This window comes from Hippopotamus amphibius, chromosome 9 (genome assembly GCF_030028045.1).
Source record: "Hippopotamus amphibius kiboko isolate mHipAmp2 chromosome 9, mHipAmp2.hap2, whole genome shotgun sequence".
Classification (NCBI taxonomy): domain Eukaryota; kingdom Metazoa; phylum Chordata; class Mammalia; order Artiodactyla; family Hippopotamidae; genus Hippopotamus; species Hippopotamus amphibius.
In genome coordinates, this window is record NC_080194.1 from 75,676,642 (window position 1) to 75,746,630 (window position 69,989).

General features: G+C 53.4%; 1 protein-coding gene across 1 annotated transcript; it reads left to right on the plus strand.

Annotated features, from left to right (window-relative positions):
• The first annotated feature begins 685 nt into the window (after window positions 1-685).
• IGSF9B (immunoglobulin superfamily member 9B) lies at window positions 686-41,718 on the plus strand. Its single transcript, XM_057695020.1, has 20 exons — window positions 686-749; window positions 10,063-10,260; window positions 11,625-11,771; window positions 16,548-16,699; window positions 16,954-17,071; window positions 18,144-18,285; window positions 18,565-18,710; window positions 20,932-21,074; window positions 21,352-21,492; window positions 21,576-21,692; window positions 21,929-22,079; window positions 22,833-22,944; window positions 25,047-25,222; window positions 26,203-26,429; window positions 27,191-27,275; window positions 29,013-29,174; window positions 29,433-29,478; window positions 30,054-31,703; window positions 38,808-38,929; window positions 41,510-41,718. The coding sequence occupies exons 1-20, from the start codon at window positions 686-688 to the stop codon at window positions 41,716-41,718; spliced, it is 4,308 nt and encodes a 1,435-aa protein (XP_057551003.1).
• Window positions 41,719-69,989: the final 28,271 nt, after the last annotated feature.

Sequence of the window (69,989 nt, forward strand, 5' to 3'; positions counted from 1 at the left end):
GACCCCTTTGAAAAGATCTCCAGCGAAGGACGTTCCCAGCTTCCCCAGGCTGCCGTTCCCGGGTTTCCCCGTCACTGGATCAGCACCATCCTCCCGGGACGCTGTTTTGCCGGACTGAAACCGGATGCTGGGTTCCCTGGGTGGGCGGGGGCGCCGACCCCTCAGACCTGCAGCGTAGCCGAAACGCCAGGGCCCCATTAGCCGGCCGGGCAGCCACAGTCCCTCCCCCAGAAACTTGCCATGCAGCGGGAGCAGGGAGTAGAGCGGAGCGGAGACGCGGCAGCGCCTTCTCTCCGGCAATGCGCATGATTCTGCGGCTCTGGGCTTGCCACACGTCAAAGCACCTTGAATGGGCTCGCCCCCCTCGCCGCGACGGGCAGGCGTCCCGACCAATCGGGCCCCGGGCTTACGGGCCGCGCCCAATGGGCGGGCTGCGGGGGCGGGCCCGGGGCGGTGCGGCCAGACTTCTCCGCGGCGCTGGCTGCGCTCCGCCCGGGCTCCAGTGCAGGTGCCGCTGCGCCGGGCGGGAGGCTGCGCGCCGAGCCGAGGGAAGCCGCGGAGGGATGGGGAGCGGGCCGCCCAGGCTGCAGGAGCCGCAGCAGCTGCGGGAGCACCGGCGCGGGGCGTAGGCGGCGCGGAGCACTTTGCGATAGGATGAGGCTCCTGGCTGGCGCGCGGTAGTACTATGATTTGGTATGTGGCCACTTTGATAGCAAGTGTGATCAGCGCCCGAGGTCTTGCGGCTCAAGGTGAGTTGAAGTGCAGCGTCCCTCCCCTGCGCCTCCCGGCGCTCTCGGCACAGTCCTCCCGCCGAGCCCGCGCCCTCCCGGCGGGCGCGCTCCGGGCACCGCGGAGAGGGCGGGGGCCGCGACCGCGGCCGGCGGGAAGGGCCTGAGCCCCGGCTGCCGGCGCTCGGGAGAGGACGCCTGGGGCTCGGGTCCACTTCGCCACCCTTGGCCCCAGGGCTTCACAGCGGGTGCCGCGTCCGGTGCCCTTCGAGGGCGCAGCCGCCGCCTCGGGCGTTGGGGAGGCGGCGGCTTTCCGAACTCTGCCGCCGGGGAGTTTGCAGGTCCTTGGGCGGCTGCGGCATGTTGGACCCCGCGCAGCGCCCACTGCTCCGCAGGCGAGCCGGTGCGGGGCTCGGCTCCGGCTCGCGTCCCTCGGGACCACACGTCTTGGCAGCTGGAGGTCGGATCCCCTCGCAGGGCGGGGCGCACGGAGCCTCGGGAGAGGAGGAGAGCTGGTTCCGCACGGGATCCCTCGCCCGCTGCGAGGAGCCGCCGCCTTCGGCTGGAACTGCCCGCGCCGCGCTCCGCCGCACCTGAGCCCGGCCGGGCAAAAGTTCCCCGGGAGCGCGCCGTAGCCGGGCACAGCTGGCCAGGGGCGAGGGTGGCCGGAGGGGGTCCCCACTGCCGCGTCTCCGGGAGGAGTGAGGTTTTCCTCTTTCCGCTTTTCCGGTCTGAGCTGGGAAGAGGCCAGAGGGAAGCCAGCGCGTTGGGTGATGCGCGCGTGAGCGCGCGGGCTTTTGCTCTGGAGACGGCAGAGCGACCTGCCCACCTCTGTGTGACATCCCGGCTCTCGGCCCTTGTATGGAAGTAGGAGCGGAGCCTGGAGGTGCCAGGACTCTGAGCTCACGGTGCTCGGTGCACAGACACGACCCAGTTGCGGGCAGGTTCCTAGGGCCGGGAGGGATGGCTTCCGGGGAGAACCGCCGGGGTGGATGGCAGCAGGAGGACCCGCAGCGGGAGACCTCGCGCCTGGCCGAGCTCGCGCTGGAGGGGCCTCTCCTCACCTAGTCTGGGGCTGTAGGGGGCAGGGGAAGTGATTTGGGAAACTTTCTGGAATGGAATAGGTCTCCCTGCTGTTTGGGGGGTGTGAAAACAGAAGCAGAGGAGGGCGATGGGAAGGGTGATTTTGTTAAATGGTGTGTGACCTGGCTGGTTTTAAAACTCTCCCTTTGTCAGGTGAGGAAACTGAGGCCAGAGTGACCGCAGAAGCTCCTGGAGTGGGGGTGGGTGTGAGGTGGTTCGAGCTGCGCTTGAGAATCTGTCTCCAGTGGGCCCCCCCCCCATTCCCTTGTAGTCTTCCCATGCCCGCAGCTTCCTCCCCTCCAGTTTTTGGTATGTTCCTGCTATGGGACTGTGGCTGAAAGCACAAAAGGATGTGCTGGGATCTTTGAATAAGGAATAAACATCGAAGGGAGGCTCTGAAATAGCCTCCAAGCCTGAGAAGTCAGGGGAGGCGGATAGACTTTTTGCAAGTTTAAGCACAGAATAAAGGAAAATGGGCTTTATTACAGCAGCACACAAAGTGGCCAGACAGAAGGAAGGACTTCCCAGCACTGACGGTTGTTGGTTACCAAGCTTTCACCTTCTTTCTGGGGATGGGCAGGTCCTCTGTCTGGGGTGGCTGGACATGAATCCCTATATGCTGCCCCGTGGGTCTTGGAAGTCTTTTCAGCCTAAGGGGCACTGTGTGTGGCGGTGAAGGACCTAGGGCTAGTCACAGGACCTGGACTCAAGTCCCGGCTTGGCTACTGGCTGGCCTGTGACCTTGGACACATTGCTTCGCTTCTCTAATTGTCACTTGCCTCATTGGGGGTTAACAGCATGAGCTTGTAGGGTTTTTTGTGAACATTAATGCTGGGAGGAAACGAGGGGCTGCCTGTTCTGCAGTAAGTAAGTAAAATGATGGTGACGATGGTTTCACTGGCTGGGGTTTCCAGGCCCTCTTCTCAGTTTCTTTCCCTTGAGCCATTCAGGGCATTGGGAGCTGGGAGTGTCCTGGGGTGAAGTTCGAATGCTGACTCTGTCGGCAACCAAGTGTGCTTTCCCGGGCTGACCTTGCCCAGGGATATGTGGAGGGCTGCTTGGAAATCCTTTGAAAGATCTGCAGAACTGGAGTTTCATCAGTGGCCAGAGCCTTGTGGGAAGGACACAGGGAGCCCAGGAGGCAAGCAGCTCATCACATACAGCCTCCGGGGGCAGGAGAAGGGCCTGCGCACCGCTGCCTGCTCACCGGCCAGGCCAGTGTTCAGATGCTGTTGTTGAGCTCAGCTGTTCTCTGACTGGCAGAGGTGACTTCTGGGAGATTCCTGAGGGGAGGGACTTTGAGATGCTGGTCTTAGGGTTTGGCTGAGCAGGGGCTGCTCCAGCAGAGGGGTGAAAGTGTTGGCACAGAGGGAGGGATGGGCTTGACTCACGTGTGTCTGGGGGGCGGTGGAGAGGTTGGGGAGGGTGTGCAGAAGAGATGGTGATTGGAGTCTGCATCCCAGACGTTTGCTGAACAAGCTTGGGGGGAGGACCCGGGCCTTTATCTCCAGGGCTGCCTCCCCTGTTGACCACAAATTCTGTGTGACAAGCGTCCCCAAATAAAGTGGGTTCTGACTCACAACCTGCTGGTAGCTAGACCAGTACCCTCTGCCCTCAGCCTGGCCCTGACCCTCCCTCCCTGCCTCCCTTTGGCAGTGAAGGTGGGAGGAGGAGTTTAGGCCTGGAGGCTGCTAGTGAGACCCACGGGCAGCCTCTCAGCTGAGCAGGACTTGGCTCAGGACGTGGCCAAGTGGCATGTGTGTGTGTCCCCAGCATCCGCGCTGGAGGCAGGGGTGTGTCTGGCAGCACGCGTGCTCGGGAGAAGCTGAGGAGGGGATGTGTGGGAAGAGTCAGCTTTCAGCTGCTGGCCCCAAGATCGGCATGTGCTGGACCTGGAGCTGCTGGGTCCCAGGGCTGGTGGTTTCAGGTGTGAGGCTCTGAGACAGAAAGCTGGGATCTGGTTACCCAAGGAGCAGAGGCTGCCTGGCTGGGAGATGCTGAACCCCAGCCTCGCTCTGGCCGCCCTCTGTCCTGGCTCCTGTCCCTGTGCTCTCCTTCCTCAGACCTCCCTTCCTCAGGCCTGGCTGTCACAGCCTTGCTGTGCTGAGGGAGTGAGGGCAGACCTGGGCCCAAGGGGGTGAGGGCTGAGAAGGACACACTCTCTTCTCCCTGAAAGGCTCCTTGTGCCTCTGCATGTCCTGTGCCTTCTCAGGCTGGGCCCGCTCTTGGGGAGCAGCTCTCTCCTGTCTGCGCCCGAGGATGGGTAAAGCAGCTTGTGTGAGAGTGGATCTGAATTGAGGAGAGAGCTGTCATAGGTGTGAGCTGCTGGGGGTGCCTGCACACACCTGTATGTGTGCATGTGTGCACGCATGTGTGTGCAGTTGTGTGTTTGCCTGTGCACGTGAGTGCAGCAGACAGGAGACCCAGAGTCTCCAGGCACGAGGTGGGGTGTCACTCCCATCTGAGTGTTGATGGCCGTGGGTGGCATTAAGGCTAGACTTGGAGCAGGCGCCTGGCTTTCCCCACCCCCTGCTCCACACCTGAGTCTGGGCAGCCCAGAAGCTCCCAAAGTTGGAGGCTCAGCCCAGGGGCTCGGTTGAAGGATGCCTGGGCTCCCGCAGAGAAAGCCTCAGCGGGGGCACACATGGACAAAGCCCTGGGGATGCAGAGGGCGGGTCTGTCTTGCTAAGGTGGGCTCTGGCCTCAGCTGCCCAGCAGCCCAGACTCCTGAGTGGAGAAGGGACTGGGTGCCTGGGGAGCTAGGAGCTGGATGCAGAGGCAGCCTGTAGCCTGGTCCTGCTGGGGCCCTGCCCACCAGGGCGAGCCCAACCTGCCCCAGGCAGCTGACCTATTTTTCTTACGAATCTTCCTGCTTTTCTGTTCTCTCTTGCGTGAATAAGCAGGAGAACTGGTGAGCAGAGACAGGGCCTCCGTAAGGGTTTTGGAGAGCAGTTCCTCTTGGGCCAGACTATGAGTGAGGTCCCAGCCAGCCTGCCTGTCCTCCTGGAAGGGAGGGGACTGGGTGGCGCCCTCGGCCCATCCCTCTACCCTGCCCCCACCCCAAGCTCCCTCCTGGTCCAGGCCACGGCTGTGGGCTGTGGCAGGTAACTTGCATGCACTTTGTAGGGGGAGCCACTGTCCTGTTTTCCGGCTTCTGAGTAGGGAGTGCTGATGCTTCACTATGAGCAGAGCAGACGCAGGCTTCGATCCCCAGCTTACTCGTGTCCACCTGGCGCCTTACCCGAGGGCCCTCCCAGCTCACGGGCACTTGGACCAGGCCTGTGCCCAGCTGCGGGCAGCGTGGGTGTGGCTGGGCCTTTCCACGGAGGAGCCGCTGCAGGAGCAGAGCGGAGGTTAGATTGCTGACTGCTTCCTGCCAGTGGCTCCTGGGGAAAGGCTCTTGGAAATACAATCTAGCCGAGAGCAAATTAAGGTTGCTAATAGCATTGCTGCTGCCTCGTGGGCTGCCTGGGCCAGGAGGGTTAGGGAGGAGGGGCACCCACAGGGGAGGGGGCCTGCCGATCCTGCCCCTCCCCCAGGGCCTTGTGAGGAGCCGGGAAGGTTCCCAGCCAGGGCCAGTCTGGGCTCACCTGACCTCTGACTTTGGCCCTGAGAGGCTGATGGGAGTGGGGGCTGAAGGGCCATGAGGACAGAGACAGGGAGGCCTAGAAGGTGGGGATTTCTCTGAGGACCCGCCTAGGCGAGGCGTGGGGGTCTTGGCTGGAGGGAGAATGTCCTGGTGACCTCTGGCCCACCTGCCTTCTGAAAGGGACAGCCAGGGTGCGGCCTGACCTGGACACGGCCGTTTCTCCATCTCACACTTGGCTTTGGGTGGTATGGAGTCTGTCCTCTGCTTTCCTTGTGCAAGCCTCTGGGTCTGCATCTCCCAGGTGCGGGGGTGGGGTGGGGTGGGGGGGTGGGGGGTGTTCCGAGGGAGCCCGATTGCAAGCTTCCTGGAATCTCCTGGAACCCCCTGGCTTGTCAGGGAGGAGTGATTGGGGGACTATTGGGGGCTGTGCCGTTTTTGGCCTCAGCAGGGATTATTTTTAGGCTGGCAGATGGAGGTGGCGGTGGCTGTCGCTGGTATTATTAGACAACAGGCCTGTGGTTTGGGAGTCTGGTGCCCAAGGGGGAGGGGGAGGGGAGGAGGAGGGAGGAAGCTCCCGAGGACTGGTACGCACAGAGGTGGAGGCTGGCATTCAGAGGTCTCCTGTACCGCAGCCATCAACAGACCCAGCCAGAGGTCCTGGATACCAAGCAGAGTGGGCTCAGCCCAGCACCGACAGATGCCTTGCGACCCACGCCTGCCCTGCCATCCTTCTGGGACCCGGGGCTGCAGCCGTCTGGCTGTCAGAACCTGTGCGGAGCGTGGAGTGCGGAGGGGCTGGCCTCTGACTCAGCGAGCAGAGGGGAGGGGGTTGCTTCTTGGGTCAGCATGGGAGGGGCCTTGGGCCTTGGTCCCCGGGCCTGTGGCCAGGCGAGGGGGGGCAAAGGGGAGACAAGGCAGCTGGAACCTGCCCCCACCTGCTGCCCAGGCAGCTGGCCCAGCCGGGGGCCCCAGTCTGCTCACCTGTGAAATGGAGATGGTGGTACCTCTGTCGGGCGGGCATTGCAGCCCTGCACTGGTGTGGTATGTAGTAGCGACCTAGAGGAAGCCCGGTTTGCCTCGTGGCTGGCTCTGCCTTCCTGGCTCCCAGACCTCAGCCGCCGCTGCCATCAGACTTTTCCATCCTGGCGTCTTTCCTCCCCAGCCCCGCCCGTGGAAGAGCTCCAGGTTGGGAGTGGGTGGCTGGGGGCCATGCCAGACGCTGGGTGCCTCGTGGTCCTGTGTTCACGGGGAGCCCAGTGGCAGCCCTGGCCCCAGCTACCCGCTGGGCACCACCTGGCACAGAGAGCAGGAGGTTTGTACCCTGTGGGCTTTCGGAAAGGTCATCCAGACCGCAGGGGCGCTGCATCCTCCCTTGCCCTGTCTCCTGACCAGGATGCACTGGGCAGAGCCCCAAGATGCAGATTTGCTCTGCTCCTCCAGGTACGGCTGTGTCCTGCCTTCTTTGAAAGGGATGTGTGGCATCCAGGACACCTCCTGCCCCAGCGGTGCTCACCCCGCAGACGCCAGTGTCCCTTTGAGGCTGCGGCCTTGTCCCTTGGCTGCTGCAGCTTCTGTGGAGGGGAGGGGTCTGGGGCCTCCCCTTCCTGCTGCCCTCCCCCTCAGGTCACTTCCCACCCCTGTCTTGCCCTCCCCCTCCTTCCTGCTCCCTTCTGCGCCTGCTGCTCCTGGACCAACGGCCTCTGCTCTGACCCCTCCTGGCTCTGGGTCCTCTGAAGGCCTGTGTCTCTGTGTCCCAGGCTGAGTCCTGTGTGCCCCTGAGCTCTGTCTGTCTGTCTCTCTCTCTGTGTCTCTGCCTCTGTCCATTCGCACCCTGACCATCTGTTTCCGTTCTTGCCCCTGGAATCTCTTTCACTCTTTGACTTGGGTAGCGTCTTCCTAGGTTTAAGGTCATCTTTCTCCACCATCAAGCCCCTCTTCCGTCTCTGCTGCCAGCATGTTTACTTTTTTTTTTTTTGCAGTGAGCTTTTCTGGAGAAAGTGTTTTATTAGACATGCTTTGGCTCAGAAAGGATCAGGCTGAGGGGGAAGTGCTCGTGGGTGATGGAGTGAGAGCACACGCTGTGTGTGTGTGTGTGTGTGTGTGTGTGTGTTGAGGAGATGAGAGAAGCTGATAAATATTTTAGGATTCAGAAAGCCAGGAGGGCTAGCCTGAGCACAGGGGCTGGGGCAGGGCCTCCCAGTCCTCTGCCTCCTTCCTGGGAAGCTGCTCTCCTTTGGCTTCGCTCACCATCTCTGCGCCGTGGTCTCGCCGGGTCCTCTCCCAGCTGCCGGTCCCTGGTGGCGGGGTCCTTGGGAAGAGCCGTGGAGTGGGGGCTAAGGCCTGAGTGGGCCGTGGGTGGGGTGCGCAGCCCTGAGCGCAGGCTGGCGAGGGCCGGTGTGGAAGAGGCTGCCTCGTTGCCGTTAGGTGAGGTGAGAATGCGGCAGCCAAGGTGCAGACCCGCTGCTCCAGACCTCGCCCCCGGGGGGCCCTCGCTGTGAGAGGCTGGGGGGGTGGGGCGGGGAACGACCCTGCCTCCCGTCCCAGGCGCTGGGCCAGAGCTCCGGAAGGAGCCCCTGCTGGGGAGGCCTCTGCCCTCTAGATGACAGCCCCTGGGAGGAACCCCCTCTTCTTCCCTTGGCTCCCGTATTTCCTCTTTCTTCTCCTCCACATGTGCATGCACATATGTACACATGCACACATGTACACACGCACACACGCGTGCACACACACTGCTTTCCCTGCTTGCTCAGGCTGTCTGCTCTTTGCCCATCCCTCCAGGGTCCAGGATCAGCCTTTGTACCCAGTGCTGCTGCGAGGTGGGCTCTGTCCCTACCTGGTGCCCCTGGGGGGTGGGGAGGCACCTGCTGTGCTTTCCCTGAGGGGCTGGAATTCGAACTTAGCCTAAAGCTGGGCTGGGAGGGTTGGGAAACCTGCTGGGGCCTCAGGCAGGTGAGGGCAACACTGCTCTGCTCCAAAAATACTCTGTGATCTTAGCTCTTTCTCTAGAAAACAGTGATGTCACCGGTAGCCAATCAGCTCCTGGAAGGGTTGCCTCCTCCTTCTTCCGCAATTTGCAGGAGAGGGAGCCGGAGCGGGAGGAAGGGAGAGGAGGAGAGACAGACAGAGACACAGACCCAGAGAGAGGGAGGCAGAGCACACAAGCACATAGAGACCAGGCAGCGGAAAAGCAAAACCCCTTCCCCAGCACAGGCAGATGGAACCCCACGTGTTCCCCCAACACACACACACACACACACACACACGCACACGCACACGCACACACGCTGATAGAGACATACAACTGGGGTGGTGTGGTGGTGGAGCAGGCAGGTAGACAGAATCACCCACGCAGAGGGGAGCTAGAGAGAAAGACAGAGACACAGAGAGACAGACATGGAGGAGGAGCCAGAGACAGACAGACAGACACAGGAGACACTGGAAAGAGAGGGAGAGAGAGACAGAGAGGGACACGGGAGAGGGTTAGAGCCAGAGCCAGAGAGTCAGAAAGACACATGGAAGGAGCCAGAGACACGAAGGAGAGACAGACGCGAGGAGCTGGGCAGGAGCCCACAAGGGTCAGAGGTGTGCTCAGAGTCAGGCCCGGAGGCACACGGAGGACAGGGGCTGCTCTCCTGGGCAGCCTCCGCCAGGCCCCTGGCTTTAAGCCTCCGCGGAGTAGCTGCTGTCCCTGGTGCTGCCTGGAGGGGCCCAGCCAGGACCAGAGCGGAGGGGCCGGCTGGGGAGAGCTGGGGTCTGGTGGGTTGTGTGGGTACTGGGAGGGAAGGCAGGGGGAGGGGCCTCCCAGCCAGCTCTTTCACTGGGAAGGAAGCTGGACAAGGTGACTTTGGTGTGGGAGCCTGAGTCAGGCTGGAGGTGGGGCTGCAGGCCTCAGGGGCGGAGTCTCTCTGGGGGTGGGGGTGGGGGTGGGCCTCTCCCTGCCTCATCTCCCATCCCTTCCAGTCCCTTTCAGGAGGATGGCTGTGCCCTTTCCAGCCATGTGCTTTGTCCTCTGCCAGAGGGGGTGTTCCCCGAGGCTAGCTGAGGTTAGCAGCCCCAGGGTTCCCCTCCTATGGCCCCAGCATCCTGTCGTCCTAATGGTGATGTCTGGGGCTTCTCAGCCGGATAGACTTGGGGCTTGGAAACTGGGAGCCTGGAGGTCCCTCCCGCTCCCTCCTCTGCAGCAGGGGCAGAGGCAGGCGCAGTGGACAGAGGGAGGAGGGGGCAGAGAGGCCACCTCCGGCCGGTGGGGTTTTCCCTCTGGTGATACCGCGAGCAGCCTCTGCTCAGCTTGTTAGGGATTCCCCGCTCCTGTATGGAGTGCTCTTGTTTTGTGCTGTGAGTATCAAGCTGAGCTGGGGGTGGGGCGTGGGCGGACGGCTGGCTCTGCGGCTCCTGCTGGGTTCTAGCAGGAGACATCCTGGCGCAGGAAGACGTCCCATGTTCACCCTCGGCTGAAGGTCCCAGGCCGTGGTATCTACAGAGGGGCCGAGGCCCCTCCACCTTCTCAGCGGCCGCACGCCTTAGAGCTGGCGGGGGTGTCACAGGGGAGGGCACGGTCGCGCTACGCTCTTTGGGGTTGGGAGGGCAGGGGCAGCCTCTGGGCGGCTGGGCAGGATCTCCTGTCACCTCCTGTCCTGTGTCCCAACGTGGCTATCCCACCAGGTGCCCACGGCCTGCGAGAGGAGCCCGAGTTCGTGACGGCAAGGGCCGGTGAGAGCGTGGTCCTGCGATGCGACGTGGTCCACCCGGTGACGGGGCAGCCCCCACCTTATGTCGTGGAGTGGTTCAAGTTCGGGGTACCCATCCCCATCTTCATCAAGTTTGGCTACTACCCGCCCCACGTGGACCCTGAGTATGCAGGTATGAGCTGCCCTGTCCACCCTGCCTTCCCACCTGGCTCTGGGGGCCCCTGCACTGTCCTTCCTGCCTGCATCTCGTGGCCTCTCATCTTTTCCGATGGGCCTCTCATCTCTGTTTTCCAGTCGCTGCCTCTGTCCTCCCATCCTTTGCACTCTGGTAGGTTTTAATTAAGTGGCGAGAGGAGAGGGACAAGGAGGTAGGGCAGACATAGAACTTCCTGAACAGCCCCACCGGGCCACAGGGGCCGAGGCCAGAGGATGAGAAGAGAGGCCCAGAGCCCGCCAGGTGGGAGAGGAGGCCAGTGGGAAGGCGGCTCAGCAGAGGCCGCTGCAGCCATGGCAGCTGCGGGGTTTGCTCTGTCTGGCTGCGCCCACTTCCTCCCTCTGTCCCTGAAATTGGGGCCTTATCCCATCCTGAGTGTGAGGAAGTGTCTGGGCACCCACTCTCTGCCTCCTCCTCTAGCTTCCCTCCTCCTGGCCCTGCTGCTGTCTTGCTCTGCAATTCTCCAGCCAGCGGTGGCCCCACTAAGTCACTGCCAGGGCCTGCCCGCCAGGGAGGACGGCATGGGGTGGTGTGAATGAGGCGTGGGCGAGTGGGCGTGTGTGTGTGCACGTGGGCATGTGTGCGTGCACGTGTGTGTTGGGGTTTAAAGGAAGAGAGGAAGCTGGCGGGACATGGCTTTTATCTTTACCTCTGGCTTTTGAGGTCTGCACTGCGTTGTTCTCAGCTTCTATTTCTCTCTCTCTCTGTCCCTCTCCCTCCTGTGTCTGTGTCCCTCCGGCCCTGGTTGGTTTTGACTGTCTGGTTTGTAGGCAGATTGCCAGTGTCGAGGAGACAAGGACGAAAGCAGAGGAGGTCGTGATATTGGGGCGAGGGGTGGGAGGACCCCACAGGCTGCTCTGGGGAAGGGGACAGAGTTAAGGAGGGTGGCTCGGGACTTGGCTCCGCCTGCCAGAGGCTCCTCATTCCCGCGGCCGAGCCCGGGGCCTGGGCTCTGGCTGGGTGAGCGCTCTGCTCTCTGGCCAGGGCAGCAGGACTGGGAGGGGTCCCCGGCACCCTGTATCCAGCGGCCTCTCCTCTGCCGGTGGTAGGAAAGCCACATAGGGTGCTGGGCATGGCAGCCGTGGGGACCCACTGGGACGTGGTCCCACTCCTCCTCTCCCTGGCTCTCAAGCCCCCCTCCTGCCAGCTCTGGATCCCTCCTGCCTTTCTTCGGCCCAAGAGAACTGACATTGCAGGGAAGTGAGGCTTTCTCGGCGCAGCTGGCAGGCAGCGAGGACGGGGCTCTTTGGGCCTGCCAGGCGATGGGCTGGGGGTGCGGGGGGGTCCGCGTGGTCCTGACCCGCTTCCTCCTCTCTCTGCAGGCCGCGCAAGCCTCCACGACAAAGCTTCCCTGCGGCTGGAGCAGGTGCGCGCCGAGGACCAGGGCTGGTACGAGTGTAAGGTGCTCCTGCTGGACCAGCAGTACGACACCTTCCACAACGGCAGCTGGGTGCACCTCACCATCCATGGTGCGTGCGCCCCTGTAAGCGTGCGGGCGGGCGTGGTGCGTGCGTATGAGCCTGCGTGCCTGTGGGCGTGTGTGGTGCGTGCGCGTCTCCCCCTGCGCCCCTGGGTGCCCCCTAGCCCTTCCGGGCCTGCCCTGGGGACCCTTGCCCCGCGTCGGGCACCCCAGGCCCCTCGCTCTTCCCAGAGCCCCAGGGGGCCGTGGGCGGAGAGGCCGGGCTGCTCCCCGCACTAGGTCAGCCCTGCCCAGGGAGGTGGGAACCCGGATCTGGAAACCCCGAGGGTGGAGGATCTTTGGGGGCAGACTCGGAGCAGCCAGCGGAAGACCCTCTCCGGGGATCCTCCCGTTACAGCCTTCCTTTAGTCCTTTTGCTTGAGTAACTGTTGGGCGCCAGGCTCCTCGCTGGATGATGGGCAGCAGCAGGGCAAACCGAGGGCCAGGCGGAGATCTCGCCGGTCCCGGTCCAGAGGGTACAATGCCGGCGGGTACTTACTGCCTAGGTGAAGGGTGACGGGCCTCGTGCTGTGCCGTGCTTCCTAGGGGGGCTGGGGTCTTCCTGGACTGAGGGTCCCCGTGCCCCTGGGAGCCCTCCTTTGGGAGGGGACATTCCCGAGGAGCCAGGGAGCATGGGAACTGGGAGAAAATGGAAGAAGTGGCACCCATGGTGGAGGGGGGCAGGGTTTTTGCTTTGCTTTGTTTTTCTAACCAGTTACTCTTAATTCAGTTTATGATACCACGTGTTCAGCCGCCACGGGCTGCAGATGCTGAACTGGTTATTGAGGCTTCAACAGCGCATGTGCTTTGGATACACCCCGCACAGCTTGGGTCCTTCTAGGTGTGGTATCTGTGACCCTGGATGCTGCGGTCGGGAGAGAGGAATGGGTGGTTTCCTGGCTTGCAAGCTTCTCTCAGTATCCACTGGCCCTGCCTTATGCGGTTGGGTCAGTGGTGTTCTTTCTGCCTTGAAAACCCATCCAGTGCCCTGGAAGAACAGAGTGTTTTAGCCAGAGAACTGGCCTCTGGAAAGCAAACTTAGGGAGTGGCCCTGGGTCAGTGGTCCAGGCTGCCTGACCCACTGGGTGTAGTCGGCTCCTGCTGGTCAGTTCCCAGAGACCGATTGGAAGCTTTCTTAAAATCTTGGGTGGGCTGCCCCCACCACCCGCAAGCTTTTGAGTCACCTCCTTTCCATTGCCAGCTGTTGTGTGTGCCGGAAATGAAAACTCAGCTTAATATTAGCCCAAGCAAAACATAATTAGGAAGGTAAACCCGCTGCTGACAGCGTCACTGGCAGAGCGCCGAGCCAAGAGCCCCACGCTGCTTGCTTTCTCGTGCCGTTTCCCGAGCTGGGCTGACGCCTCCTGCAGCCCCGCCTCCTCCCCTCCCATCACCACTGGGTCTGGTCCAGCCAGCTAGAGGAGGAGCAGGCAGGCAGGCATGCAGGCAGGCAGGCCTGCTCAGACGCTCCAGCTGGGACGCAGAGCTTCGTCTGGAGTCGTGTGTCCTGTTATAGCTCGGGTTCCCTGTGCATGAGGGGGAGTTCACGGCGGGGAATTCCTCATTGCTCGGATGGACCGGCACAGAAAACGGCCCGACGATACTTGGCTTATTTTGTGAATCCACTGTGCTAGCTGTGTGACCGCGGGCACCTGCATCACCTCTCTGAGCTTCACTTTTCTGTTTCTAAGAACAGTGCCTGTTTGCAGGGCTGTTGTGAAGATTAAGGGAAACACTGTGGGTGAAGATGTCTGGCACCGCGTCTGGAGCGTTGGCTGCAAGGGGTCATTGTGTGCAGGATACCGGTCACTCTTCTCCTCAAGGGAAAAAAAGATGAAGTCGGGTAGCACAGGAGGGGCCTCAGCCTGGGAGAGGTGGCTTGTGGTGGTCGGAGAGCTCTTGGGAATCCACCCATGATCACTCATTCAACACCCATTCCTGAACGTCCACTTGGCAGCTCTGGGGATTACACAGTGGGCGTGACCCAGACCCAGCTCTGAAGGATACATCAAGAGGCAGTCGTGTCCTGAGATGATCGCAGTACAGGCTTTGGGAGCGTGAGGGACGGAGGGCTTCTCTGAGGAAATGAGCCCTGGGCAGAGACCCTTTGGGGAGGAGGAGTTGGCCAGGGGCAGGAGGTGGGAAGGGTGTGTCAGGGCAGAAAGAGCAGCATGCCTGGAGGCCCAGAAGAAGGAGAGCCGGCACATCCAGGCACCCTGGCAGGTTGTTCGTACGGAAGGGTCAGGGGCTCATCATTGGATGCTTTCCCTCACCAGGGGCCTCCCTCCCAAAGGGTGAACACCACAGGCACCTCCCAAGGTGAGCAATCTCGCTCTTTCTTTCTCCTTCCCTTCCTGCTGCGTCCTGAGGTTCCTTCCAGCATAAACACTTCTGTTATTGAAGAGCATGGAGCACCAGCATCCTGTTGCCTTCAAGCTAGAATGTTCCATGTCAGGCATTTCTGACCGGGATCTCCTTTGGAAAATGAAAAATTAGAATCACAGATTGTCTCATTTTCCTTCTGTGTTTTCTTAAAGACCGGTTAGGAGGAAACAAACCCAATTATTTTCTTATTGCATATAAAATACCTGGAAAGCCCGAGTCAAACCTTACTTTAGGTCAGTGGATTACTTGGAGAAGAGACCAGCCTATTTCTTTCTTTTTTTTTTTTTTTGAGACCAGCCTATTTCTAACCTGCATGATTAATTATAGGGCACTTGTAAAAAAAGAATTAAGCCTGGAAATGCAGCTGGCAAGCTCGCACCTAATCCAGTAAATAATCGGGAGTCAAACCATTATTTTCCTGAAAACTCGAAATTGTTCAAAGCGCTTTCCTGATTAGCACCTAAATAATAAAGTAATTATGTAATTAGTAATTAATTTGTCACTTCGGGACGTAATTTACCGTATTATCTTTTCTTTAAGCATGACACGGAGGTAATGGAGGCCGCAGCTGTCTAAGCTGTAGTTCAAGGGCATGCTTGGCGGGAGGCTCTGCTGGGATGAGTGCTCGGCCAGGGCAGGAGGGGCCTGGGGTTCGGATGCCAGGTTCCCTCTGCAGGGACTTGGAATGAGTTTTACCATCATCTTTGGTGCATTAGACATTGGGTGAGGATTGACTTTTTCTGGAGGTTTTGTGTCGTGTGTGATGAAGCCTGCTTCCTGGTCACCCAGTCCTCAACTCCTGTGCCCGCTCTGTGGCCACACTGAGCAGAGGGTTGGGGATATTGTCAAAGAAAGTTGTCTCGCCATGGTCTTGTGTTCAGTTTTACATTTGCATCTGTGTTGGTCTGGTGTGTGTGTGTGCATGTGCGCCTCTTTCATTGCATTCATCCGTCTGTTCAACCAATGTTTGTTGCGACTCTACTATGTATCAGGAACTGTGCTGGAGGTTGGGCATGTAGTCGGATTTTCAGAAATCTCAGAAGACTTGGTCGTAAGTGCTTTAAACAGTCCAAGGGGACGGGAATGCAGCATGTGCCTTCCTAGACCGGCTGACCAGGTGAGGCAGAGGTGGTGTTTTAGCAAAGATGTACAGGCACCGAAAGGGTGAGATGTGGGTACAGCCCAGGAAGGGGGGATGGCAGATGCAGAGGTCCCAGGAGTGGAAGTCCTTGGCACATTTAGGAAGACGAGAAGGCTGCTGTATTGGAGCAGAGTTGACGGACGTGTGATGGGAGGTGAGGCTGGTGGCGGGTGGTGGATGCCCAGACCCACATTGTCTCCTGGGCCTGGGGGCAGGTCTGCCTCTGAGGAGACCCTCTCATAGCTTCTCAAGGAGGTCTCAGAAGCCCTGGGCAGCTGAGAGCAGTGACAGTAATGGCAAAATGACGACCATTTTATACGTTTACATTTTACCAGCTCCTTCACAGACTTTACCTTGCTAATTCCTCCCATCAGTCTGGAGTGTAGGGGTCTAGGTAGAGCCCAGAGCAACTGAGCCCAGGGTTACAGAGCGACTTGAACTTGGAGGCTTCAGCCGAGGGCAGAAGTCCCCCCTGCCCCGGCCCGGTGCTGCGGACCCTCAGGCTGGTGTCCGCGGTACTCCCCATTCCAGAAGAGCCTGAATGACCATCCAAGGGGTTGGGATTGATCAGGTGGCTCCTACAGGCAGCTCAGACGGATGAGATGGAGTGTGTTAAAAGCTGCTTATTCACACAGGATGGAATTTTAATCAGAACTCCAAAGCAGGTGCTGGGGGGCAGTCTGGCACAGTCGTAGAGAATTCGGAAGGGAGTACCCTGCGGACCGGGCTGTCTGCCTGGTCCCCAAGGCAGCTTCGGGGAAGGTGGGGGGTGGTCTCTGCAAAGTCTGGGCGATTCCGTGTCACCTGGCCTGTGACCCGTGTTACCTGGCCTGTGACCCATGTTAGGCCTGACGGGGCTTAGACGACAAATGTCCCGGAAATGTGGGCCTGGTTGGGCTGGGGTTATGGAAGGAGGGGTGTCTGGATGACCATGGGGTGAAGGGCTATGGGGTGATGGGCACCCTGTTTATTGCCACATCCCTGGTGCTGAACACGGGGGCCTCCCCTTGGCTGCTGGACAGACAGTCCTTTATTGGGAATTAGGTGGATACGATGGGGAAAGTTTAGAGTTGGGATCCATCCAGACTGACTCTGAGTTCCAGGTCTCCATCCCACAGGGCAGGTGGGCAGAGCCTGTCCCCTGTGTCACCTCCTGCCTTGTGGAGGGTGCTGGACTCAAGGGGTGGGCCTGCCCGGCACAGGGAGCTGTGTGCGGGGTGGCCAGCTGACACCCCCCTACCCGCTTTGGGTCTCTTGCAGCTCCTCCCACCTTTACAGAAACACCCCCCCAGTACATTGAGGCCAAGGAGGGCAGCAGTGTCACCATGACCTGCACAGCTTTTGGGAACCCCAAGCCCATCGTCACCTGGCTGAAGGAGGGGACGCTCCTAGGTGCTAGCGGCAAGTACCAGGTGAGTGCAGGTCTGCCTCAAGCCGCTGCACCCAGCCCTCCTTGCCCTCCGTCTCCTGTCCCCATGACCAGTTCACGGTTGTGGAGGTGCAGGTGGGGCTGGAGGCGGCAGACGGACCGGTTGGCACCCATGTCGTTGGAGGGAGACGCCTGTCTCCATGTCCCCAGGTGCGTGGGCCCCAAGGCCACCTCCACCTGGGATGGTACTGGTGGGCCCAGAACTGAGAGTTGAGCCTGTCTTCTCCTCTGCCCCAGGTGAGTGACGGCAGCCTGACAGTGACATCAGTCAATAGGGAGGACAGAGGTGCCTACACCTGTCGCGCGTACAGCATCCAGGGGGAGGCCGTCCACACCACCCACCTGCTCGTCCAAGGTAAGAATGGTCTGGCCTCTTTACACCCTGGGCCTTTTGCAGGGAGTTCTGGCTCCACTGAGCTTAGGGGGTCTTCCCAGGGCATGAGTGGCTCAGCTGGGGGTGGCAGGGAGCTGGGCGGGGGCTCCTCCCCATATCGTGGGGCTCACTCGGTGGCCTGTGGTTGCCCTCCCACAGGGTGGCAGGAGGCACCATACCAAGTTAGGTTTCCGGTTTCTCTGAATGTCCAGATGGCTTCCTGCCATGCCTCCACCTTCCCTGGGGAGGAGCCCTCCCTCAGGCCTCCATCCTCCAGTGATGGCATCAATAAATAAAGACAAATTCAGTCCAACCCCAGAGAGCATTTGGTGGGGCTGGCATCTGCGAGGTCAGTACCCGAGATGCCAGTCTGCCCTGCCCAGGGCCCCAGAGCCCCCCAGAGGGGTGGCCTCCGTCCTGCTGGAGGAATGGGGGTGGTGGCTGTGTGCTGCCTCCTGGACTCAGGTGAGAGCCGGCGGCGGCGGCAGCCGCAGCCTGTCCAGGAAGCCAGCACCAGGGCTGCTGGAACTCCACCCCATCTCCACTTTCCCTGCCTCCTCTCCCCGATCGGCCTCTCCACCCCTGTTTCGTCAGCACGCAGCCTCTTCTCCAGAGACAAGACGGTTCCTTACTCTAGGTTGAGAGAGCAGCCCTCCTCCTTCCTGCATGTGTGCTGCCCAGGGCTCTGCCGCAGAGAAGGACGGGCAGGAAGGGCTGCGTGTGGGGGGGCGGGTGTTAGCTGGCTGCTCAAGAGCCAGGTTTACAGAGGGGCTGTACATGGCATGGGCACCTGCAGCAGCCTGGGAGCACACGGCCACACCTCCAGACCCCTCGCATCCCTGGACCTGCAGGGAGAGGAAGAACCTGAGCACAGGCAGCAGCTGGATGCATCTCCATGACAACTGCTCAATTGTGCTGCCAGCTCCTGGATCAGTGCCGCCCCCACTGTCCCTCCCAGGGCTCGGGGTGCCCCTTCCTAGGGGTCAGTCTCCTGGGAGCCCAGCGCTGTGGTCCTCCCCTGCAGCAGAGGTCATGCTTGTTCCTGTCCCCACAGGGCCTCCCTTTATCGTCTCCCCTCCTGAGAACATCACTGTCAACATATCCCAGGATGCTCTGCTCACCTGCCGGGCGGAGGCCTATCCCGGCAACCTCACCTACACCTGGTACTGGCAGGACGAGAACGTCTACTTCCAGAAGTGAGTGCCGGCCCTGCCCTCAGGCCCAGCCAGGCCCCCTGGGGCGAGGCTTCTGCGCAGGGGCGGCCCTTGGGCTCTGGGAGCTGGCGGGAGTGGCGGGGGGGTCCAGTCCGTGTGTCTCTCGTGTTGAGGCCAGTGTCTGTGCGGAGGGCACCTGTCCCCTTCCTCAGCTGCCTGGAGGGGGACAGGGACATGTTGCCTGTCACTGAACGGAAGACACCTGCCCCTCCCCGCTGCTCCAGCCCCACCCCTGTGCCATCCTGTCCTGTGTCCCTGCAGCGATCTGAAGCTAAGGGTGCGGATCCTGATTGATGGGACCCTAATCATCTTCCGGGTGAAGCCCGAGGACGCAGGGAAGTACACCTGCGTCCCCAGCAACAGCCTGGGGCGCTCGCCTTCGGCCTCAGCGTACCTGACTGTGCAGTGTGAGTGGGGCTTATCTCAGGCCACAGTGGCCACCCCGGGGGCTGGAGGCTGGCGTTGAGGCAATGTGGGTGGAGGAGGGGCCGAGGCAGGCAGGGGACAGTTTGGGAGGAGGCCCAACCCTGGCTGGTCAGCGGAGGTGAACTGAGTCCCCGCCAGGCTCTTCTCAGGGCCACGTGGCTGCCTGTGTCCACTAATTCATCTTGTCAGCCTCGCCCTGGCCGGGGCTCAGGGACAGGCGGGCCTTCTGGACACTGTCCTTGTGCCAGTGCTGGCCAGCCCCTCTGTCTGCACCTTCAACAAGGTACTTTATTTCTCCATATCTGAGGGCGTGTAGCTTACATCCGGTGAGGCAGCTCTCCGCTCCCCTGCCATGTGGGCAAGGGGGACAGACCCTCACTGGGCTGGCTCATCTACTTCCCCAACACCGGGCCTCTGGCGGCTTCCCGCCGCACCTTCCAGGGCTGACCGAGACCCAGGGGAAGGAGCTGCTCTTGGGCCAGAACGACCAAGGGCTTCTATGCAGCATCACTCAGCTTGCTGGTCTCGAGTTGGGGAGAGGATGCGGGGTGAGGGCTAATCTCTTCCTCCTGATTTGTGGATGGCTCTGTCACTCAGACAACAAAGGCCCTTCCTGAGGTGGTAGGTGACAGGCTCTCCATCACAGGAGGGCTTGTGTGCAAGAACCATGCTCCCCCACAGCACAGAGGGGCAGGCAAGCGTGTGACCGTCTGGAGAGGGGTGACCCGGAGGAGGCGTCTGAGCTGAGGACAGTAGCAGAACAGCTGGGGTCCTCGGGAGGCGGGCAGAGCACAGGCCTGGCGGTGGGGCTGCCTGAGTCCCAATCTCACGCCCTCAGGTCCTCACACGGTGATGCTGCTGGTGGGGGCAGAGGCCTCCTCTCCACTGTCCACAGCCGAGTGGACAGTGCTGCTACCTTGAGTCCAGAGTTCTTTTAAAGAAAGTTGTGTGACCCAGGACCACAGGTCTGTCCCACCCAGACTTGCAGAAGGGAAAATGCTTCTGTAAGTGACTTACCACGTGCCCAGGTTGTGCAGGCTGTGAAGGCGCCAAGGGTAGGGCAGCCTCCTCGAGGAGCAGATCCCATCTGCTTGTGTCACCTGGGCACAGAGGGGGCAATGGCGGAGGGAGAGGGCCAACAAGGTGGCTTCCAAAAACGATGATCGATCAGGACCAAGGCTCCCATCCTCCAGACTGCGGCCGTGTCTGCTGAGGGAAGCGTGGTTTCCCCGTCTCCCTCTGGTGCCATTACCCACTCCCACTTGTCCTTTTTTACCTCTTTCTTGCCTTCTAAGAGAATCCGGGGGGTGAGATTTTCAGGTGGGTGAGACAAGGATCTTTATTTCTGCTAAAAAGCAGTGTTCAGAGTATTTCCCATTCATAAACCCTTTGAAAACCCTGGAGGAAAAAAAAAAACCTCTACCATACAAATGTAGGAAGCTATGTCTAAATATATACCTCGGCCTGGAATTTATGTAATGCTCTTCTCTGAAGGGCTCCAGACTCTAACAGAGGCGCCCATTCACCCCCACCACCTCCTGGGGAGTTCTGGATCCTTCTTCTCTGTGGCCCTCGGGGAACCCGGGGAGCCTCAGAGGGGATGACTCACCCGCTTCATAGGGCTGCTTCTCCTGCTCTCCCAAGAACCTTCCAGCAGCTCCACGGCCGACTCTGCACCCCAACTACACAGATGGGAAACCAAGGCAGAGTGGAGAGCAGAGAAGCAGCTGTGGTTCTGCCCCTGGTCACCGTTCACAGAGGGTGTGGGGACAGGGAGGGGGTGGGGTCTCGCAGAGACTTGGTGGGGATGCTGCTATCTTATGAGTCCCAGATGCTGAGTAAGTCTTATGAGTGGCTGGTTGCTGGCTTTGACGTTGGGAGTCTAGGGGTCGGGGAGGCGGACACTGAGTCTCTGCTGGCCGTCAAGTCCTTGGGCAGAGGTGTTTGGGGGGAGCTGCAGGCGGGCAGGAATGGCAGTGCCTCCATGCATTCACACGGGGCTTCTTAAGGATGCGGGGCTGGACAGACAGGACAGCCACTGTGGCCTCTGGGCAGTCAGCCCAGGGGGCAGGCTTTGCCATCTTGTGGCCCCCGCTGGGCCAGCACCTGACACTGTGCTGAGTGGCAGGGCCCTGGGCTGTGGAGTGGCTCGGCCCCTGCCTCACCTTCTCACCTCTACTTCCCTTCCCACCGGCCCTACAGACCCAGCCCGCGTCCTCAACATGCCCCCCGTGATCTATGTGCCAGTGGGAATTCACGGCTACATCCGCTGCCCTGTGGATGCAGAGCCGCCAGCCACCGTGGTCAAGTGGAACAAGGATGGCCGCCCCCTGCAGGTTGAGAAGGTGCCAGAGGGCTGTGTGGGGGTCATGGGAGGCCCCCAACCCTGAGGTGCTGCCTCTGGGGATCTGGTTTCTGCCAGGGACCCTCCACTGCCCCCCATATTCTGAGAGAGCAGAGCTATCTCCCATGGGCTGAGTCCAGTAGGGCCTGGCCGTTTTCCCAGTCCTGAGATGCCCTGCCCAGCCTGTCCATGGAGGAGCAGCTCAGGTCCAGCCGGTGGGGCTGGGCCAAGTGTCAGCCCCTGACCACAGCTCCCCTCCGCTGTCTGTGCCCCGGCAGAACCTGGGCTGGACCCTGATGGAGGACGGCTCCATCCGAATTGAGGAGGCCACAGAGGAGGCTCTTGGCACTTACACCTGTGTGCCTTACAACACCCTGGGGACCATGGGCCAGTCTGCCCCCGCAAGGCTCGTCCTGAAGGTGAGGCCAGGGCTGTGGGTGGCCTCTGTGTGGGCGATGGGCACCTGAATTGCCAATGTCACAGCCTCACCGTGCTGTCCTAGGATCCCCCGTACTTTACGGTGCTACCAGGCTGGGAGTACAGGCAGGAGGCCGGCCGGGAGCTGCTCATCCCCTGCGCTGCCGCTGGGGACCCCTTCCCTGTCATCACATGGAGAAAGGTACCTCTGGGCTCCGGGGCTCCTGGGGAGTGCAGTGGGGGCATGGCCTGGGAACTGCTGTGTTCCAGTGGGGCAGGGGCAGAGTAGCGAGGGTGACTCCAGGGTCGGGGGCAGGGATGGCTGCGGGCCAAGGCCCAGCGCTGCCCCCATCCCTCCTGGACCCCTGAGTGTTGGTGGCTTCTCTTCTTCCCTGCCTCCCACTCCTGCCCTCCTCCCCGCCCCCATGTTTGGCCAAGGTAGGGAAGCCCAGCAGAAGCAAGCACAACGTCCTGCCCAGCGGGAGCCTGCAGTTCCGTGCCCTGAGTAAGGAGGACCACGGGGAGTGGGAGTGTGTCGCCACCAATGTGGTCACCAGCATCACTGCCAGCACCCACCTGACCGTCATCGGTACGGGGCATGGGCAGGCGGGCCGGGCTCTGGGTGGGGGGCTGTCTGCTCCTGAGTTCAGGCTGCGCCTGGCACAGGTGTCCCATTACCTGGGGCTCCAGGCATGTGTGCCCACTTTCTCTGCCTGAGACACTGTCCCCAGGACCTCGGCCTGGATGTTTCCCTGCCCCACTGGGGACAGACAGCCACAGTTTTGAGCACTTAAACCACCAGCTTTAGGCTCAGTACTGATGGTGCCTCATCATTCACATGTGTGAGGTGGGAGCTGGTGTTCCCCCTGTGCTCACTCATTGAGACTGAGGCCGGCCTGGGTGGGTCGCCTTGTCTGGCGTCATGTCACTGAGTGACAGACCCAGGATTCAAGCCCTCTGTTGGAGGTGTTGACTGTGGGCCTGGGCTGTTCTCACATTGGTGTTTGGGTCTCAGGCCAGAGAGCTGTGTGGAACGGGGGCCTTTTGGCTTTGCCTGTGGCTTTTGGGAGCACTTCCGTGCTCTCCAGACGAGCACAGGCCTGGCTGGGGCTGATGACCAGGGGCTGGTTTCCCTCTGGCCCTTATTCCTGGATGCTCACGTACCTCCTGCTGAAGGGACCGCCTGCCTGTGGGATAGGTTTCCTCCTCCAGCACCACAAGCCAGCAGGGCATCCTCATCACCATCGTTCCCCTGGGGCACTGAGCTTGCCAGGTGCATGAGGCCATGGCCTGGCTCTGTGGGCTCAGTTCCTCCTGCCTAAGGTGTCCGCTTGGTCTGCAGGCACCAGCCCCCACGCCCCGGGCAGTGTCCGGGTCCAGGTCTCCATGACAACTGCCAATGTGTCCTGGGAGCCAGGCTACGACGGAGGATTTGAGCAGACATTCTCTGTTTGGTACGGACCTCTGTGAGTCACCCCCGCATGCCTCGCTCTCTGCTTATCCCCATCAGTCCCTGGGGTTCGGGGGCTGGTTATGAGAAGGGTGTGGCTCTCCGCCTGCCCAACCTCCTTCCGGATGGTGGGGTGTATTGCCCGGTGACCAGGCGCCTGTGGGGTGGGGTGTCTGGGATGACGACAGGGCTGGGGCCGGGATGGTCCATCACCCTGTGCTGCACATCCCCAGCTGATCTCGTGGCCCCTCCGTGTCCTTGGCTGGCTCCTCCAGGTTCCTCTGTCCTCTGAAGTCTGGAAGAGACTCCTCATCTTCAAGGGCATCATAAGACAGCCCAGCTGCAAGTGTAGGATCTAACTCTTATTCTGGCCCTTCCTCAGTGGTTTCAGAAACCACCGTGAAGTGGCTCTCACCTTCCTGGCCTTGTCTGCCCACGGGCATTTCCTATGACTCTGTGTCTATTGCCTTTGTATCTGATTATACATTAATTCAGCCAGGTGCAGTGATTTGACATCTGTGCCCAAACCTCGGGGTAGAGAGACATCTCAATGATGCATGAATCAGGCTGAGGACAGGAGGTGTGGAAAAGCAGGGGAGAGAGCCCTCAGCTGAGGTCCACCCCTCCCCTCAGGATTTTCTCTTCCCACGCCCCCATCCTGAGCCAAGAGCCGGCCACCTGCATCATAGGTGACATCCTTGAGTGGAGAGGGTGAGCCCTCATCTCCTCCTTTCCAGACCTGTCTCATCTGGGTGCATATCCCCAGCCAGGCTCACCAGGCCTGGGGGTAGGAGGAAGCATACTGGGGGCTCCTGGAGGTTCAGGGAGAGCCCTCCATACACTTCTCAGCAGCAGGGAGGTTGAGAGGGACCTGGCCTGCTTCCCAGACTGATTACCTAGGCGTTCTGAGTTCTGGACGCCAATCAGACCTAGGTGGTGCTCTTGGGGGTGCTCAGAGTTGAAGTGGAGCCCCCTCCCACCGCCATCTGTTCCCCGGCGTAGGCGGGGCACTGCCAGGGGGTTGCATGGCCAGGACAAGGTGTGTGGCCGCCTTCGGGGAGACCCAAAGGCAAGGTCTGGGCGTGGACTGGTTCCCTTGTTGCCTGTAGCTCTGCTTTGCTTTCTCACTCTGCTCACCTGCTGTAGTGCCCGGTGGGAAGGTTGGTTGCAGGGCTGGGAGGTTTCTTTCCTTCCTTTTCTGTGCCTGCCTCCAGCTCTCCCTGTCCTGATGTCTGGCATTGGCTTTCTCTTTGCTGTGCTTTCTGCTGCCTTGGCTCTAATTCCTGAGCTCCAATTCCTGAGCAGAGGTGGCCATGAGCAGTTAGCCTGCAGGGACCTGGCCTCCACGGGGGTCCTCCGGCTGCATGGGGACAGCTCGGCCAGTCCCATGGGACGATGTCTCCTCCCTGTGGTGGCACCAGGCACTGCGCCTGGGCGCCAACTTCATGGGTGGCTGGCAGGGAGTCAGGTGGCCCGCAGAGCAAGGGTCGACCCTCACCCCTGGTTCCCGTGTTCTGTACCTACAGCATGGCCTTCCTTGGTGGCTTCTAACTCAGAAGGCCTTTGGGACCCTGGTCCCTGTCATGGGGAAGTGATGGTCGTTTTTGTCCTGTGCCCGGCTCCTCCTCAGTGACTCCAGCCTGCTTGGACAGAGTGAGCCCACTGGGTCACGCAGGTCCCACTTTGGCTGTCCCCAGGTGGCCAGGCAGCTGGACAGCCTAGGGCACCTGGCCTCCCCCTGGTCCTGCTGGTGCTCATCCCCACTTTCCCACTTGCCTGCTTCCCAGGGTCCTCAACTCCCAGGGCAGTACCACTCTTAGGGCTCTGACCAGGGTGGAAGTCTCCCAGAATGCAACTGGTAATTTGACCAGTATCTCGAGCATCAGTAATGCCAAGGGTTCTTTTTCATGGAAGAGGCACCAGCAGTAGCTGGGGACCTGGCCTCATGGGGACTGGCACAGCCACAGCTGGGTGGTCACGATCTGTTCCTGACCTTGAACCTGGGAGGCCGGGGTAGTCCCCCACCTTCAGCACCTGCAAGCCCTCTCGTATCTCCAGTGTAACCCACCCCGCCCCCTTGTCCCCAATCCTCTCTCTCTCGGGCAGGATGAAGCGGGCACAGTTTGGGCCCCATGACTGGCTGTCCTTGCCCGTGCCTCCAGGACCCAGCTGGCTGCTGGTGGACGCCCTGGAGCCTGAGACAGCATACCAGTTCAGTGTCCTGGCCCAGAACAAGCTGGGCACCAGCGCCTTCAGTGAGGTGGTCACTGTGAACACTTTAGGTGAGGCCAGGCTGGGATGCTCCTGCAGGAGCTGGGATGGAGAGCAGACATTTCCTGCCCAGTGTATGCAGGCACCTTACTAAGTGCCATATACGACTGACACTGACCTCCCAGTAAGGGTCTGTCCTACTGTTCCATGGGGTTTGTGTTGACCAGAGTGCCTCGTGCCCCATCCGAGCACTGTGGGCTGGGCTGACGTGTCCTTAGATGGACAGAAGAGCTTCAGTTTCATCCCTCCTTGTTGGCCATGTGTTTGCATCTTCCTGTGGCCTCCCAGGGGGTTGGGGGTCCTTCCTCATCCTTTTGTACTCCCACTGCTTCCTTCCTCTGGCCCCCCGGCCTCATTTGGTGGCAGGCATGGGGCCACCTCTTCCTCCCTGACCCAGCAGCTCACCCTGCCCACCTGGCTGCAGTTGCATTTGTCCCCTCTCTGCAGCCAGAGAGGGCTGCTGTGACCAGGCAACCTCATGCCAGCCTCGCCCCGAGTCATTTCTTGCCATGGCGGGGGGGGGGGGGGGGGGGCGGCAAGGAGGAGGCAGTGGTGACGGAAGGCTCACCTCGCCCCAGACCTCCCTGCACTGGGGCCTGTTTTTCCACCTGGGCCTGAGGGGAACTGATGGAGTGAACAGTGCTAAGGGAAGAGGTTCCTTCTTCCTTGGAAGAGAACAAACATAGTATCTTTTTAAAGACACTGTGTTATTAAAAAGATAATGACGTTTCCTTCTTCCCTGTAGTTCCTGATTTTTTTCCTTTCAACGGACTCAATGCCCTCGTGTATGTTTTTAGAAGTGCTCTTGCCCCCTTCCCTTGGGTCGGAGGGCTCTTCATGGGACACTTATCCCTGAATCGATGCCTGCACACTGGGGATGTGGCCCTCACTGTCTTGAGGTCACCCTGCCCACAGGGACATGCAGGTAGAGGGGGTGCGGTGACCTCGGCACCCCCGCCATCATCCCTCCCTCTCCCATCCCACCCCCCAGCATTCCCTGTCACAACTCCAGAACCCCTGGTGCTGGTTACCCCACCGAGGTGCCTCACAGCCAACCGGACCCAGCAGGGCGTGCTCCTGTCCTGGCTCCCACCTGCCAACCACAGCTTCCCCATCGACCGCTACGTCCTGGAGTTCCGCGTCGGAGAGCGCTGGGAGACACTGGATGACGCCATCCCCGGCACTGACGGGGACTTCTTTGCCAGGGACCTGTCCCAGGTGAGGCATCTACACGCTTCCCTGCCTCTCGTTTCAATTCCGGAAGTGACATGACTCTTTCTAGAAGCACTGGAAGCTTTGCGTGACCCAGCTCAGGTGTGTGGGGGCCAGCTGCGTACCATCCCACACCTGCACTCCTGTGCTCCCAGGTCTGCTACCAGGGCTTGGGATCCTCAGATCATGGCAGCTGAGGTCCACAGGCTCAGGATCTGCCCTGCGGCAGCGGGGAGTGCTGTTGCCTTGAGGGGTATCCACGTGCCAACATGAGCCAGGGAGCGCAGGGTGGGCTGGGAGCCCAGCTCCCTGCTGTAGTCTGACGTGGGCAGAGGGCTTCCCAGAAGGGTTGTCTTCTTGCCTAGGGTAGGATTCCTCCTCTAATAATTCCAAGCCGCTGGAAGAGAAGACGGTATTTTTCTTCCAGCTGACTCCCTTTAAACCATGATGTCTCTCCAGCTGGAGGAACAGCAGCTTATTTCTCGGATGCCCACCATCTCACCCCTCTTCCCGTCTCCCTTCCCTGGGTGCTCCAGAGCTGGGACTGGCTCCTGAGAGCCCACGTGGCATCTCTGCCCAATTCTACTTTCAGTGACTTCACGTTTGTAGCTTGAAATCAGCTACGGTGGGAGTATTCATCCCATGGAAATTGGCAGAGACTCCAAGTTGGCAAGTTGGTGGAGGGGTGGTCAGCAGGGCGGGGGATGGGTGGATTGGTGGCTGTCGCAGGTTGCTCGGCTGACAGGGTGTTGTCCCTGGGGCTGTAGGACACGTGGTACGAGTTCCGGGTCCTGGCCGTCATGCAGGATCTGATCAGCGAGCCCAGCAACATCGCCGGTGTCTCCAGCACAGGTACTTGGGGGAGGGGAAGAGGCTGAGCTGGAAACAGAGGGAGAGCGCCAGCTGAATCTGTGTGTCCTAGCCTTTCTTAAGCCCATCTGCGGGGTAGGACTTCTCTACCTAAAGAGCTGTGTTCATGAGCGCTGATGGCCACAGAAAGAAATCCAGCTAATCTTCTCATTAGAGTAGTCAAAAAGAACTTAAGTCCTTTCACTGTAAGATTTCTGTTCCACCAGTGTTATCCTCTTGTGGGGCGGGGGAACGAATTGGAGCAAAGAGACAGAAACAGGTCAGTCATACTTACTGATGCCTCTTGTTAAGACGGCTTCATAATTAGGGTGTTTCATTTGGAAAATTGCTGTTTGGTGTTGTTTTCCTCCACTCCTTCCTCTCCCTAGATTTTTTGAGGCTAAATAAAGCAAACTCCCTAGCATTTTCTCCATTTATCTTTCCTTCTCTTGGCCATGGTCCCATTTCTACACATCTTTCTCCAGCTACATTCCATGACATGTAGCAGGTCCCTCCCCCAGAAGTGGTTCCCTTGGTTTGGGAAGAGGCTTTTGCGTTGTGATTCAGCAGTGGCTCACATCCTTGGGCAGCGCTCGCACAGACCCCCGGGGCCAGTGGGCAAGAGCTGGGCTAAGAAGCTCGTGTTCGGGACTCACAGAGATACCGGGGCAACAGGGAAGGCAGCAGAGTGGGCGGGTGAGAGAGCCCTGGGGGCGTGGGGTGTGACTTCTGTCTTGTGTATGAGGCAAAGTGGGGTATCTGCTGTAGCAGCAGAGCCCAGTGCACTTCTGTCTTGGCTTCCCTCCAGGAAGAGAGCTGCAGCCAAGGCCAGAATAGAGGACTTGAGGGTTTGGGGGTGCCTCTTGTGAACTGTCCTGCATTCAGTGGCTTTATGTCTGGTTCCCAGTAGTCGGGGGAGTCCTGTGGTGAAAGAGGATGGAGCTACCTCAGCGTTCCCTGTCTTTAAGCCTCCCACTTCCAAAGGCTGAGTCCTCATTTTCTACTCAACCAGTCAGTGTGATCCATTGTCATCATCAACACGGCAATACATTTGGATTCTGGCCAAATGTATCAGGATAAGTAGGCTTCCCCTTTGATTAGACTGCAAAGTAGCACTAATGTAACTGTCAGGTGAGGTGTGACACAGTGGACTGGTCCAGTCCTGGTTGTCACCCACGAGCTCTGCGAATCTGGGCACGAAGCAAGGCTCACTTCTGCCTGCAGAACAAGGATGTTGTTTGATGACCCTGTCCATACCAGCAATGACCAGGACATGCAGAAGTTGCCTGCTTGCGCTGTGATGGTTAGAAAGGGGTGCCTGCATTCTGGAATGACAGCCCTGCCACTGCTCCAGAGTTTCACCCTCTGGGTCCTGGACCTATAGAGAGGCTGGTGGGAGTTGAGATGACCATCTGATGCTTAGGCCCCCGCAGCATCACACATCACAGTTCCGTGTAGACTGTGCTGGTAGATGAGGGCACCTGGTAAGGTGCTGGGCCAGCCCAGACCATCACGGAGCTGCATTCCACAGGGAGGAGATGCAGATGGTGTTTCCTCTCCACAAGCCAGGTAGTGATTCCTTGGCTTGGTAAATGCCTTCTTCTCCCTCTTCCCGCCACTTCTTCAGTGTTAGGGTGGAGCCTTAGTGATGGCTGTCTTATGCAGGTGAGGAAGCACCTGGGGCCCTGGGGAGGGAGGGCCCTGTGCTCTTACCTGTGCTCCCCTCTCCCCCCGCCCCAGACATCTTCCCGCAGCCAGACCTGACCGACGAAGGGCTGGCTCGGCCGGTACTGGCTGGAATCGTGGCCACCATCTGCTTCCTGGCCGCAGCCATCCTGTTTAGCACTCTGGCCGCCTGCTTCGTCAACAAGCAGCGCAAGCGGAAGCTCAAGCGCAAGAAAGGTGGGCGTCGCCTTGAAGACAGGGAAACTGGGGCCTCATGGGCAGAACTGCCAATGGGACGTGCTCTGATGGGGGGAGAGTCAGCCGGGACCAGTAGGAGGGTGGAGGCAGGCCGGGTGAGGGCACAGGATCCTAGACCTAGATGTGCTAGACACGAGGGGGCTGCTTCCCTGTGGGGCTTTGCTCTAGGCCCTGCTGAGAGCTGGGGTGGGCTGTGTGGTGTCAGGCCTCAGCAGGCTCCCCTCTTTCTCCCTCCAGACCCTCCACTCTCCATCACGCACTGCAGGAAGAGCCTGGAGTCTCCGTAAGTGGTCTAGCCCCAGGAGGACAGGGCACAGCCATCTGGGGTGGAGGGTGGAGGGCTCACTCTGCCCCATGATAGCATTTCTAAGCTGTTTTCCCTTAATCGATCTGCATGTTAATTTTAAGTTGTCCACACTAATAGAGGGAGCAGTAGTGTAGATGAACCAAAATAGCAGATGAGCTGTTTCTCTTTGGCTTTGGAAAGTATTTCTTTGATTTTTTTCCCCATCCTAACAGATGTATCTCGTTAATAGGCTTTGCTTAAGTTAATATTAAAATAAGCTTGCATTTCTTGTGCAACCTGGGAATGAAGCTGCAGGTGTGACTGGAGAGAGGGGGCAAACAACAGGAGCAGGCAGAATAAACACAGAAATGGGGCGTCCATTTGGAAAATGGACAGTGCACACCCAGACAGTTGAGAGTTGGCCAGAGTATTTCACACCAGAACACGCAACACACCTGCATTCCTCCTCCTCACTGGCATCCTCCCAGGTGCTTATGGTGCTTTGCAGGGAGAACAGAGAGAAGTAGTGTCCTCTGAACCCCTCACAGCTGCTGCTCTCTCCCTGTCCGCAGCCTGTCCTCCGGAAAGGTCAGCCCCGAGAGCATCCGCACTCTCCGTGCCCCGTCCGAGTCCTCCGATGACCAGGGCCAGCCGGCGGCCAAGAGGATGTTGAGCCCCACGCGTGAGAAGGAGCTGTCCTTGTACAAGAAGACCAAGAGGGCCATCAGCAGCAAGAAGTACAGTGTGGCCAAGGCGGAGGCCGAGGCGGAGGCCACCACGCCCATCGAGCTCATCAGCAGGGGCCCCGATGGCCGCTTCGTCATGGATCCCTCCGAGGTGGAGCCCTCTGCCAAAGCCCGGCGCATTGAGGGCTTCCCCTTCGCAGAGGAGACCGACATGTACCCCGAGTTCCGCCAGTCGGATGAGGAGAATGAGGACCCGCTGGTGCCCACGTCCGTGGCTGCCCTCAAGTCCCAGCTGACCCCTCTGTCATCCAGCCAGGAGTCCTACCTGCCACCACCAGCATACAGCCCTCGGTTCCAGCCCCGTGGCCTGGAGGGCCCCGGCAGCCTGGAGGGCCGGCTCCAGGCCACTGGCCAAGCCAGGCCGCCCGCCCCCCGGCCCTTCCACCATGGCCAGTATTATGGGTACCTCAGCAGCAGCAGCCCAGGAGAGGTGGAGCCGCCTCCCTTCTACATGCCGGAGGTGGGCAGCCCTCTGAGCTCTGTCATGTCCTCGCCACCCCTGCACACCGAGGGGCCTTTTGGCCACCCCACCATCCCTGAGGAGAACGGAGAGAATGCTTCCAACAGCACGCTGCCCTTGACTCAGACGCCCACCGGCGGGCGCTCCCCGGAGCCCTGGGGCCGGCCGGAGTTCCCCTTTGGGGGACTGGAGACCCCAGCCATGATGTTCCCTCACCAGCTGCACCCCTGTGATGTGGCCGAGAGTCTGCAGCCCACGGCTGGTCTCCCTCGAGGACTGCCGCCTGCCTCCCTGCAGGTGCCTGCAGCCTACCCGGGCATCCTGTCTTTGGAGGCGCCCAAGGGCTGGGCCGGCAAGTCGCCGGGCAGAGGCCCTGCCCCAGTGCCCACCACCACCAAGTGGCAGGACAGGCCTGTGCAACCTCTGGTGAGCCAAGGGCAGCTGAGACATACTAGCCAAGGCATGGGCATACCCGTGTTGCCTTACCCCGAGCCAGCAGAGCCGGGGGCGCACGGCGGCCCCAGCGCGCTGGGCCTGGACACCCGGTGGTATGAGCCCCAGCCCCGGCCCCGGCCCAGCCCCCGGCAGGCCCGGCGCACCGAGCCCAGTTTACATCAAGTGGTGCTACAGCCCTCCCGGCTCTCGCCTCTGACCCAAAGCCCCCTTGGCTCCCGTACCGGCTCCCCTGAGCTTGCCGCGCGGGCCCGGCCCCGTCCCGGCCTCCTGCAGCAGGCTGAGATGTCGGAGATCACCCTGCAGCCGCCGGCCGCTGTCAGCTTCTCACGCAAGTCCACGCCGTCCACGGGCTCGCCGTCCCAGAGCAGCCGCAGCGGCAGCCCCAGCTACCGGCCCACCATGGGCTTCACCACTCTGGCCACAGGCTACCCCTCCCCTCCGCCAGGCCCTGCAGGGCCTGCGGACAACTTGGATGTGTTTGGACAAACGCCTTCCCCTCGGAGGATGGGGGAGGAGCTGCTCAGACCGGAGCCCCCCCCTCCACCGTTACCTACTTCAGGGTGAGTGTGAGCTGGTCTCTCCTGCCCACCTCCATCTGGTCATCTTCCTCCCCACTCTTCCCCTGCCCCCGCCCCTTCCATCCACCGAATGACAGGGCTTGTCTGGACATGCTGCAGCATCCCTTCGGGAGAGGAGCGCTGGTCTTGGCATCGGCAGGGTGTGGTCACTGGGGTGGGGGTGTGGCTTACCTGCCCAGGTACCCTGCCAGGAGCATGAGGGATCTTCTCCATCCAGCCAGAACTCTCAGGTGGCCCTCCTGGGGCCGGGGGAGAGGACATGGGTGGGGGGAGGGGTATGGTGTGTCCCCATGAGTGGTCACCCAATGCTTCTTGGAGTGAAGAGCCCACCACATCCCGGTGAGCCTGGCTTTGGGTGGTTCCAGGGTTTGCCCAGAGACCTCACGTCCAGCCTCCTTTTCTTCCTTGGCCCCTCCTCCTTGAGAGCAGGACTCTGGGGCCTGACTCACCTGGACCTCCAGGCTCCTGTCCCCAGCCTCCTGTGCTCAGCAGCCCAGTGAGTGCTGTCCCTCCCCACCCGCCCCCAGCCTCCCCAGAGGCTGTGTCCTGGAGGCTGGGAGCAAAATCTCAGGCCTGTGAACCGTGTGCCTGAGCCACACATCCCACCCCAACCTGTGTGCCTCACAGGAAGCTGCAGACATACAGACAGACAGACAAGCCCCTGCGATCAGCCGGCCTGGGGGAGCCCACTGTAAACTGTAGCAGCTGGTGTGCCAGGTACCAGTCAGCCTGGACGCCTGCCTGTGCTCTTTCTCTCTGGTCTTTCTCCCACCCTCCTCTTTCCTCCTCCCCCTGTTTCCTCCCCAAGTCTGTCCTTCTCTGTCTCTCTCTCTCTTCCATCTTCTTTGGGTTGGCCCGACGTGCTGGGAAGAGCCTGCACCGTCCGTAGTCCCCCATCCCTCCTGCCCCACCCCCTCACCTCTCTATGGTTTTGTCCTTTGGTCTCTTCTGGATGTGGCCGCCTGTGCAGGGGAGCAGAGTCCAGAGGAGGCTGGCCTGGTGGTAGGCAGATGGGAGGTGGTCGAGAGGAGGGAGCCTGGTGCCCTTCCCCTGCCCCCTTCACTCCCCCCTCTCTGGTACCTGGAAGCACAAGCCTCACCTCCCACCCCGGCTCAGGTGGGGAGGAGGCTCGGGAGGTGGAGGAGAGCCGTGCGCTGTCTGTGCAGGAGATGCTGGGGGCCGTGCCCTGTCGTCTGTGCTTTGTGCAGCCCTCATCTGCTTCGTCCCATCGTGCCGTCTGGGTCTCTGTCTCTCTCCTTCCTGCCCCTCACCCCATTCTCTGGCCTCGCTTGTCAGTTCTCTGGTCCCCGTGCTCCTCCCCTCCCCTCTGGGTGTGCGTGGGTGGTTCCCCCGCACCCGTGTTGATAACCGCTTTGTTTCTGATTGATCTCAGCTATCTGGGCAGTGTTGTCGAGACAAGCCTCTCTTCAGCTCAATAGGTAAGGGAGCTCCGGCTGGGTGGGCGGGGGGCGGACCAGCGGACGGGCTTCGGCAGGGCCATTGCTTCCTCTACAGGGGAATCCAAACCATAGCCCCTCACCCCTCTGTGGGGCGGCAGCCTCCGCTCCGATTCCCCGTGGCTTCTGGGTTCCCCACATCATGCTGCTGCCACAGCCTGCCGGGCCACGCTCGGGCACTGCCTAGCTGCAGCTTCTGAGCCTCTCCCAGAGCCTCCTGCAGTTTCTGCATTCAGACACCTCGCCATCCTGCTGCCCAGAGCTTCCCACAGAAGCCCTTGGGCCATGCATGCACCTGAGGGGCCTAGAATGCCTACTAGCGCTTTGCATCTCTGCACCTCGGAAACCTGTCTGGGCCATGTGGTGTCTCAGAGCACCCGCCCCTCTCTGCCTGGTTTCCCCAGTAGCAGGCGTAGAGACCCCCTTCCTCCCTAACCTCCCAGACGCAGATCTTCCCCTGGGGTGGCCGCTCCCTCCCTGTCCTCTTTGGATCCTACTGATAATCGGTCTTCCCAGGAGCATGGGGCTGGGCTGTGGCCCTGCTCCTTTCCTCACCAGCCAGGTCTTCCTCAGGACCAGGCCGCCTATCGTCCTGTGAGGGCAGGGGCAGGGAAAGGTCACCACTCCCGAGCCTGCTCTGCAGTCTTTTCTTGGCTGTCACAGGACTGAGGTGCAGACCTCACCTGTGGGCCCACATTGCTTTCAAGGCCCCTGCAGCAGCCACTCCTGACCTCCCTGGACCACAGCTCCGGGAAGGGGTCTTGCAGGAGCTCCCCTGGAGAAGAGGACAGGCCTCAGGGAGAAGGAAGTTGAGTTGGCAAGAGGCTGATCAAACACTGATTTCCTTCCTCTGCTCTCCACATGGGCAACTCCTCTTCCAGGTGGAGGTCACAGGAACTTGACAGCAGAGGGGTTCCAAGTCTCTTCAGGAGGCTTTTGTGGTCACCTGAGGCCCGTTCACTCTCATAGCAGCTAAGAAGATGCTTCTTTTTGCCATGAACGCCATTCCCATGTTTCTGGGAACAAACAGATGCAGGCACCAGGCACTCAGATGGGAGTGGGTGCTTCTGGCTTCCCAGGTTGAAGCCTCTGCATCCCTTCCCCACCTGGAGACGGCGGGGAACTAACTGTCCTAACAGATCCTCAGTCTCCTCTAGTTGTAAGAATGGCCTCTATAAACAGGACGGCCATGCCATCTCTTCATGATCTGCAGCTCCCGGGATTGTGTGAGGCTGGCCGGGTGCCATGCCGCTGCCACGAGCTCTGGGAGACCAGGGACAGCGTAGTTATGAGCGGCCAGCGGGATGACAGTGACAGGACCACCCTCCGCCTTCCTGCTCTCCTTCCTGCCCCTAGTTGAGACCCCTCTGCTGCCCCCCGAGAAGTGATGGCTCCATGGCCAGCTGTCACTCCACTCCTGAAAAGTGCCTGGGCCCTATTCTCGTTTGTGACCCCCTCCCAGGGGCTGAGCGTCCTCTCACTGCTGTGGCAAACCCAGAAACCAGGGGCGCGACGTGGGAGCGCGGTCTCCACCTGGCCCGGCCAGCTCCCCAGCCCTGGGGAGTCAGGCCCTCGCCGTGCTGCCTGCCAAGAGCTCCAGGCGGAGGCTGCTGGGCCCTTGCTGGTGCCAGGCTCCTCCTTGGACGCTGCCCTCATGCTGCCTTTGCATGTGTCCCCACTGGGTCTCGTTGGAGAAGGTGTGACTCGTCTCGTCTACGTGCGTCCTTGCTCTGTTCCCACTTCCTTCGCTCTCCCCTGTTCCTGCTCCTGCACCCGCAGCCCCACTCCTCCTCCTCTTCCCTTTCCTCCTCCTCCCAGCCCCTCTCTCAGAACGGGCAGCGGTGGGTGGTACTGCGTGGACCTTTTCCTTTTGTGAACGGGCTTTCAGTTCCCTGTCTGATACCAGTAGTGGCCTTGTTCTCGCCTCCCCTTTGATCTCCCCTTTCCTGTTCATACTGACCTTGGCCTCCATGAGGCAGGTGGGTTGGGAGTGTGCTGGGGCCTCTTGTACTGGGTGAACTTGGGAAGGAGGCCACACACTTGGCCCACCAGACGGGGGCCGTCTGTGGGTGCAGCTGGTGGGCGCTGATCTCCAGACTCCTGGCTGGCTGTGTTGTGACGCAGGGTGAGTTCACCCAGGTCCTGGCTACACTGTGGATGGGTTTCCTCGGTCTCCACCCCAGTCCTGTAGTCACAGAAGCAGAGTGTGCGCTCAGGAGAAGAAGGAAGTGCTCCTTCATCACTGCTCTGCCTGTCGCTGGGAATGGCGGCTGCTGGGGGTAACGGTCAGCTCTTGGGGCAGGAGGGCAGGAAAAGTCCGGAGGATTTCGACTGTCCTGGCCTGTGGTTTGCCATTTTGAACCTGGCTGTGTCTCTCCTCCGCTGCTCTGGGTGAGCGTAGAGATACGCAGCTAAGGCCTCTGGGGCTATATGGTTGTGATTTGGGTTTTGTATGAATTTTATAACAAGTGAGAGAGAGAAAAAGAGAGTGTTAAGGTAAATTTCAGGGCCATGGGACAGAGAACTGGGATTCATGGCGAACACCCTCCGGAGAAGCCCCTGGGCTTTGAGGCCTTCACTTTCCAGTAATGCTTGCACTTTCTGGGGGACAGGGTCCAAGTTTTCTGCTTTCTTGTGTGCTCTGGAAGAACTGGGGCTGACTGGAAAGAGAACTCTGGTCTTACCTCGCTGGAGGGCAGCCCACTGGTCAGCCCTGGACTACCTGCTGCCCTTGTCCCAGGGACAGGCTGGAACTCCTTCACCCGGCCTCCTACTGTCAAAAGGTCAACGGCCATCAAAAGTCCATTACCTGAAAGTCCTCCGAGGGGGCTTGGCCTTGACAGGGCACATGGGCCGCCTTCCCAGGGAAGGGAGGCGGTTTGATTCCAGTCTGCTGGGACACATTTCACGTGACTTTTCTGCATAATTAGTGGAATATAAAGACCCCCTGCCCCCGCCCCCATCCTTCTAGATCCTTGCTTTTATTTTTTGCCTTTTGTACTGGGAGAGTGTCCCAGTGCCTTGGGGAGCCTTCTCTTGTCATGTGTCTGTGTCTGAGCACCGAGCCAAATGTGAAAACAGGTGGACAGCAGGTGTCCTGGAAGGGCTGGAGCTTGGCTGCTTCACAAGGGAAAATCGGCTTCCCCCCTCAGTGGATTGTTGCTGCTCGGGAATCGTTGCCTGAGGGCATCACTTCAGCCAACTTTCCCCCTCCCTGGTGTGTCTTCTCTGGCTCTGCCACTGAAACAGAGGATGTCAGTGCCTGTGGCAGCGAGTGTGTCCAGGGCAGGCTGATTACTCAGGTGCATGTGAAAGCAGTGTTTTCCTTCCATGTAGCTTCTGTACCTGTTTTCCTTAGGAAGAAGTTGGACACGCAGTTTACCTGATGTTGAGAGTCCTGGCTCTATCGCATGATAACTGGATTATAAGACACACTGCCTAACCTAACTTCAGTTCCTCCATCTGAAAAACGGGGTCACTGTAGTATTTGCCTCTCAGGGATGTTGTAAGGATTCAAGAAAATTATTGCAGAGAACATAGATCAGTGCCTGGCTTGGTAAGTGGTAACTAAATGCTGTATGATAAAAGTGATAATAGTAGTAATATGTTGCTTGAAATAATAATATTGTCCCTGGAAGTTGCAGCTGGCCTGGAGAATCCCTAGGTTTTGCAGGCACCCTGTACCCATTTCTCTCATGCCCTGAATTGTGCTGTTTGCACACTGGACCCTGGGCCCACTTGCTTGTCACACGCCTCCTCAGACTGCACATCACTCACGTGTGTGGCCTTTTGGAAGAGACTGGCTGGGACTGGGAGGCTTATGAATGGAGCCACAGATTCATGTCTTTTTCCTTCTAGGCAGCACGAAGAAGCCTTAGTCCAGGATGAGCTGGGGGTGAGGACGTTGCATCAGCTCTGGGAAGTCACACTCCCTCATGCCCTGGCCATCTCCATCCTTTTTTTGCCTTCCAAGTTTTCTTTCAATTGCTGCTGTGTAGGGTCTCCGTGGGTAGACTGGAATTTGTGAAAGAGGAAAGAAGGGGGAGTTGGCAGTTGGGTCTTTGGGGTGAAGACCCGACCTCTGATGGTGAGCTAGACTACTTCTCTCTGAGACCATGTGTGCATGTAGGTGGATTCTTAGTTCTGTGCCGGCAGGGGGCTGTTGAAAATCAAGACATTGTCTCTGACCTGAACTTTGGAGGAGCTTCTCCATACTTTATCTACTAAAGGCTGATGGAATGATGGTATCCATCAAAGAAGATGCAGGTTGCTTCCCTGTCAGTTAATGCAAGGAACCCCAGGAACCAGAGGCTTGTCTACAATTAGTCTGTATGTTTTTCTTCCTCATCCCTGCAAAGATATCTGATGTTGGGGAGATGCGGCTGTAGTCTTCTCACCCCCTTTTTTTAACCTTAGATTGCTTGCTGTGCACTGGGGACTTCTTTTCCCCTCACAGGTTTGGCTGTCCTACTCCCTTCAATCAGGATTTACCCACCACTGATTGTAATGGAGATGGAAAAGGGAGGTGTGGGGATGGAGGGAGAATGACTCGCCCCCATCCACCATGGTCCTGCTTTCCTGATGGCGTGCTACTACCTGCACTGGCAGGAAAGAAAGAGCAACCCGTCTCTCTCTTTCCCCCTTTACGCCTCAGGCTCCAAGTCTGGCTTACTTTGAGAAGAAATGACATTGATACATGTCTTCTAGATTTTCTTCTTTTATGACTCTTGAATAGTTCCCTCCAGTAAGCACAGATTGTCACAGACAGTCCATCCTGTCAGCTCTCTTTGGGCCCCTTTGTTACCTGCGCGGCACAGGCTCCAGTTAAGTTGCTGCCTTTGTCCTAACCATGTAGTCACTCTGTTAGGCAAATGGCTACATCCACTCCACGCTGACGTAGGTGGTCTCCTCTCCCAACAACCTTGATTTCTCTGTCCAATCTTAAAATATGGAGAACCACTGGATACTTGCTGCAGATGCCAAGGGCTTTGCAAGGCTGCCCGATTTGGACACACTCACCATCATAATCCACCCTCTTCTGTTCTCTCACGTGACTGATGGAGTCTGAGCCCAGTCTGCTGCTGAAACGTGGGTGGATGACAACTTGTTGCTGTTGGCTGCCAGGGTTCTTCTGCATCTTGGCGATGGGGGGGATGATCTCGCTGGGCATTGGGTTCCCATCTGGCCTGGCCTTGTCTTTCCTGGAGGAGGACAGTCAGTGGAGTGGGGTTGCTCTCCCCTTCCTTTAATCTGCCCCTTTACTTTTCAAGGTCTTGACTGTGATGATCCAAGAACTTCAGACATCGAAGATGCTTCCTTTTCTGACCTTCCTTGCCCCAGCTTGAGTACCACGTGATGGGTTCGCCATTAAAGCTTGTCTTTCCTTTCCTAGGTCACCTGATGTCTCTACAGATTGGTCTCTACCTGTAGTAGGCCTCCCACCTCCATTGGGTTTCTCTCTTCCAGGAGCAGCAGGAGGGCAGGTGTCAAGGAGCCGTCATGGGCACCTGGGACTCCGTAGAGCTGTGCCGTGTCCCCTCTGGGTCAGCTACTTGGCTTTCTTCCAGCTCCTCTTCCAAAGCTCCCTCATTTGGGAGCTGACCTGTGCCTCTCCAATTGTCCCTTCCAGGACACATCCACCTGCGCCTGGGAATGCTGCTGTACCTGAGAGGCTGGAGGCTCTGAAATACCAACGGATAAAGAAGCCCAAAAAGTCATCCAAGGGCTCCTCAAAGTCAAAGAAACGATCCGGTAAATGCTCCCCCTTGCTACCCAACCTGCTGTCACGGGCTTGTCTGGCTCAGGATCCCAGCCCTGGGTTCTCTGTAGAATCAACTCCTCCAGCTTATCTTGTTCTTTGTTTCTCTTTAATACTAACTGTCAAGTAATACACAAATAGAATTTTCATATCAAAAAGTGAGAAAAATAAGATTAAAGTCTCCCATCGTCCTCCCATTCTGTTTCATCCAAACTGGGAACCATCCCTCTTGGGTGTATGTGTGTTGAACCCTTCTGTGCATACACCTTTGGAAAATATATGGCATTGTTTCAGTGTATTTTTTGACAACATAAATAGTACGTCCCCCCCCCCTCTTTCTGCCGTATGCCTTGGACATATCCCTATCTCCTTATAGATTTCCTCTTTATCATTTCAAGCCTCTGGTTGGACATGGAAATTCTGGGGTCTTACTCAGTGTTAAGGGGTCACTGTGGCATGGTCTCAGTCTCTGTGGGCTGGCCAGACTTTTCTCCATGAGATAGAGTGAAATTGCCTTATTTTGTAGAAAGGACACCTTTACTGAAATGTGTGATGTTTATCCAGCAGTGATAGGTAGCTTCTAAGTGCAAAAATCACTCAGCCCCCTTTCAGACTTAGAAAATCCCTTAGTATTTATCACATGCTCTCTTTTTAGCAGTGGTTTTAGGAGTGCTATGACAGGCTGCCTGAGAAGACTGCTGCATGGCTTCCTTGCTGGTCTTTCTTATCTACCATAGAGCAACCTTCCAAGGAGGCTGAGTTACGGAAGAGTGATACACAGAGTCCCTTGAATCTCTGAGAGGCAGTGAGCACTTAGTTCTCACTTAGCCTTCAGATAGCCTTAGTTTATAGATGGGAATACTGAGGTGGAGAGAAAAAAATGAATCTTTTAGGTTCTGAGACAGAAATTAGAGCCCAAAGCTGAATTTTCAACCCATTTAAGCCCATTTCAGAGTAAGACCCATCTACCTACCTACTACCTACCTACCTATCATCTATCTATCCCCCCCCTTTTTTTTTTTTGCAAAAAAAGTCCCATGAGATGCCTGTATTCTCTTGTTCTGTTTGCAATGGTCCTGTTCCCTGTCCTATGATCACAACTCCCAAATGCCCAGGCTTTAGCCCAGATCTTGTCCATGAGCTCGTCTCATATTTCTAGGCACCCGCTGCACATGCAGCTGGATGTTCTGTAAGCCATTACAGTGTCTAAAATAGAGTTACTGATTATCCTCTCCAGATCTGCGTCTCCTCGGTTCTTCCCCAGTTTCATAAAAGGGCCTCGTACCCGCCCATTTGCTCAGGCTACTTCAATCCTGATCCTTCTCTTCCTCTCACATCTTACATCCAGTCCATCTGGTAAGGTCTGCTGACTCAACATTTAAAACACATCCTGAATCTTACCACATTTTTCTGTCTCAAATGCTAATGGTAAATTCTGAGTCATTCCCATCTCTCACCTTGACCAGAGCCGCAGCCTCCTATCTGGTCCTCCTGCCTCTGTCATGGCTCCTGCAGTGTATTCAACACACAGTGACCAGAGTGATTTTAAAAAGTCACAGGAGTGTGTGCACACATGCACACACACACGCACACACACTTCTGATTAAAACCTTGCAGAAACTTCCGCTTGCAGCCAGAACGGACTTCTGCCTGCCCTTTCTGCCTCACTGACTCTGCTCACCCTACGTTTCTGTGATGGCCTTCCTTCGGCCTCCAGAACGTGTCACATTTGCTCTTAGCTCGGGATTTTCATACTCTGGGAACACTTCTCCCCCAGGTCTGCGGAAGGTTCATAATTCAAGATTGCCTTGGTGTTACTCCTTCAGAGTAGAAGCAGTGCCTCTGTCATTTGCTGTCTCATGATCCTATTTTATCTTTCTTGGTAGCACTTGAAGTATCTGAAAGTTTTGTATCTGTAGTTTTTAAGTCTTTATAGTTTGTCTCTTCCTCTGCATCCCCACATTAAAGTATAATCTTCTAGAACGCAAGGGCTTTACCTCTGTGTCCCCAGAAGGACCGTGAGGCAGAGGGATGGCCTTGGCAGTCCAGGGTGGGCCAGACCTGACTCTAATGCAGATGAATAAAGTCTTGTGTGATGTCTACCATTGCTTGGGGGAGGGGGTGGGGAGAAAAGTGTGCTGAGTCCCAACCCCAATACCTCGAATGATGCCTGGTACCCAGGAGGCACTAAATGAGATGTATGAATATTTAATATTAATAAATAGAAAAAAGAAATGTTAGATAAAAGATACTGAATATATTCAATATTAAATATAAGATGAAAAACAGATGTTGCTTGATTAGATCGGTGAATCTGCAGGAAGTACAGCCACACCCATCCTGCTTTCTGGCTCTCGCTGGAATAGCACTTGGGGTGGCCCTGGGCGCTGGCCCTTTATGGTTTCTTTGCTGCACATTCTGCTCTAGTCTCCAGGCAGTTGGGTGATTCTGCTGTGTAACACTAGAGGCCGGGCACCATGCCCTGCAGAGGACAGCTGGATGTGCAAGGCTGCCTTCTCCCTTTCACCACTCTCTTCTCTTTTCCTATGTTGTGTACACCCGCTCCTCCCCAGATGGTTCTGCCTCCCAGGCTCAGCACCTTCCAAACTCTCAGGTCCTGTGGCCCGATGAAGCTGTCTGCCTCCGGAGGAAGAAGAGACATTCCCGGCCTGACCCCTTTGCCCGCCTCTCGGACTTGTGCCACCGCCAGCTTCCAGAAGACCAGACGGCAATTCTCAGCAGCGTGGAGCATGATGACCCTGGCCACGCCACTTTGCTGTGATGCCACACTTAAGTGTACCCCGAGTGAGGATGCTGGATGAGGGGCAAGGGCAGGTGCAGGGCGCTGGGTGTGCAGGGCTTTGTCCTCCCCTGCCAGTGGAGGGGTGGCCCAGCTGTTAGTTTGCAGGTCTGCTCAGACCCTGGTTCTGCTTGTTCTCCCTTTGGCCTGAGTGGGCGTCTCCTCTGCATCCCGGCCTGCTGGCCTTGTGTCCGGGAGAGAGGGCTGAGGGCAGACTGGCTGCTGTGGCTGTGGGTAGAGCTTGGGAAGTGAACTGGGGACTGGGAGAGATCTGCCTCCTCCCCCCACTCCCCTCTTCACTAGATGAATTTTCCCCACCTCCTCTAATATCTCTGGAGTGAAAAAAGAGGAAGCAATGGCTCTCGTTGCTCTCTGCTTCTGTTCAGTTTCTCAAGTCCTGAAAGAAGGCTGGACTTCCCGCCGTCTTCCAGACTCTACATATATATAGATATAGATGCAAATGCATATGTGTGTAGTTTGTGGGTTTCTCTATGTATATATATGTACATGGAAGCAAATGCTGTTTACTTCTGTGGTCAGTGGAAGGAGGAGGGAGAGGGCAGCCGGCATGTGGGCTTTGTGAGCAGGACTGGCGGGAGCTGGCGGGGGCCCTGGTGTCTGTCTTGGGAATGAGTCCTCCTGAGATGGGATTCATGCCTTCTCAGCTGAATTTCTCGTTTGTCTCGAGCTTCTCCCATTCAGAGCAGAAGCGGGGGCTTGCCATGGTTCCCGCTGCCTGCTTTGGGGGCTCAGCAGTGAGGTACCACAGAACTAAACACAGCCTTTATTTCTTGGTCCCGGGTGAAGAAGGGTGGCTGGTGAATGACCAAATGGGCTCAGAAGTAGAAGCTGCTTAGCAGTGGGGCTGGGAGGTGGCCCTGTGCCCAGACTCAAGCTCATCATCAGCCCTTTGGTCCAGCCGAGCCAGGAGCCCTGTGGCCGAGGGCCTCCCACTCCAGAGCCATCTGTGCCGAGCACCCGGCACTGCGGCTCTATTTATAGCCCGGCCTGGCTCTGCACCCTCTGGAGTGCTGTTTCAAAGCCTTGATTGGATTCCTCCTTTCCTTTTGTGGGAGCTAATTCCCCAGACTGATTAATTGCCATGTGTGGGGAGCCCGCCTGCACTCCTCTCCATGTGCCCCCCGCAGACCTAAGCTCCCACAGGATGGGATCAGATAAAGCTGGGGGGGCCTCAGATTCTGGGCTCTGTGGGGTGCTCTGGGCCCCCCACTTCCCCTAGATCTGTTTATATAGAACTGGCTGAGGCCTGGGAGGAAGGTGGAAGGGGTGAGAGGCGGAAGCCAGGCTCCATCCTTAATCTACCGAATTCTTGTCCTAACTCACACTCTTAGCACCCAGAAGCTTCTGTGAGGTCTTATAGCAACTAAAGTTGTATCTCTCTCTTTCAATAAGGTAATGGTGCTGCCCTTGACAGGGCAGAAGGCCTGAGTGTGGATGGGGTGAGTCTGGCTTCTTTCTCCTCCTCTTGTGCAGGAGCCTGACCTTCTGGCCACCCAAGAATCAAGGTGACTATCAGGCTCCTCCAAGTACTTCCTTCTTGGTGCTGCTGTCTTGGTGGGTTTGGGGACATCCCCTGTCCCACATGACCTGCTTGGATGTTGGCCCAGTCAAAGCACTGGAGACTTCTGTGGCTGTCAGCCAGGTGACCTAGGTGAGCTGGCCTGAGAGTAGGAAGCTGCACCTCCCTGCGAGCTTCCATCCTAAGGGTGACTCCTCTGCCACGCAGACCTCCCAGTGCTTCCTCTTCTTGCCTGGTGAGTGGGGACCAATTCCATCCTTGGGGCTCTGCCTCACAAGTCACACAACCACAGCTTCTTTCCAAATGCGACACATTGTGGAGAAAGAAGTGGCAGGGCAGTGTCTGTGGCCTCACCTTGTCCACGCCTTGCCCAGTGCCCTAGTGGAACTCGCACCTTCTGGCCAATGCACTTCGCTGGGCACCAAGTCCCAAGTCCAAGCCACCCCCAGGTGGCAGCTGCAGCAAAGCAGCGACTCTGCTTCTTTCCCGAGGCAGCACTACCTCTGCCACCATGCCCGACAGGTGACTCATGGGCACCTCTTCTGGGCCCAGGGGTCAGTCGTGGCCTTTGTTTGCACTCTCATGGTGGTTGTTTCTGAGCAGAGCAGCTCCTGGTGGACTGTGTGTGGGATGTCAGGGCTGTGCATCCTCAGGGTGAACCAGGCCACCCTCTCTGAGCCCTGTGCTGGGACTGTAGGCCCTGAGGTTACAACAAAAGAGGAGACAGAGTGGGAGCTCTGCTTCCTTAGGATGGCATACAGGGCCCTGCCCAGGAGCCATCCCCAGCGGTAACAAGGTGCTGACTCCTTCCTTGCTTCCTCTGGCCGTGCCCTGTACCTCAGCACATAAGACCAAACGGTTGGAGCTGTGCTTTTTGCTGGCTGCTGGGTGGCAGCTGTGCTGGGTGTCCTCAAGGCTGGGGAAGGACACAAGGCTGACCTATCTTTCAACAGCTTCAGACTCACCTCTCCTCCCAAGAGGGCTTCCTTCTTGTGACAGTGTGCATGGAGGCCGGCAGTCTTCCTGCACCCCGAGGAGCTAGTTCAGTATTTCCAATAAGGACTGCGATGGAAACTGGCAGAATACAGTCCCCTCTGTCCATGAGATAAACAGGGATGCCACAGGCACATACTGAGGTGCTCGGTGTGTGCAGGTGTGAGGGGATGTGCTTGTGAGTGTGTACATGGTGGGGGTGCAGCCATTTCTAAGGACCAGATATCCTTTGCACTCTGCCCTTGAACAACTGCAGTGACGATTCTGAAGCTTCCTTCGACTTTCACACTCCAGTCCACGGGAGATCAGGTGTCTTCCAAACTGCTCCTTGGATGATCTGGTAACCTTGCATAGACGTAACCTGCTCCCACATCTCAGCCTTTTGTCTGCCCCTTCATCCTGCATCTTGCCTGGGGACCGCAGCTGTTTCAGGTTAGGTGACTCAGAGACCAGGGAAAGGGTAAAGTGATGCCAGAAGGGGCCTGAGGCTGCAGTTTGAGGAAAAAGAAGCAATAAGGAGGAGGTGGGTCCTGTTTCTCAACTTGATGGCTGACCAGGTGGGGTCGAGTGTGGACCCCACTCAGCATGCAGTGGTTGACTCCGTCCATGAGCTCCCAGCCTGTCTCCCTCAGCTTCCCTCAGAGATCTGAGAGGCCTTCTGAGGCTCCGCTTTCTCCAGGGCAAGGATGCTTCATCCCTCAGGGCAGGCAGGGTCTGCGCCCGCTTTGAGGAGGAGCCCCTGTCCCATGATCCTGAGCGTGGGGGCATCTCAAGCAGGGGTGGACTGGAGTCATTCATATTTTTCAATGCTGTCTTTATTTTTGATTTGGGATCAAAATATTTGGGGTTAAACTGATTTCAGCTGTTTTCCTATGCTCCTTTCATGCAGAGGAAACCTGGTAGGATTCAGATCTGAAATTTCCTGACTAGGGTTTGTGGGGTTTTGTTTTGTTTTGTTTTTAGGTTGACAAAATAGCTTCAGGGAGGAAACAGATGTCACAGAGGATCAGGGTGACTGTCACTTGCCAGGATTAGAATTCAGGGCCAAGGTGTGCGTAGTTGGAGCTGTTTCTTCCAATTTTGTTAGAAAAAGCCTTTTGGGGGATTGGGGTGGGCTGGGGGGAAGAACTGTACATAAAGTACATTTTATTACTATGTAGAGAAACATAGGGGAAGAAAAGCTCATGGTTAACCCAGGGCTTGCCTTGCTTGCATGTGATGGAGCTTTGGGAGGCACCACAGGGATTGTTGGGGAGCAGCAGGAAGAATAGGTAGGCAGGCGCCTGGGGGCCCCCCTGAGTGCGTCCCCCGCCCCCTCTGGGAAGTGTGCATCCTTGGCTCAGCTCTGCTTTTCTATCTTCTCCAAAATAAAGGGAGGCTGGAGGCTCAGAGCCCTGTGGGGCTGCATTGTTGCTTTGAGAAGAGGGCTCAGGAGTGTTTTGGGAAGGGGGCTGTTGGTGTGTGGAGAGGTCGTCAGCTTTCTGCCATGTGTCTGTAAGGCTGGAAGGGGAGTAGACAGCCAGGTTGGCCCCGGAGTAGGAGGTGGGGATGCTGGGATGTGACAGTAAAACCAAAGCCAGGGACATCAAGCTTACCTTTCTCTTTGGGCACATGGTAACTTAGTTGCTGCTCAGGGTGCAGTGTACAGGTTGGAGGTAGTCCCAGGAAAAGAAAGAGGAGAGACTGCCCTGGGGTGGGGCAGGCTGGGAGTGGAGGCAGTGAAGACCATTTTGTGGGGACAGGAGTTGGGGGGTGATACAGTCACTGAAAGAATACTTGAATCCTGAAAGGGTCTGGCTTCTTAGCTGGACCTCCTCATTCTCTCTAGAGTCAGTCGACAACACTGAGTGCCCAAACCAAGCAAGGACATATTCTCTGTGATGTCTGTTTGTGGGGGCTGCTCAGCTCCAAAGCTAGGAGACTTGTCTTGAGGTCCCCTTGCTACCACCAGCTCTGTGTCAGTGGAGAAGGAGAACTGTTCTTGTGAATTTGAGTCTGTTCTCATAAGAAGGGCTGTGGCCTCTTCCATTATCTGAAACTCGTCCTGAGACACTGTTACGGGGGATGGAGAGGAGGGACTGGGGCTGGGCTACACCTTTCTTCCCAAGGGAGTGAGACTGCTTCAGATCACAGAGCTACACAGAGACTCTCTTCCTAGAGCTTTCATCCTCACCTTCTTTTGTGAAGTTAAAGCTACCAGTCTGGTGGACATAGGAGGGTGAAAGGGTTCACCCTGAAATCACACCAGCCATTCCTCTGTCCTCTTTGATGGCTCCAAATCTGCCTTCTTTCACATCAAGAGGCAAAATTAAAAATCCCTTCCTTAGAAGAAGTTGATAAACCAAGGATCAAAGCCCAGATTGGACTTCAGTGCTTTTTAGCAACCGGATGTTTGGTTAGGGGTGTCCATTACCACCCCCTCTGACTGGCAGTGAATCCACACTCATCCAGTGCTTTATTTCTGGGCCCCCCATCTGTGCTTTCAGATAAGTTTTTCATGAGCAAATACAATATTTTGTGTGTTGGGTTACTGAGAGGGTAGAAGTGTTTTTATGACCCATTTTAAGCTGGAAGAATAAATCAGTAGGTTGAGTCTGATCCAAAGACACTCCCACACCCCAAGGGTTTCTGTGTAGGATGAGGAAAAGTGAGGCATAAGTGCAAAACATCACTGCTGGCTACCCATACCTTCTAGAAGCTAAATACTCTGGTAGAACAGCAGCCATTAATCAAATCCCTTGGCAGTCTCTTCTGAGGTAGATTGGCAGTGGTAGGTAGGATTTTTGACGAAGACTGATGAAACAGCTGTCAGCTTCACTGGCTGGGAGAGCTGGACTGGGGGGTTAGGGAGAAGTGGTACAAGTTCTCAGTTCCTGTTCCTGGTCCCTCGCTGTCTTTCCCATCCCACTTGATGGTGACATGAATGGCTGCTGGGCCTCTTGTTCTTTTGGATCTTGAAGAAATGTGCTCCACCAATCCCTCCCCTCCCTGGCACTGGATTCCCTGGATTTGTTTTAGGACCCAGGCCATGCTCTCCCTTCTGCCCCATATACACACCGACGTCCCTTTCCTTCCTATTCCACTTCTTCATGGCTCTAGGGATCCTGACGTTGTGCATGGTTTACGATGGGGATGTGGTTGGGTGGGGCAGGGAATCTGGGATGGGAGAAGGGTTGGGCTGGGGAGGGGGATTTGCATTTCCAGCCTTAGAAACACCACGAGCATGCTTTTGATGATGTGTGGGGTTTTCACACACACAGAAGGAAGGGGTAGATGCTGACTCCCCTCGTACTGGTGATGAGGGCTTAGGGGCTTTTCCCTCCCTCTTGGCTACAGCATCTGAGAGACCTTGTTTCTGGCGTGGGGAGTAGACCTCCTCATGGCCATCTTGCAGTCCTCATAAGGGAAGCTGTCAATCACTCTCAACGAATATTTCTATTGCCTACTGCAAACCATGAGGGGTCTGTCATGAGCAGACAGTGTCCTGGCTGGGGTAGAGAGGTGGGACTGTCTCACCTGTCCCTCTGCAGTCACCAGGCTATCTCCCTGGTCTCCAGCCCCAGCTAGCTGTCATGTTCATGTTCCTTTCCTGGGCTCAGGAAGAGTGTGTGTGTGTGTGTGTGTGTGTGTGTGTGTGTGTGTGTCTCTGCACACATGCACGTGGAGATGTTTATATGGTGTGCATGTGTTGTGTATGTATGGTGCCTATGCGTGTGGTATGTGGTGTGTTGTTTGGTATGTATTTGTGTGTGTGGTGTGCTTGTGATGTGGTGTGTGTGTATATGTGGTATGTTTGTGGTATGCATTTGAATGTGTGGTGTGTGTGTATAACAGATTTGTAGGAACACACTAATTTGCCTGAGTAGCCTCAGGTCTAGGAGACCCTCTTTTTGGTTGACTCTTTCTTTGCGAGGCAACTCCTATTTTGGTAGGAGGGTGAAATTAGTAATATACCATCTTTAGTGTATTTTTTATGGAGACTGTACATAAAATTATATAAATATATATAATTTGTTCTATTTTAAGGAGAGAGGGGAGCTTATATAAGGGGGTGGGTGGGTGCAGGGATCGAATGCAATAGTCCTGATTGGGAGGCTTCAGGTAGTGGGGCATCTGGGGAGTGGGAAATGGGAGGGCAAGAGACTAAAGCCGGGCGAGAGGAGCAGGGATTCATGCCCTTGGCACACATATATAAATAGACTGAAAACCTATGTAAAGTCTATCTATCTAGCTTGTCTATATATCTATATATCTATATATCTATATGCAGTCATAGTTTGCTTTATTTTTGTACTTGTGCTTAGAGATGTGTGGAGCAGGACCACCTGGGGTGGCCTGGGATTCTAGCTCATGCCTTGGTGCCCCCTCCTTCCCCATCCTTCCTCCATGCCTCGTCTTTTGAGACACTCTGTTCAGAGTCGCTTGGGTCTTTCTGATGGACATGTGTATATATGAAAATTTCAAAAATAACAACACAAACACTCCCCCTGCAGAAAGGACAGATGACTGAAGGCTGTGGGAAGCTACTGGATCTGGTAGCCCTGGAAAGCCAGGGTCCACAGCGTCTCCTGTCACTGGGAGGGGACACTGCGGCTTGAAAGCTTTGGCACAGGTGCTTAATAGAGTTAGCGTGGACAGCGGAAGACTCTTGAGTCCATCCCCATATTGCTGGGTGTGGTGCCCAGGTCGAGGTTACCGGGGGTCTGACAGCAGTACCTGTCCAGGTCTGCAGTACTTTGACTCAAGCACCCCTGCAGGGTGTGGCATCTCAAGAGAGTTTTGTGAGGCTGATGGCATGGGCTCAGTCTTGGAGAAGAACACCCTGGCCATTCTTGCTGCAGATTCTTGGAACCAGTGTGGATATAATAGCTGGTATAAATATATCATAGATGCTTTTCACAGTTATTATTTTAATTGGAAAATAGGTGGCATTGGAAACAGAATAGCCCAATTCTGGGGCACTGGGTGGAGGAGGAAGAGTGAGAGGAGAACTTAGGGCGTGATGGGGAGGATGGGGCCTCTGGACCCTCCTTCTGGCACCTGGCCTGGGCCTTCCAGAACGGAACAGTGTATTGGTAGTGTCTGACCCAGAACTGGAGATTCTGGGGAGTTAGGCACTCACTGGCATTTGAGCAGGAAACTGTGTGTGTCCTGAAGAATACCTCTCAGAGAACTCAAGACCTCACATATGCTGCAAGGACCATGCACTCTGTGGCCTCAACAATTGTCTCTGGGCGCTAGCTCTTTCTCTGACTTGCCAAGAGCTCAGAATAATTTGTTGGAAGTTGGTGCAGGGCCAAATAGTGCAGGCAGCCAGGAGAGACTTGTGGATGTAACCTCTCTGCCTGCATCCTGCTCATCAACTAAAAAGGCAATACTAATTCCTCCTCCCCAGCCAGGGTGTCTTGCTAGCCAAGAGCTTTTGTCTTGTGGAGTTTGGTCATTAGAGGAACTCAGATGCCTCACCTGTGGGAAGGGCTTTTTTTTTTTTTTTACATGTGGAGTATTATGGAAGAGTAGGTTGGGGTGAAGCTCAGATTAGCCTCCTGACCCTTTTGCTGCCACAGTGTAGACTTTAAGGGGGCCTGACATTCACTCAGGTACTGTCCTTCAGTCCCTGGCATACCTGGTCAAGACACTTCTCATTTCCCAAGGACAGTGAAGGAAAATGGACTCTGTCCATGCAGTACTGGGGGAGCTCCAACACTGGGTCCAACTGGCCATGTGTCAGTCCTTGGCAGGTGACTAATCTTTCCTGAAGTCTCCTCAGGAGGCCAAAGGAGGATACAACCAGATGCTTCTTAGAAGATTTTTCAGGAAGGTTGAGCTAGGGGAAAAGCAACATATTCTATTGTCCCTTCCCAGCTTTCAGCCTCTTCCAACCTGCCAAGAGGGCTTTCCATTACCATTATTTTGGCTCTTAGAGCGATCCTATTTCTTCACAGACCCTGTCGCACTTCTGGTACCATGCAACCAGCAAAACAAATCACAGTATCCCACTGGGTCTGCAGTTACTCTAAAACTCTGCTTCTGTCCACATGAAACCCAAGGTGTGGTCCTTAGCACCAAGGAGTCACTGCCCTCGGCATTCCCATCCCATCCCTCTACCTCCAATTGGGGTCTTCATTTATGGGAAGCAAAATGAAGACAAGTGACACAGCCCTACCTTGAAATTTCAGAACTTGAGGAGGATGTGATGTTTATCTCTACCCTGTCCATGATCCTGGCCCTGAGCCTCAGAAAGATGGTAAAAGGGTACACATTGGCGGGGAGAGGACAGACAGCCCAGCCAAGACCTCCAATTTCTCTGAAGAGCCAGCCTTTCACAAAGGCACGTGGGGCAAAATGTATTGAGATCTGATTATATGTGGAGTAAGCAAAATTTTCTGGTTTTGAACCTCGCAGTTAACGCGACAGGTTGGTGGAATGGGTGCTCTGATTAGGTCTTTGAGGCCCAGAGCCACTACCAGGAATGTGACCTGTAACATGTGCTTGTGTTGTACTCCTCAGTTCCCAAGCAGTGGTAGGGATGTTGAACTTTGGTGCTTTTCCCTGTTGGTAGGTGGTGGGGCGTCTATAGGGTTGTTTTAGTTTTGCTCCCTCTGTCTGCTGTATGGAACAAGGGTTTGGAGTAGACAGATTCACTGGGCTTTGCTCGCCCAAGGATCAGCGTGGGCTGTATCCTTTCCCTTTGGTCATCGAGCAGTAGCTTGGGGAAGTGGGGTCTGCCCATTGCCCTCTGGCCCTTCTGCTCCTCTTTGCTGTAAGGTGTTCATGTTGATCCACATTGGGCAACATCAAGGCAGGAGGTGGGAGAACAGGCAAATCCACATAGCACATTCTCTGTCCCTAAGGGTCTGGCCCCAATGTTGGCATGTGGGGGTCTCTTCTGTGCTGCTGTACCCAGGGCTTTGATCGCTGGGACTTCACACTGAATGGCTGGTTTAGGGAAGAATAGCAGTTTAAAGCCCCCCTCACCAAGTCGTGTACATCAATCTCCAAAGGTCTTAACGCCTCGTTCAGATTTCATTTCCAAACTGCCATCTGTGGAGCCAGAGGTAGGGGCGTGGGTGGGTGTGTGCTCACCAGTTGCTCCTTCTTTTTGACAGCTGCTGACCTGAAGGGACCATATCAGCTTCATGTCAGTGACGCCCAATTCCTCTTGTCTCCAGCTTTTTCTCTTCCACCAGGAGAGACTTTATCACCCTGGGTAGGATTCTTCCATTGCACACCTGGAAGCAATGTGTGTGGATTTCTTTTCCCCATTTCACCCAGTGGTCTGTAGACATACACAGGGTGGGCAGGGAGGGGGTCCCGCAGCCACCTCCTGAGACCCTGACAGCTCTGTGCCTCTGGATACCCAGGGGCCTTTTGCATTAGTTCTTTTCTGAGGAATCTGGGTATGACTCTCAGTTTGGTCGTGGGAGTTCCCGCTCTCATGGCAAACTCTTTTTCCTTCTTCAACTTTCTTTGGGGGTTGCCCCCATCCATGCCAGGTCTTCTTGTGAAGACCCTTCAAACCTCGTTTCCATTTCTTGAATGTCAAGTACTACAACGTAACTGCGCTAGGGTGCTTTATGGTGCTGTTCTTGAAGAGGCCAGCTGGACTGAACCTCCTTCGTCCCACTGGTTCCTTAAATCTTGCTGTATTTCGTCTTCTATTTGATTTTTCCCATAGGGGTTTGGGGTGGGAGATGTAGGGGTGGCTTTTGTGTTCTCACTCTCTCTCTCTCTCCTGTATGTATGCACTGGATAAAGTCAGTTATCATGGGCAGCTGGCTTCATGGTACTGGTTGGCTGACTTTGGTTAACTATTAAAGACAAACCAACAAATTGTACAGCTGCACACAGAACACCTTTGAGTGTGAATCTGAATGGCAACTAGAGGCTTACTTTTTGAACTTCAGGTATGTAACTCAAAAGTAAATAAAAACACTATTTTTTCAGTAAGCTTTTTTTTTCTTCTAAGAGACAACTTAGAAATCAAACGATAAGAACATTTAATCGGTGCTGTACCAAAGCCTTATATGAACATATTCTACACTCTGTACAACCTGTCTCTGGTGAGTGCCCTGTTCTGTCACCCTCTTCTCAAAAGCCTGGGAATGCCAGCATGTGCCAAGCCTGGGGCTAGGTCTTGGGGACCTGTGAACCAAGGATACCCCTTGGAGCAGACGATGATGGTGAAGATGGGACACCATTCTGCTTCCTGAGTAGACTCTGGAAAGACACCAGGTGTGTGTGTGTGTGTGTGCGTGTGCGTGTGTGTGTGTGTGCACGCGCGTGTATGGGGGATGGGGTGTGTGGGTGTGCTACAGGTGCACAATGCCAAAGTGAATGCACCAACTGGGGGCCTGAACGGGAGACCCAAGCTGGCTCTGGGAGTGGGCTGGTTGTAATGAGAGGGGGAGGGTGTCCTCCCCCATTTCCTGTCTCCTTCCCTTTCCTCTCTGTCAGGGAATGGAGGTTTATGGAAATAGCTACACTTTCAACCAGGTGCTTTTTCCTCAAAAATCTCCAAAGTCTAAACATTTATATAGGGCCCATCCAAGAGGCAGGCACCTCCAACCACCAAATCACAGACCGTCAGGACAGGGAGGAACCTTCTCCCCAGCTCCGGCTTGCTTTCTTGGAGAAGGGGTTCCTCCTGCAGGGTCCTGTGACCTCCCATCCTGGGCTGGGCCTATTCCAGCTGCCACCCCTTCAGGCTGCTCGACCCCTTCTTACCAATCCACAAAGAAGACTCAGCCGGAGGTGCCCCCTCAGCCACACCGGCTCTGTGGCCTAAGCAATAAAGCCTGCCCTGCCTTCCACAGACAGCGACCTTTGGCCTTAGGCTCTTGCCAGCTGAAAACTGAGTGACACCCCAGACTCAGTTAGGAGAGGACCTGTGGCCTGCTTCAGCTCAGGTCACCATGCCAGGCTCCCCTCGCTGGCATTTCCAGGCTTGCCAGATACTAACAATGCATCGCCAGTAACACTGCATGTTCATATAGTGAGTTAAAGAGCAAAACAATCAAACACAGACATGGGCAAACAAGCAAAGGGAAAAGAAGGGGCACAACGGGAGACAAGATGTGTAGCCAGTGAAGGAATGCCGGGAGTGTTGCAAGTTAAAATTAAAGAAGTTTAGGATTTAACTGCTTCTCATGTAACATTACTCTGCTTCAGAAATGTTTTGTATTTTGATATAAATAAATATTTGCTAAAAAAATTCATTTTCTAACTTTTATTTATACCTAGGAGGTAATTTCTGATGGTATGTGATCTCACCTCTGACTTTTGGTCTCCCTAATCAACCCCACATTTGAAACTTATGGCTCAACATGATTGTGAAAGGATTTGAGGCTGGAGATGAAGTACCCTTCAGTCACTGCACAGACGTGCACTGAGGGTAGATCATGTGTGGGTCGTGGTCCCATTCACTCGGGATCCATCATGAACAAGTAGGCAAGGCTCCTGCCCTTCTAGGCTTATATTCTAGAGGTAGGGAGACAGACAGCAAGTAATTATCACAATAAGAAAGCCACGTAGAATAAGGTGATAAGAGCTTTGGGAGGAAACTAGGGCAGGCTGAGGGGCATGGGGAGTGAGGAGGAAGTGTTGGCTGCAGTTTCAATCAGTGCTAGGGCGGCGGGAGGCGCCTCACAGAGAGAAGTCAGCCCCTGAGCAAAAGCTGAATGAGGCCACATAAAGTTCTTTAACTTGTAGACTTTTCACAATGCCTGAAATCTTTAAGAATGGGGAGAAGAGATGCTGACTCTTCAGTTATGTGATGAAGACAGTCTTGGGCCTGACTCCATCTATCTAAGCAGGTCTCAGCTCTGACAGGCAAGCCTGCAGCAACATTTCATGCATCGACTGCTCTATGGTGAACCACGCTTCCTCCCACTTGGAGGGGCTGTCGTCTCTGGGGTGGATCTGTGAGACCTGACTGCCTAGATCAGCACACCTTACTCCCTTATCACACCACCACCCCTCTTGCTCCTTAGCAGCCTTTCTTCCTTATGTTCTATCTCAGCAACACTGGTAACCTATCAGCACCTACTGTGCTTATTTTTAGTTTCATTTGGTCTTTAGGTGGAGGGCAAATACCAAAATATCATATTTCTATTTATGGTCATGGTTCCAAGTGAAGAAAACAGCAACCCACCAGCCAAACAAAAACAGGTCCGTCTACAAATTTAAAAACACCCGCCGTGGTAAAAAGTCTCCATTATAAAATGCCTTGAAAGCTGTGCACTGGGGCTGTTATGCCAGGAGAGTGCCTCCTATTGTCTCCCTGGCTTGCTTTGCCTCAATGAATTGTCACAACTCTAGTTTCCGTTTCCTCGGTCCTTTTTCTTTCTGAGCCTTAATGAAAATCTTTTTGATATTTCATATACCCTGGTCTTAATTTTTAAAAGCAGACACTTGGAGTGTTTTGTAGTCTCCCGTTTTCACACAAATAAGAGTGCCAACCCTTCAAACTCCTCTGCTCCAGGCTGTGAGCTGAGACAGACCCCTGGATTACTCATGGCTGAGAATATGGACAGAAATGAACCTTTGTGGTTAGATCTGTCGGCTCTGTGGCAAAGCTAAGTCAAAAAACATTAAGTAGTGAGGAGAAATAAGTAGGTTAAGTCAGGAGACCCTTCTCTGTATTAAGTTGTGTTATTTAAGGGCCTTTACTCTGCTTTTAAATTGTCCCTGACTTCATGCTAACTCAGAGCTCCACACTTTAGAAGATTCTTTCATGTGTATTTCATTTGGTGCCCATGGTGACCTTACAGATTAAGTAAAACAGGTGATGTTCTCTGTTTTTCAGAGACAGGAATGGGCGGAGAGACCCAGTACAGCCAATCAACCAATGTCCCTTCTTTCCTCTCCTCTCCCTCCTCTCCCCGTCCCCTTTCCCCTCCCCCACCAGTGCCTCTTCCATCTCTTCCTTCCTTCCTTCCTTCCTTCCTTCCTTCCTTCCTTCCTTCCTTCCTTCCTTCCTTCCTTCCATACCCCTCTTTGTTCCACAAAGGCTTTAAGGCAGCAAAAAGTTGCCTAGAAAGCAAGAAGAGGCCTCAATCTTGAGTCCGGGTCCAGTACTTTTTTCCCTTAGGTTAACTTTCAGATGGACACAACCTACTCCCAGGATATCTGTGTCTCTCAGTGAGGGTACTGGCAGAAGGACCCAGACTGAGTGCTGGAGGAATGCTCCCGGACAGGGTAACTGATTCAAGCAGGGACCCTCGTCTCTTAGCCAGGACCTGGACCTTGGAGGGTGAAAGTTATGCTTTGGGACCTTGCCCTTTCTTGTCAGAACAGAGAATAACATTTGTTTTGGTGGAGATTTACAGGAACATCATTACCTGTCCGTAACCTGACCTCAAGAACAAAGGATCTGACACCAAGAAGTCTACAACAACTAACCACACTTCTCCCTCAACTTTCCTATAAAAGGGCTTTGTTGAATGCTTCCAGGGAGTTCAGGGTTTTTAGGGCATGAGCCACCCATTTCCTTGCACGACCCTGTAATAAACCTTTCTCTGCTCCAAACTCTGAAGGTTTGGTATTGTTTGGTCTCACTGTGTGTCAGGCACACGGACTTGTGTTCGGTAATATACTTAATGTATACAATATGATGAGCTTGGAATATGTATATACCCGTGACTCCATCACCTTCAAAAGTTTCCTTGTGTCCCTTTTCTTCTGGTAGTAAGAACACTTAACATGAGATCTACCCTTTAACACACTGTTGGGCACACAACACAGCACTGCGACACTGCTGTCCAGCAAATCTCATCCTGCAGAACTGAAACCCCACACCAACTGAACAACAACTTCCCTTCCTCTGCCCTGGTAACAACCGTTCTGTTCTTTGCCTCTATGTGGATCAGGAATTTGGGAGCAGCTTCCCTGGGTGGTTCTGGCTTAGGCTATCTCATGGAATTGCCATGAAGCTCTTAGCTGGGGCTACAGTCAGTCATGAAGGCTTTCCTGGGGCTGGAAGAGCTGCTCTCAATGTGGCTGGTAAGTTGATTCTAGCTGCTGGTGGAAGGCCAGTGACTCTCCACGTGAACTTCTCCAACATCCCAAGAATCCAGCAACTGGAAAAACCAAAGCAGAGGCTGCAATGTCTTCTATAAACTAGCCTTGTCTACACATACAGTTCAGCTATATTCAAAGTGGGAGGCAACTGGAAGAGGGCATGAATACCAGAAGACAACGATTGAGTGGGGGTGGTATTTTCAAGGTTGGGGTGTGCATGTGTGTGTGCATGCACACACGCATACACACATGCTTTTTTTAGTAAGAAGGAAGAGGAAATAAGAGTAGATTTTAGAATTTCTGCTTCTGGCTTGGATGACAGCAGCCCAACTTTAAACAGTCAGATATATTACAAAGGTGTATTTTCAAAGACTTTGGAGATCATGTAAGCAACAATGAAGGAGAGAATTGAAATTCCAGAGAGAATGGAGACCTTCTGAGGAAAGCTGACCATTGCCAGTGACTTTCTTCTCTGGAGGCATTTACTGATTATAGGCCCAGCCTTATGTTTAGTCTTGGCTGCCTCAAAGGAACTTTACTGGGAGAACAGAAATCAGGAAGCTTTAGGGATCACACAGAGCTGGTGTGACAGATTGGAAATTCAAGGGACTCCAAGTGTGTGGTAAATTTTTCTGAGATTGGGGCTGTGCATAGCTGGAAAGCCAGACCAAGGAATTGCAGAATAAAATATTCTATAATCTCACAGCACTAAGGAGACCAAGTCCTGCTAGAGAGAGGGGCCTCTTCAAATATATAATCTGCCTTTTCCTCAAGATATTTGCCTGATTTTGAAACTGCATGGGAGACAGCTTAAAAAGCTAAACTTAAAATCTTCAAAGGGCACAACTAAATATTTAGCAGAAAAATATATTTAAGAGCAGACAAGACATGGCAGAAAACAGCGTTGGGGAAATGGAAGCTAGGATAATAAGAAATATCCAACTGAAGTGCAGAGACAAAAAAGAAAAGAAAAACAAAGGAACGGCGCAAAAGAGACATGTGGGACACAAATGAGAAGGTCTAATATACATATAAGTGGAGTCCCTTACAGAGAAGAGAGAAAAAGTGGGCAGAAGCGTGGAAAAGATCTTGTCTGAGAAATTTCCTAAACTGCTGATAGCTATTCCACAGATTCAAGATGCTCAATGAATCATAAGGAAGATAAATACAAAGTAAAATACACCAGGCACATCATAGCCTGATGGAAACCAAAGATAAAGAGAAAAATCTTAAAACATTAACGGAAAAAAATCATTACCTTCAAAGAAGCAACAATAAGATTTATGACAACTTTTTCCACATAGACAATGGAAGAAAGTGCTGAAAGGAACAGCCAACCTCTGAGTAAACAATAAAATAATTTAAATATGTGATCTAAAACAAAATAAGGAAAGGATAGGAAAGAACAGATTATATAAATAGAAAAACATGATATTAATCTCAAAACTATCTAAAATGTATTAATAATTACACTGACTTAAAATGGACTTTTAACAGATTAAACAGATTAACAGATAAACACGTCAGAGTGGATAAAAACCCAGAACTGTATACCCTTTATAGAAGCATATTATATAAATAAACAAAAAGATTGGAAATAATAAAATTTAAAAACATACACCACATAAGTCCTAACAAAAAGAGAGCTGCTATAGCTATATTAAAGTCAACTTTAGGGTAAGAAATATTATCATTATTATTATTTTAAGCTTTTTATTGGAATATAATTGCTTTACACTCTTGTACCAGCTTGTGAGATACACCAAAGAGAAATATTTTTGATCAATAGGGCTATTTAATGATGATAAAGCAGCAGTTTAACAGCAACCTACATCAATGCTAAATTTGTATATACTTAAGAGCATAGTTTCAAAATTTACAAAGTTGAAACTGACAGAACTAAATGAAAAAACAGACAAGTGCACAATCACAGTTTGAGATTTTAGCAGATTTTTCTCAGTAACTTATAGAACAAGTTAGGAAAAAATTACTTAATATATAGAAGGGAAAAACATGATCAATTAACTCGAACTGACACATGTAGACCCCTACACTCAACATCTGCAGTGTACTTACTCTTCTAAGTGCTACCAAAATAGACCAAGCATTGGGCCAGAACACCAACCTCAGTTCATTTCAAAAAACCAAAGTCAGAGTAGTTTTCTGAATACAGTGGAATTAAATTATAAATTAATAACTAGAATATGTCCCAAAGTTTTTCAGTTAAGGAACACAATTCTACATAATGTAAAGGTCAAAGAAACCTCATTATAAGTCAGAAAATATTTTGGGTTGGTTGATACTGAAAATATCATTATTGTCAACTAAGGCAATGTTCTGAGTGCAATTTTTAGTTCTAAATGCATACATTAGAAAAGGAAAATAGCTGACAATCAGTGGTAATACCATCTCAAAAAACTAAAACAATAACAATAAACTAAATCCAAAGAACACAGAAGGGAAGAAGTAATAAGGGAAGACGTTATTGAGATTGAACATACACACACAAACACAAAACAAACAACAAAGGATATTTATTTGAAAAGATTAATAACATTGACAAACCTCTAGCAAAACTAATGAAGATAAAAATACAAAAATCATAAACTAGCAATCTCAGGTATAAGCAAGTAGAATCACATCAAATTCTACAAATATTAGAAAGATATCAAAAAGGGTATTGTGAACACCTTTATGCCAATAATTTTGAGTACTTAGAAAAAATGGATACATTGCTTGAGAAATACAATATTAAAACTCACACAGCAGAAAAATCTGAATACTCCTATATATATATTAAAGAAGTTAACTCTGTAATTTAATAAAGAAAACTTCAGGTCCAGATGGATAGATTCACAGATGAATTCCTCCAAACACATAAGGAAGAAATAATATAAATCTTACATTTATTTTTTTCAAAGAATAGAAATGGTGAACACTTCTAAATTTATTTTATGAGTTCAGCATAATATTGACACCAATATCTGACAAGGAAGTACAAAAATATTACAGGCTAATATCCCTTATTATCATAGATGCAAAAGAGATAATGAGACACTGTTACACTCACCCTTTCCCTCCCTCCTTCTCTCTCTCTCTATATATACATATATACACATACATACACATATGCATATCTTGTTTGTGCCCCACATGTCTCTTTTGCTCCATTCCTTTCTTTTCCTTTTCTTTTTTGTCTCTGCACTTCAGTTTGGATATTTATTATCCGAGCTCCCAGTTCCCAAATCCTGTCTTCTGCCATGTCAGTCTGCTCTCATACACATAAAAAATATATTAAAAATATAATATATATATAATAAATACATATATAATGTGTATGTGTATATTTATATAAATACTAAACAAGTCAGTCTGTCACAGAATTTCAATGTTGGTTTAACATCTAAAAATTAGTCAATGTAATTCACTATAATAACAGAATAAAAGAAGGCCCTTACAAACATCTCAACAGATGCAGAAGAAAAGTGGTAAAATTCAACACCCTTTCTAGACAAAAACTCTCAGCAAACTAGGAATAGAAGAAGAAACTATATTTAAGGTAATCTACTCAAAACCTAGTACCCATTTAATGGTGAAATAGCACTCTTCCTCTAAATTTAGAAAAAGGCAAAGCTGTTTACAACATTTCTATTCAACATTTTACTGAAGATACCATCTAGAGCAAAAGGGCAAGAAAAAGAAACATTATAATACTTGGAAAGGAAGAAAAATGATCATTATTCACCTATGACATGACTGCATATGTAGAAAATCCAAAAGAATCTACAAATAATCATTATTAATAAGTGAATTTCACAAGGTTACTGAATACATGGACCATATAAAAAATCTGTTTATTATCAACTAAGCAGTTGAAATAGAATGGAACTGAAATGAGAAATACAGTTGAAAGTAGCACTAAAATATCAACTATCTAAAGATCAATCTAGTAAGATACACAAACTCTACACTGAAAACTATAAAATGTTGTTGGTAGAATGAAAAATTTAAACGGAAAGATATAGCATGTTCAAGAATGGGAATCCCTTTAAAAAATATCATCTCTCCAAGTTGAGCTACAGAATCAATAAAATACTAATCAGAATTACAGAGGTTTTTTTTTTTGTGGTAACTGACAATTTGATTCTAAATATATATGGAGAAGCAAAAGACCTAAAACAGCCAAAATGTTCATTAAAAAGAATTAAAAAGGAGTATTTACATAATTAGATATCAAGACCAATGATAAAGTAAAAATTAAGGAAGAGTGCTATTGATGACAAAAAAAGGGAGACAGATTAATAGAATAAAAAAGAGAACCCAGAAATAACTCTACAATGCACTGCCATTTGTTTATGACAACGGCACTACAATTCAGTGGCTAAGGATTACCTGAATGGAAAAGATAAATGAATCTTTTTTTCAAAGTTAAGAACTTTTGTTTATTAAAACATAACAAAAACCCAAAGTGTGAGAAGACATTTGTAATATATACATAAAATCAACAAAAGACTCACATCCATAATACGTAAAGAATTCCTAGAAATCACTATGGGAAACAGAAAATTCAGTAGTACACTGGCAGGAAGACTTGTAAAGGCAATTGAAAAATATACGCAAATAGAAATATGCACACGGAAGGTGCTCAACTTGATTAGAGGAATAAAAACACAATGAAACATAACAACACCAAAGTGGCTAAATTTATAAAAAGATTAAAATACTAAATATTATAGAGTTCATAAGAATGAACTGGAAACACTGCTAGAAAACTGTCTGTGCCTACTAAAACTGAGCACACCCATACTCGTACACAGTAACCTCGCTCATAGATTACACTTACTAAATACGTACCCAAACATATATGCACCATGAGACAGATCAGCATGTTACTAGTAGCACAATCCCTCATATCCATAAAATGTCAGCTACTCAAGTGCCCTTCAATAGAAGACCGGTAATCATGGTATAGCTTACACAATAGAAGAATATCATCATGCGAATGAATGGCCTACAATGTCATGCAGCAATAAGAAACATCCAAATATAACATTTAGCAAAATAAGTCACATAAAAGAAAACACGGTGAGTATATAATTCACATACAGTACAGAAAAACGAAAAAAACCCAGGGAAAACCAACCTATGCTATTAGAAGTCAAGATAAAGCTTACCCTTAAAGGGTGGAAACAATTGAAGGGAAATGTGAGCAGATTTTTGAGGTTTGGGTAATGCTATTTTCCTTGAGCTGGATGCTATTTACACAGATGTGTCAAGATTGTGAAAGTTCTTTGAAAGGCATGCTTCTAGGATATTTGCACTTCTATGTATATTACACTGCAAAATAAAATTTTTTACAAATAGGATGGGATGTCTCCAATTGCAGTTATTTTCCAAGTTCAAAGTTAAAATAAAATGATGACAAAAGACATCACAAACCACTGCAATCAAAAAAAAAAAATGCCAGAGTTACTACTTGAGTATCAGCCACACTTTTATTTAGGGGCAGAAAAAGAAAATGAGAGAAACAAATACTTTAATAATGATGAAGTTTGAAATAATGACTATCGAACAAGTTTGCACACATATGCAAAAACTAACACAAACTGGTCATCCATAAAGATGAGAGTATAATGACCTCTGAAAATTTGCGCCTCCATAAAAGTAACAAAAAATGGCAAAAATGTTCATAATCAACAGCTTCAGAACTCTGGAAATTAATCAAAGGCTGGCTACAGTAATAGAAAATGAAACAGTATTGTCCTAAGAACAGATATTCTAGTCCAATAAAACAGAATGGAGATTTCAAAAATAAACCCATACATCCACAGCCAATTCATATTTGGTAAGTATGGCAATGCCACTCAACGGGTATGAGCAGTACTCATTAAAATAGACAGTGTTGGGATAACTGGATAGCCACATGCAAAAGAATGACAGTGGGCCCCTTACCTCAACTATATACGAAAATTATTTTAAAATGGATCAATAACCTAAATACTAAAGCTAAAACTATTGAACTTTTGGTAGAAACTTAGGAGTAAATCATCAAGACTTTAGGTTTGGCACTGAATTCTCAGATATGACACCCAAAGAATGAGTAACAAAAGAAAAAATAGATGAACTGGACTTGAACATTGAAAACCTTTGTGCTTCAAAGGACATGATCAGACAAATGAAAAGACAAGCACAGAATGGGAGAATACTTTTGCTAATAGCATACGTAAAAGGGATTTGTATTCTAAGTATATAAAGACCTCTTACCCTTCAATAACAAAGAGAGATGACCCAATTAAAATATGGTAAAAGGACTTTAATAAGCATTTACCCAAAGATATACAAATGGCCATTAAATACTTGAAAAGATGTTCAATATGATCAGTTAATAGAGAAATACAATTCAAAGCCACAACGACACACCACTTCTCCAAGAGAGCTATAACAACAAAAATAAATAAAAATCCTAAGTGTAAAATAATCTGTCCGGGAGAATGTGGGAAAACTGGAATCTTCATACACTGCGGGCGGGAATGTAAAATAGTGCGGCCTCTACAGAAACAGCTCCTCAAAAACGTATTACGTAGAATCAGAAAACAACCCAGAAGTTCACTGCTACATATACACCCCAAATAACTGTTAGCAGAGACACAGACAGACACATCAGTGGGAAATGATCGATAATTCAGTAACTACTGTTGTACAGCCAACTAAAAAAAATACGAAATTTGGATAATTCGTATCTTTAACCAAAATAATTCTGAGTCTGGAAACAAAGTATGAAGTAAATAAAATCATAAAACAACTAGCGGAAAATGGGATGTAATCTCAAGTTAAAGAATGACCTGTAAGTACATTTCATAATTCCGAAAACATAAAAACTAGATCTCTCTCACACACACACACACACACACACACACACACACACACACCATTCAGGACCAAAAAACCCGAAACCAAAAAACCAGAAACACCATGAAATCGTCACAGGGGTTCTGGAGCAGCGGGCCCGCAGGAGGACTTGAGCCCGCGCCGCGCGGAACCCGGACCCAGCACCCCGCGGACCAGCCCCGGGAGCAGCCTGGATGAGTGCCCGGGGGTTGGGAGGGAGGGCGGAGGTCTCCACATCGACAACCCCGCCCCCGCCGGGAGGGACCGTACCCGAGGGAGCGAGGGTTCCAACCGCAGACCCCACCTGAGGGCCACGCACACTCACCGTCAGGCGCCTGTCCTGTCACGGGGTCGCCTGAAGGGCCGGCGTCCGGCCTTACAGGCGGCTGCTGGGCGCTCAGGGTCTGACAGCACGGTCCTCTCCCGGGCGCGTGGCGTCAGGGGGCCGAGTTAACTGAGGTGGGGTTGGGGGGGTGGGGGTGGGGGTGGGTTTACGTCTAGGCCTGGTTTACGACTAGGGAGGGGGTTACGTCTGGGCCCCAGGTTTATGGCGGGGCCCTGGGTTTACTGCGGGGCCGGGTTTATGACTGTGGGGGCAGTTACGTCTGGGCCTGGGTTATGGCTATGGGGCGTTTATGTCTGGACCCCTGGTTTAGGTCTGGGTCTTGTTCACGACTTGGGGAGCTTATGTCTGGGCGTGACTTATGACTGGGAATGTTTACGTCTCGACCCTGAGGTTTATGTCTGGACCCCAGGTTTACGACGTGGGGGGGGTTTACGTCTGGACCTCAGGTTTACGGCTGGGCTCCAGGTTTACGACGTGGAGGATGTTACGAGTGGGGCGTTTAGTCCGGTCTGGGTTTCGTGGCTCCCGCCAGGGGCAGCCTCTCAACTGCCTGGCTTTGGTGGCCCCGCGCTCACGCCCCCGGTTCTCACAGGATGGTAACCAATGGAGAAAGATCCTTCAGGGGCCACCAGCTCCAGGGTGCGAGAGACTGGTCTTCCTGGGCGAGAGGGCTCGCAGCGTCTGATCATAGCTGCCCCAGAGGGCCGAGCGCACCGTAGGCTGAAGGTGACCCTTTGCAGGGGCTCTGCGCGGGAAGAGGGGGGGCACTGTGCTTTCCGTCCCCCCACCTCACCCCCTGTCCAGCCCGTAGCACTGTGTGTACATGCAGTTGACCCGGAGCACCTTGGTTGCGAGTTGTGCAGGTTCACTCACACCATGGGTGTTCAGTAGACACGTTCTGTGGTAGCACTGCGTGATTCTAACTCATCACACAACACGCAGAACAATTTGATGCGGATCATGGGTATCACAATGAAAGCTTCTAGGAGAAGATATGAGATTGTCTTCAAGATTTTGGTAGGGTTTTTTTTTTTTTAATTATCTATTTAAAAAACATATTTATTTGTTTATTGGTTGTGTTGGGTCTTCGTTGCTGGGTGCGGGCTTTCTCTAGTTGTGGCCAGCGGGGACTGCTCTTCATCGCGGTGGCTTCTCTTGTTGGGGAGCCTGGGCTCTAGGCGCGCCAGCTTCAGTAGTTGTGGCACCTGGGCTCCGATAGTCGTGCCTCATGGGCTCTAGAGCACAGGCTCTATCGTTGTGGTGCACCGGCTTAGTAGCTCCACTGCATGTGGGATCTTCCTGGACCAGAGCTGGAACCCGTGTACCCTGCATTGGCAGGCAGACTCTTAACCACTGTGCCACCAGGGAAGCCCATGGTAGGGGTTATTTTCTTAAGTGTGAAACAGAAGTCTAATATAGAGGATAACATTGGTAAATTGATAACAGGGTCTGGGTCGTTAGTAGTTCTGCCTGAACTGGGCTGTTGTAGTTTTCCATGACCTTAATCACAGGCCATGGTGGTGCTCAGAGACACCTTGGTGGCTTTGCTGTGCTCCGTCATATTCTTCTTCATCCCAGCCAGGACAGTAACTCCCTTCTTGGTCTGTTGATTCAGACACACATGAGGAGCCCATGGTGGCCAGGTCGTTACCGGTATTAGGTACCATTTCCACAGAATCATTGTGTTTTCTGCTGGAAGCTTCCCTCCCTTTGGAACTAAGGTCTCTAGACCAGAAGGGTGTAAGGTCGTGGGGACAGGAAGAAAAAACTTTGCTGGCGGGTCACTAGAGGTAATGGTGAGTGGTGCCACTGCCGTTTCTGCCGCTTGATTCCTGGACCCCTGAACTCTGGTTACTGTAGGAATAACAGTACACTGGATATTGGTGTGGGGTAGTGTATCACTTCCTGGAGAACATTGCTCCAGCCCTGTAGGGTGTTGCCACCTTGTTGGTGTTGTAATCAAGTCTCCAAAAGGCCATTCTGCTATTCTAGCGTGTCAGCTGCTACAGGGTGGTTAGGGAGTGTGGTGAGATGAGTGCTAGGAGAATAGGCCACGGCTGCACTGCAACTGCTGTAAGGTCCCTTGATCAAAAGCAGTTTTGTGTAGAACACCATGAGAGTAGATAAGGCATCCTGTAAGTTCACTGATGGTAGTTTGGCAGAGGCATTGTGTGGAAGGAAGGCAAATCCACATCCAGAGTGAGTGTCTATTCCAGTAAGGACAAAACATCATCCCTTACATAATGGAAGTAGGCCATTGTAATCAACCTGCTGTCCGGTACCTGGCTGGTCACCCTGGGGAATGGCACCAAGGCAGGGATTCAGTGTTGGTCTCTGCTGCTGGCACACTGGCCACTCAGCAGTGGATGTAGCCAAGTTGGCCTTGATGAGTGAAGTCCATGTTGCTGAGCCCACGTATCACTTCCATCCCTGCAGCTACTGCCCCTTTGTTCATGAGTCCATTGGGCGATCTGAGGGGTGGCTGGGGAAAGAGGCCACTTGGAGCTATAGAACAGGTCACCTTATCCACTTGATTAATAAAATTCTCCCACTGAGGTCACCCTTTGGTGAGAAGTCACATGGGACACAAATGTCTTCATGTGTTTTACCCATTCCGAGACGTCTATCCATATACCTCTTCCCCAGTCCTCTTTATCACCAATTTTCCAATCATGTTCTTTCTAAGTCCCTGACCATTCAGCCAAACCGTTGGCCACAGCCCATGAATTAGTATACAGCCACAGGTGTGGCCACTTCTCCTTTCAAGCAAAGCGTACAACACCAGGTGCAGTACTCCAGGTTCACCCACTGGGAGGATATCCCTTCACCATGTTCTTCAGGGACATCCCAGAGAGGGCTGCAGTGCTGCAGCTGCCCACTCTCAGGTGGTGCCTGCACATCTTGCAGAACCATCTGTAAATCAAGGCTGTCTTCTCTTCCTCTGTCAGCTGATCATAGGGAGCTCCCTCCGCAGGAGGCCACTGGTGCAGACTGGGAGAGAAGGCAATGTGGCAGGAGTGGGGACCATGGACATTTGAACCATGTAACTCTTTCGTACCTTCAGAGCCTGCCTGGGCCCGATCTCAATGATTTCACTTCCATTTGCTGATGGGGTGCTCCTGTGCATGCCCAGCTTTATGGCTTGGTAGGTCAGACAACACCCAGCTCAGGTCACATGGTAGCTTGGTGGTCCAGTTTCTACTGGGGCCCAGTAGCAAATCAAAAGTTGTATATCTAAGGGAGAGTAGCTATCCATAGACGATGGCAGAACTTTGCTCGCAGATCCTAATGGTTCCCACTGTGGCTCACCTATAGGGGCTGCCAAAGGTTCCAAATAGCATCGCTGTCTGCCACAGATAGTTCAAGCACCATTGAACTACTGGGTCACATGGCCAAAGTGGTAGAGCTGCTTCCGGAGCTTTTCACTAACAGGCATTGAAAAAAAATGCTTGCCAGGTAAATTTCTACATATCAGGTACAAGGGAATGTGTTACTTTGCTCAAGCAATGAAACCACATCTGGAACAGCAACCGAGTTGGAGTCTCCACCCAGTTAAGTCTACAGTAATCCACTGCCAGTCTCCCAGACCCATGTGTCTTCTGCAGAGACCGAATAGGCATGTCAGACAGGGATGTGGTGAGAATCACTGCTCCTGTACCTTCTAGGGCCTTCAGGGTGGCATTAATCTCTGCAGTTCCTCCAGGAATGTGGCATTGCTTTTGGTTTACTGTTTTCCTAGGTAGAGGCAGTTCTAGTGCCTTCCACTTGGCCTTTCCTATAATAGCCTATATAAGGCCTACCATAATAGCTTTCACTCTGCAGGTTAGGGGAGCAATGTGGGGATTGTGCCAGTCGCTCATTATGTCTCTTGTAATTTCACATTCTGAAAGTAGAGAAATAACCACAGAATGGGTTCAGGGACTCACTGGACCCACCATGAGATAGACATGAGCTAAAACTCCACTGACCACGTGACCTATGTAAGCCCTGACTCTGACTCAGGGACAGTAACTTTTTTGGGTCTCCTAAAATTAGTATTAGTTCAGAGTCAGTGTCCAGTAATCCCTGAAAAGTTTATCTCCTTTCCCTCCATGCACAGTCACCCTGGTGAAAGGCTGTAAGTCCCTTTGAGAGGGGCCAGGAGAAAGATTAACAGTATGCATGTTCTGTAGTGTAGCAGGGTCCTTCCTCAAGGGAATCTGGCCTCTCCCTGATTCAAGGAGTTCTGGGTGTGTACACTGGCTCAAATCAGAATTGGTCAAAGGGCCATGACTCTCTTTTTATGATTCAACTTAGACTTCTGTTCACTTGACCTAAAATTCTCCCACTTAAATAGATCCAGCAAGAATTTAGTGGTTCATCAATCTATTTCATTTCTTTCTTTTTTTTTAATTTTAAGCTCTTTATTGGAATATAATTGCTTTACACTCTTGTACCAGTTTTTGAGGTACACAAAGTCATTCAGCTGTATTTATACACATATCCCCATATTCCCTCCCTGGCGTGACTCCCCCCCACCCTCCCCGTCCCGGCCCTCTAAGACATCACTCATCAGGTTGATCTCCCTTTGTTATACAACAAATTCCCAGTGGCTATCTATTTTACACGTGGTAGTATATATATGTCTATGCTACTCTCTCACTTCATCCCAGCTTCCCCTTCGCCCCCCTACCCCCCCCACCCAGCCTCATGTCCTCCAGTCCATTCTCTGTATCCACATCTTTATTCTTGTCTTGTTACTGGGTTCATCAGTACCATTTTTTTTGGTTCCATATGTATGAGTTAGCATACAATATTTGTTTTTCTCTTTCTGGCTTACTTCACTCTGTATGACAGACTCTAGGTCTATCCACCTCATTACATATAGCTCCATTTCATTCCTTTTTATAGCTGAGTAATATTCCATTGTATATATATGCCATATCTTCTTTATCCATTCATTTGTTGATGGGCATTTAGGTTGCTTCCATGTTCTGGCTATTGTAAAGAGTGCTGTAATAAACATTACAGTACATGTTTCTTTTTGGATTATGGTTTTCTCTGGGTATATGCCCAGTAGTGGGATTACTGGGTCATATGGTAGTTCTATTTGTAGTTTTTTAAGGAACCTCCAAACTGTTTTCCACAGTGGCTGTACCAACTTACATTCCTGCCAACAGTGCAGGAGAGTTCCCTTTTCTCCACACCCTCTCCAACATTTGTTGTTTCTAGATTTTTTGATGATGGCCATGCTGACTGGTGTGAGGTGATACCTCATTGTGGCTTTGACTTGCATTTCTCTGATGATGAGTGAAGTTGAGCATCTTTTCATGTGTTTGTTGGCCATCTGTATGTCTTTGGAGAAATGTCTATTTAGGTCTTCTGCCCATTTGTGGATTGGGTTATTTGCTTTTTTGGTATGAAGCTGCATGAGCTGCTTGTATATTTAGGAAATTAATCCTTCGTCCGTTGCTTCCTTGGCAACTATTTTCTCCCATTCTGAGGGTTGCCTTCTTGTCTTGTTTATGGTTTCTTTCGCTGTGCAAAAGCTTTTAAGTTTCATGAGGTCCCATTTGTTTATTCTTGATTTTATTTCCCTGATTCTAGGAGGTGGGTCAAAAAGGATCTTGCTTTGATTTATGTCACAGAGTATTCTGCCTATGTTTTGCTTGAGGAGTTTTTATAGTGTCTGGCCTTACATTTAGGTCTTTAATCCATTTGAGTTTTTTTTTTTGTGTATGGTGTTAGGAAGTGTTCTAATTTCATTCTTTTACATGTTGCTGTCCAATTTTCCCAGCACCACTTATTGAAGAGGCTGTCTTTTTTCCATTGTATATTCTTGCCTCCTTTGTCAAAGATAAGCTGCCCATATGTGCTTGGGCTTACCTCTAAGTTCTCTATTCTGTTCCATTGATCTTCCCTTCTGTTTTTGTGCCAGTACCATACTGTCTTGATCACTATGGCCTTGTAGTATAGTTTGAAGTCAGGAAGCCTGATTCTACTAACTCCATTTTTCCTTCTCAAGATTACTTTGGCTATTTGGGGTCTTTTGTGTTTCCATACAAATCGTAAGATTTCTTGTTCTAGTTCTGTGAAAAATGCCATTGGTAATTTGATAGGGATTGTGTTGAATCTGTAAATTGCTTTGGGTAGTATAGTCATTTTCACAATGTTGATTCTTCCAATCCAAGAACATGGTATGGCCCTTCATCTGTTTGTGTTGTCTTTGATTTCCTTCATCAGTGTCTTATAGTTTTCTGCATACAGGTCTTTTGCCTCCTTAGGCAGGTTTATTCTTAGGTATTTTATTCTTTTTGTTGCAATGGTGAATGGGATTGTTTCCTTAATTTCTCTTTCTGCTTTTTCATTGTTAGTGTATAGGAATGCAAGAGATTTCTGCGCATTAATTTTGTATCCTGCTACTTTACTAAACTCATCAATTAGTGCTCGCAGTTGTCTGGTAAAGTCTTTAGGGTTTTCTACGTA

Coding starts and splice junctions, on each gene's coding strand:
- IGSF9B (XM_057695020.1), top strand. CDS start 686: ATGATTTGGTATGTGGCCACTTTGATAGCAAGTGTGATCAGCGCCCGA. Junction 10,261..11,624: donor CGTGGACCCTGAGTATGCAG/GTATGAGCTGCC, acceptor CTCTCTCTGCAG/GCCGCGCAAGCCTCCACGAC. Junction 18,286..18,564: donor GAGAACGTCTACTTCCAGAA/GTGAGTGCCGGC, acceptor GTGTCCCTGCAG/CGATCTGAAGCTAAGGGTGC.